Source organism: Aythya marila, assembly GCF_965140915.1.
Source record: "Aythya marila genome assembly, chromosome: 1".
Taxonomy (NCBI): Eukaryota; Metazoa; Chordata; class Aves; order Anseriformes; family Anatidae; genus Aythya; species Aythya marila.
Window position 1 is genome coordinate 128,977,694 of NC_139042.1, and position 70,238 is coordinate 129,047,931.

Consider the following 70,238-nt stretch of genomic DNA (forward strand, 5'->3'; position numbering starts at 1 on the left):
GTCATTGGAGAGAGCAATAAGGTCTCCCCTGAGCCTCCTCTTCTCCAGACTACAACCGCATTTTGCTCAGCCGCTTCTCACAGGACTTGTGTTCCAGGCCCTTCACCAGCTTTGTAGCCCTTCTCTGGACACATTCTTGATGTCTTGATGTCTTTTTTATACTGAGGGGCCCAAAATTTAACACAGTACTCAAGGTGGGGCCTCACCAGAGCAGAATACAAGGGGACGATCACCTCCGTGGTCCTGCTAGCTACACTATTCCTGATAGAAGCCAGGATACTGTTGGCCTTCTTGGCCACATGGGCACACTGCTAGTTCATGTTGAAGAGGGAATCAATCAGCATCCCCAGGTTTTCCTCTGAACAGCTTTCGAGCCACTCTGCCCCAAGCCTGTAGCGCTGCATGGGGTTGTTGTGGCCAAAGTGCAGGACGCGGCACTTAGCTGTGGTGAACCTTATCCCGCTGGTCTCTGCTCATCAACACATCCTGTCCAGGTCCAAAACAAAAGGATAGAAATACAAAACAAAAAAGTTAAGGATAGCATAGCATTTTTTGTTATCCTTAACCATAGTGTCTTCTGGCTTTGTTGGAGAACCTGTGAGACATTATGAACTGAATCCTACTCTCCCTTTTTATTGAATAAATAAAAAGAAGGAATAGGTGGTTAAAATCTGGTGAATTTGTGAGATCTTGACAAGTTAGAGAGCTAGGCAATCACCCACAATATGAAGTTTAGCAGGAGCAAGTGCCAGATTCTGCACCTTGGAAGGGGCAACCCCAACTGCACATACCGACTGGGGGTTGGGAGGGTGGAGAGCAGCCCCACAGAAAGGGATCTGGGGGTTTTGGTCAACAACAAGTTGTATATGAATCAACAGTGTGCCCTGGCAGCCAAAAGGGCCAACAATATCCTGGAGTGCATCAAGCACAGCATTGCTAGCTGGCTGAGGGGAGTGATTGTCCTACTCCGCTCAGGGATAGTGCAGCCTCACCTTGAGTACTGGGACACCACAGTGTAAGAAGGACATACATGTAGAACTATTAGAATTTTATTAGAGAGATTTATTAGAGAGTTCTATCTTCACCTAAGATGGTAAAGGGTCTAGAGGGCAGGAAGTATGAGGAGTGGCTGAGGCCCCTTGGTTTGCTCAGCCCGGAGCAGAGCAGGCTGAGGGGAGGCCTCATGGCGGCCTGCAGCTCCCTCACGAGGGGAGCGGAGGGGCAGGCGCTGAGCTCTGCTCTCTGGGGACAGCGACAGGACCAGAGGGAATGGCATGGAGCTGGGACAGGGGCGGGTCAGGCTGGGGGTTAGGGAAAGGTTCTGCACCCAGAGGGTGGTTGGACACTGGGACAGGCTCCCCAGGGAAGTGGTCATGGCACTGAGCCTGCTGGAGTTCAAGAAGCATTTGGACAATGCTATCAGACATGGGGTTTGTTTTTGGGGTGGTCCTGTGCAGACCCAGGAATTGGACTCAATGATCCTTGTGGGTCCCTTCCAACTCGGGATAATATATGATTTCAATTAATTAATATATTAATTATTTGATTAATTAAATTGTTAAATTGGTTAATTATTTAGTTTTAATTATTCAATATATGGTTTTAATTTAATTTTATATTTTAATTCCTGAAAACCTATAAACTAGTGTCATACAGAGGAGAAGGAAAAAAAAAGAAATAAAAAAAAAAAAAGGAGAAATTTCTGTGTATGTTAGAATGAAGAAACTAATAAAGTAATATTGTTTCAATTTTTGCTATACAAAAAAGAAAGTGACACTTTTTCTATAGCGTCTTCTACTTCAAAATTACAAAATGCATTTAGTTCAGTGCCTTTTTGTATTTTTAGGACCAAAAGGCAAAACAAATCTTGGATAGGTCTGTTAACATATCTTGGGTAGGTCTGAAGGTAACTTGAAAAAGAAACCTTTCAAATGGAAGGCTTCACTGAAAAATATCATAAAACAGTAGCGAATACTATCTTGTTATAAATGTAATCGGGAATGGAGTTAAATGTGGTTGGCTGCTGCTCACAAGTGTTTTTCACAAGGGCTCAGTATTGGGGCCATTTTTAAAAATATATATTTTTATCAACTATTTTGATGAGGGGATCAAATGCGCACTGAGAAATTTTGCAGATGACACCAAGCTGGAAATGTATGTTGATCTTCTTGAGAGTAGGAAGGCTCTGCAGAAGAATCTAGATAGTCTAGATCCTATTGGCCGCATCCAATTGCATAGCCTTCAACAAGGCTAAATGCTGAGTTTTACACTAGGGTCACAACAATCCAACGCAGCAACACAGGTTCAGGAAAGAGTGGCTGGAAAGTTGCCTGGCAGAAAAGGACCTGAAGGTGCTATTTGAAAGCCAGCTGAATATGAGCCTTTTAGGTTTCTCAGCTAGGCACCAGTCTGTCTCTTCAGTTTTCATTACAGTTACTAGATTTCTAAATATATTATGTGTGACGTTCCAGTTTCACTTTTTAAAATGACAGTAAAGGCACAGAGTTAAATGGCAAAGTTATACAGAGGAGAATTTGGATATCATAAAGGGAAAAAAAAGGATGAACCTGAGAATGGCAAAATACGAGTGGAATACAGTGTCAAATAGAAAGTGTCACAGTTAGTGGCCAGTGACAGGAGTTTCTGCTCCAAGGTAGAAACTCCCTAGCTGGAAATTTTTTAGAAGACCCTGAGTGCATCCATTAATCATAGATAACTATCAGCAACCCTGACAAATGTACTTTTCTGAAAATGTTATATGTAATCTTAGAATATATCAGACAAGGCTAGAGATAAGGCATGGTTAATATTTCAAAATGTGGCACTGGTGAGATTACACCTGGAATATTTTTACATTTTTAGTCATGGTCATTGATGAAATATGGATCCAGTTGGAAAGCACTGTAACTAAGGGCTCCAAAGATGTGCTTACAGAAGCAATAAAGTCTATTTTTCAGGAAGTGATTGAACTTGATTATCTTGTTTACCTAGTAAAACAGGTTGAAAAATTGTGTTGTCTTCATTTATAATAAATGTTGAGTGCTAAGTATTAGATTGAGCAGAAGAGCTTTTAATCCTAATGGACTCTGCCAGTGCAAAACCAGGATATAATTTGATTGTGAATACTCATAGAATGGATATGCTGGGTTTGCCCCATACAAACTCCACCACAACTGCTCTCTCACATCCCCTCCTCAAAAGAAGAGGTGACAGAGAAGAAAGTATGATGGAAAGAAAAAAAAAAGGCTCACTGGTTGAGATAAGGATAATTTAATTAAAGGAAACAGAAAGGGCCATGTGTGGTAGGGGTGGGACAGCAAGCAAAGGCCATGGGGAAGCACAGAGGGAAGGAAAAAAAAAAGTTCTCTACATGTTTGGCTGTGTTTCTACGTGTTTGGCCATGTCCTGGGAAGCAGGGCCTCAATGCACATAGTGGTTGTGAGGAGAAGACATCTTCATAAGGAGAGCCTCCCTTCTCTTTCCCATTCCCCACCTTTTATTGCTGAGTGTTACACCATATGGCATGGGATAACCCTTTGGTCAGTTTAAGTCAGCTCCCCTGGCGATGTCCCCTCCCCACCCCTTGCCTACCCCCCAGCTTACTGGCTTTGGGGGGGTTTGGAGAGAGTCTTGGTGTTGTGCCAGCAGTGCTCAGTGCTAGACAAAACTGGTGTGGATACCACTGCTGTTCTAGCTACAAGTGCAGAACACAGCACTGTATGGGCTGCTGCAGGGAAAGTTAACTCCCTCCCAGCCAGACCCAGTACATGAAAACCAGAAGTTTCCTGTGTACCAGGGAAGCAATGTTTTGCAGTAGCCTTAGAAGAGGATGAGTTGGGAGGAATACAATTCTTGTGTTCAAGGCAGAGTGTGGCCTTTTCACCAAAGGAGATTGCAGGCTGGATTTGTGATCTAGGATTCCAACTGCATTCTTATTTTATAATTTTATTAATGCCTGCATGTGAATTGCCATGCCGTATAACTTTGGTGTGACTATCATTTTCTTGATAATTATGTAGCTTTTTCTATGGTACTGCCTGGTTAAATGTCAGAAATAAAAGCCATGAACAGTGCAAGATATCTCTGATAACAGTACTGAAGACCAAACTTAATTAAGATTATCCAAAGGTCAGGGTATTAAGTAGTCTGTAATTGTTCATAGCAGGTTAAAGAATGGCCTAGGTGACTGTGGTGGCAGTGAAGGTGCACAAAATGCAAGGAATGGCACATTTTGATGTAACATCTAGGTGGAGAGCAGTTATTGTTCACATATTATAAAACTGACTTTTTAAAAAACAAAAACAAAACAAACAAACAAACAAAAAAACTACAGGTACTCTTAGGAATCAGGCATAATCCACAACAAGAGCAACAAGAGTGTAATCAAATAAAATACTTCTCAGGAACCCGGCTCAGGTTTCCTTGAATTAGAGCTGTAAGCAGGTAAAGGGCTGATCCAAAGTACACACAGCCCCAGTACACTTTTGGGATGGGTTTGCCTGTGTTGTTAGTAACACTGAGGTATAAACCGGAACATTCTTCAAAGCACAAGTGTTTTTTGAACACCCAGTTTGTTCAATACACCAAATATGTGGTATTTTCTCTTCCTGCAAGTCCTTGGCTGGCTCTAGCATGGCTTAGATGAAACAGAAATTAGCCATACACTAGAAAAATAAAACTTCTCATCCAAATACATTTTAGCTATCAGTAGGATAGCTAAAGCAGGAACACTTCTGAAGTTGGGATGTCCAATTTTTAAATGCCAGGAAGGTGTGAACTATTTGAATTTATAAATTCAGTAAGCTGAGGAAATCAGATGTTTCACAAAAGGGTATACAAATAGTACACACTTGCACATTTTCTACCTAATTAATTTTTGACCACTGTAGATAAACATGTATTTTGGGACCTTTAACAGAGGGCAGAACTGGGAGGAGACAAGATTAAAACTGCCTAAACCATAGTTTGTGTTAGAAGTTAATGATTCTTCTACCAAGTACCAACACAGCCTTGCTTAAGGAGAGAATCTTCTGGCTTTTGAGCATTTGTGTGGTAATATAACTGCTGTTGTTGTGGATACAGAATCTAGGTAGGAACCTCTTTAATATTCTTTTTGTTTGTCTTAACCGCTAAATGTTGCCATTTAGCGTTTGCAGCTATCAAACATTACCCATGTAGTACTTGCTGCGTATCCTGTGACCAATTACACCGCTAACGTTCCTGTCGTAAACATCAACATTTTAATGATGGCATCATGGATTTTTATGTGTCTGTCTAAACTGTAAGCATCATATGCCATGAACAATGAAAGTAGCATTTAGGCCTGCATGGTACTGTGATATTCATTTGTCATAGTACATTAACTTGACAGATCTTATTATGAATCGTTAATGTATTTAAAAATCAGTAAGACAACTATATTAACATTTCAGTTAGTGTAAATCAATACAGTTCCATAAACTACTGGAAGAAATCTGTCTCTTGATTTGTGATACTGTAATCTATTGGGTAGTGATACAGCTGCTGAGAATGCCACCACAGTGAAAAACAGCCCAAGGACTTAGTGTCTTTGCTGGATTTTGAAAATTCCTCTGAATTACTGTATTTTTCTTTTATAACTTCTATAAAATCCACAGAAAAATCCATAAAATCCAAACTGTTGTCTTGACATTTGTAAACGAATTATCTGTTATTTGTGCTAAGTTGTTTACCTTGGTGTTCTTATTCACATTAATTTGCATATAATTAAGGAGTGGAAAACCAAGCTTTATTTATTGTTATTGTTATTGTTATTGTTATTTGTTTATTTATTTATTAAATTCTTATTCTTATTCTTTTATTTTTAATGTTCAATAAGGGGTAGATCTACCTTGCAGGAACAGAGATAGGCCATGGGCCCTATAAGATCATATACCATGAAACACTGAAGAATCCTGTGGCTGTCATTTGCAAGAGTGGCTGCTACCCTCTGGAATGGGCTTGCAAGGTGCCACACACTTCACACAATTCTGTGAAATCTCTCAGCTTTCTCCAGCACAAATGATCCATGATGATTACTGGTTAAGACACTTGGTCTTTCCTCTTCTGTTTCTCAGCAGAGTCCGTACTGAGCACAAGACCAAAGCTGTCTCGTGCTGTAACCAGCTGTTCATCAAATGTTCCCCTAGTATGATGGAAAATTAAACTAGAAGAGCATTAATTTTCATTCTCGCAATATGGCTTGGGGCTTCTTTGTTTGCTTTCCTTATGCTTGCTTTTGGAAATAGTATTGTTTTCTTCCGTGAGGAAGGAAGTCAGTGTGGATTTTGTTTAGGCTGAGAGACTACCTGACTAACCTAAAAATGTTATTTGACTGATCTTGCCCTTCTGCAAATACAGATACCTCAAGGAATTACTGCAGCAGAATGGCTTGTGCAGATGAAGTGTAATAGTTTTGGGGAAGTCATATAACTGATTGAACACATTTGATACTTCTCATTTCCTACTTTCATTTCACACATTCCTTATACATTTCATATTTTTCCTCAGCTTGTACCAACTCCTTGATTTATTAAAGATGGGGAAAAAAAACACCCTAGTGAAATAAAGCTAAAATAGCAACTTCATCAATACTTAAAATTGTCATGCTCAACAGCTAGTTTATGTTGATATCAGTAACAAATAAATGTTTTATATATATATATATATATATATATATTTTTTTTTTTTCCGTTATCTTCTTGTGACATGGCATTTTCCCAGCCCTGATCTTCAACAGATTTCCATATAGGTCAAGGTCAACTGAGGACAGCAGATGTTGCCAGCAGCTCCAACTCTTGATCCTTGCACATAGCTCACTCTGACATTTCTCCATCACAGGCTGCATCATCTTTTCACTTCCCCCTCTCCCACTCTTCCACAGCAAAAGCAGCACCTTCTACAGTAGTATCTTTGCAAAGCAGTGATAAGACATTATTCAACAATGACAGGAACTGGTCACACTTGTTCTTGGCTGAGAGTCCTTCCCTAGATCTCTGGAGAAGCTAATTACCATCTTCTATCTGGCTTCACATTTTTCTGTGTGCATCAGGTAGCTTTTGCCCCCAGAAGATGACTTTTACTTTATTTTTCTTCTCTTTATCATCCTGGATCTTGCTTGATACCTTAACCTCTGCCTCTGGCTGCCTTTTTCACTATTTACCTCTAACTTCTTAACCTTTCCTTTGATACTTACTGCTCCAACTTTAAATCTGACTGTCCTCCCTTTTTGTGCCTTCACAATCTGTCTTTGAAACATTTACCAGGATGTCCTGCTGAACTTCTTCAGTTACAGTTCTGGATACGTAACTGCCTTTGTCTTTTCTCTACTTTACCTCTTATTTTTATCCACGTTTCTCTGTCTTAACTCATTCTCTCCTTATATTCAGGTTCTACCTTCAAACTCTCTAAAAACTGCAACTTCTGTAGGTCTGTTACCTGCAATGACATGTTTTCCCAGCATCTTACTGTAGTCCTTTGTGTATCTTATAACAGAGAAGCTAATACCTTCACATTATATCGGGACAGTTAAATTTCAGAGGACAATGTGCTTATAAGTACTGACTCCCTGAATGCTAAAAATCTCATTTCACAAGCATTTCTGTTAGTAGTTATGCAGACATGAGAAAATATTATTTCCTCTTCTTCTTGTTCCTATCTGTCTGAGGAAGGATTTTTTTTTTCTTTTGTGGATCTGTTTTCTGACCCAGATTTACAGCACAGCCACAGAAGTAGTGTTACTTTCATGAGTGAAGAGTGTGGGAAGCAATGGGAAAGGAAAGGTGTTGTTTCTGCCAGCATTAGTACCTAAACAACATGCTCATTAACTTAATGACAAGAAAATTATTTCAATCTATTTTTTTTTGTGTACTTGTTTTAAACATCCTTATGTGTTAACCCTGTTCCATCTGAGTGAAGAAAAACATTTTTCTTCATACACAATTCATACCCGAATGCCTACCCTTTAAATGCTCTGAAAAGTGTTACTCTGCCATATGGCCTGTGGCAAAGCAATTTGCAAATGCAGATGGACTTATTCCAGCACTAGAAAAGTTCATCCAACTTTTTTCAACTCCATTCAAGCATGGAAAGCCTCTCTTTGTATGAGTTTCCTCCCCTCTCTTTCTATCATTCTCACTCTTTTCTGAAATGAGGAGAGTACTGTGAAAGGTGAAATAAATCAGTTCCTGTGAGCTATGATTTGGGGTCATTAGTGCCAATACTCCTATCTCCCCTGTGTGTCAAGATCTACAGGATCTGAAGAAAGCTTTGTTTCAACTGATCCATTTTTTTCCGAGGGGCTCTGCAGTGTCATCTGGATCTTCCTTCAGAAATCTGTTCTGTTTGTAGTTGGAGTTGCACAAACGGGCAAGTGTTTTACTTCTTTGAATAAACTTTGCAAGTATATACGTAGGCTTCCCTTAAAGCATTTCACTGAAATATTTTTTCTGTATAATTGCTTAGCCATCTCTCAAATATAAAGATTAAGAAACTGGAAAAAAAAAAAAAAAAAAAGCTAAAGTATGTAACATTCATTGCACTAAAACCAAATCCAACTTAATCATGCAACTAGTCTTTCAAGAAAAAATATATTATTTCAAAGGAGGAAATGATCTGTCCTCTTCGGATACTAGGTGTTCTCTTCCCAGGGGAACTGGAGCAGTTCTGCTGAAATCCTGACTTGCAGAGGACTCCATGTGTCAGGGTATATAGATAGCACTCTGTGGACAGAATGGGACTAAGAAAACCCCATATAACACTGTAAGAAAAAAAAAGCAAAAACATATAAGCTCCTTAAAAGAGGTCAGGTAGATAAAATAATTTATCATCTTGTCATTAAGAGTTGTTTCCAACAGGTCAGTGCAAAAGGACAAGTTGGATGGCACAGTGTTATTACATGTCTTTCCAAAATGCTGATTGGGTCCTAAGCCACTTGACCCACAAAGTCAGAGCTTTCCTAGTACTCCCTGCGCTTCACTACTGATGCTATATTGACCCCTCTAATTCACTTTTGGACAGAGACTTTTCCTCTTACTCTTTTGTGGAAATAGTCTTTTTAGCATTAAAATCACTATAGACAGAAAAAAAGAAAAAAAATGGGGTGAGAGGTAGGGGCAGTAGAGAGAGTGAAGGGGCATTTCACTTTAAAAGAAAGATGTCAAAACAAGATACTTCCAAATTTAAACAGGTATATGCTTTTAAAGATCTAAGTCATTGAGCCAAACCTTTCCAGTGGAAAGATTCAGTTTCACCATCTCAGTGTTTTCTCATAACTACTGTTTCATTAGAAAAATTATCAAACAACTCTATTTTGACATATGTATTTTTATATCTATTATTGTTTTCTCTTGGGTTCAGATCACTCAGTAGACAAATCAACCATGACAGTGGAAACTGAATCCAGCAATGTTGATGACTCAAATCAGGAAGCAGAGCCTGTCCAGCTTTTGGATGATGAAGCAAACAAAAATCTACCAGTCAAAAAGAAGACTACCTGTTGCACAGGACTAAAGGTTTGGTTCTTATCAATATCACCACAAATTACTGATGTAATATGTTAAGAAATCTCATTCAAGATTTGGCATTACAGTTTACTTACTTCTTGTTCCCCCTGTCTTTTCTGGAACTAAATACATACTGTAGGTGCAGGGAAGGGTTGGATCTCATCTAACTTTGCCCTAAAAATAAAATAAAATAAAAATTCTAATCTAACATATTTACTCTTTAATTACTTATAGTTAAGTCCCCATTTTGGTCACTGAAGGCAGGTAGTCTCCAGTGGAAGACTTGAAACATCCTAAAACAGGTAACATTGAAGTCTAGAGGTTGTTATCAATACCCATTTTTAGAGCTAAAACGAGGTGAGCTGAATCATATTCCAGGACTTCGTGTAATCCATTGATTCATGCAAGCACTTACGTTTTCAGGAGAACACAGGAACAACAGACTGAACAAAGGTAGTAAACTAGTGAGGTTTTTGCTTTCTTGTTAAAGACTTCAGTATTTACTACTTGTGGCTGAGGTACAAATAAAAGATTATTTGTAAAATATAGGCAACTGTAAACCTCTCAGACACCCGGAGTGGTTTGGCTCGAGGATCAGGCAAACTTTGTTACATTTCTTCTTTTATCTGACTCACATCTGCCACCCATATACATCTGTAAAAATAGAATCTAAGCTCACAGGAGACTCACAGGACAAACTTTGCCATCATATACATGGGCAATGCTTCAAGACTGTGGATCTGTATCTGCAACATCCTGTGACTGACTTTATGGCAATTAGAGTTTAGTAGACATAATACCTTGCACGTAACAAAAGACAAACTGTTCTTCTACCTCACATTCCTGTCAAATATTTTAGGGTTTACATGGGGACTGCATTTTCAAACCCAAAACATCTATGTCATTTTTGTTTGTGTTTTCATGCTTATCAGCAGTTTGCAATTTCAGCCAAAACCTCTGAGACCACTGCTGGCATAAGGCAGGAAAGATGGTTCTCACAGATTTTTTGTCAGTTGAACTCAGGAAATCCAAAACTGGTCAGGACAAAAGCCTTCACTTATGTGATTTTTTCTTTATTCCTTGACTAAAACAAAATAAATGCACCTATTTTCAAGCATGTGCTTGACTTCATTTCTTACAGTAGATAGAATTGCAAAGTTTGAACATATATTGACTTTTGTTTACTTACCCAAAGTTGTGCTGTATTGGAACTTTTACCCAGTGAGCAATAAGTCTATTTGTTTTTAGATTATGTTGAAATAGTTAGATAATATTTAAACAAACTTAGTTTAACTTGTTATCAAATACACCTTTATTTGCAAAAGCCACAATGTGTGTTAGTGGAAGTAACTATAAAATTACAAAGAATGCCAAGCTTTCCTTTAGGAAATACATGATATAGAAGCAACACAGACATGATTCACATATTTCAAAATATATTTTAGACAGAGAGGAACTCAAATCAGCCTGTACTGCCTTCCATATACTAGAATACCATGAAAACTTGCATAAAGCCATAAAGCCATTTTGGTGCCATGGCTAGCTATATGGTTATGAACTGAGATAAAGTAAGTGGCCGAAGCAGAAAATAATTGGAGCTAAGATTAATTTTAGGTTGGACTAGTTTCATTAAATCTATCTTGATGAGGTATTTCACCTGTGGCAAATTTTTACATTTCTGTGATATCTAGAAATCTCACCATTTTGATTGCCCAATATGGGCCTCAGCTTTTTGATAAATTTAACCACAGGATGCCAGTAAGGTAAACAGTCCCCAGTGAGTTGTCTGCCAAATTTAAGTTTTACAGTCCAAAGGATTCCTCCTCTGCAATACCTCTGACCACCAAGGCAGGAAAGATCAGGCTGTCTGACCATTGTCAGCCATTGCAACCCTGAACATGAATAAAGCAAGTGCCTGCTTTCAGTGCAGCGCCCACTACCAGTCCTTTGCTGTGGGGAAAACCTAAGCAGGGAGCAAACATCAGTGAGTCCACCCTGGCACCACTCTCTCATAACTAGGGTACAAGAAAATTCACACACAATGTTGTCACTGCAATTTCAGTAACAAATAAACATGATGCTTGTTCTGCACAGTTTTACGAATATTTTGATCTCTATGTTACCAGTTTTCCTGTCCATACTTCTAATTATTTTTTTGCCTTAATCTTCCCTCAGATGTTTCTTGCTGCTTTGTCATTCAGCTACTTCAGTAAAGCATTGTCTGGTGTAATTATGAAAAGTTCCATCACACAAATTGAACGAAGGTTTGACCTTCCAACTTCTACCGTTGGTTTCATTGATGGGAGCTTTGAGATGGGTAATAATATTCTGTAACATGCAGCAGACTGTTTAGAGAACTACGAGATGTAGCATCTGACATTAATTTTGGTTCATTACTTTCTAGGTAATTTGCTGGTGATTGCATTTGTAAGCTACTTTGGAGCTAAACTTCACAGGCCCAAAGTCATTGCTGTTGGATGCTTTACTATGGCTTTAGGGAGTCTTTTAACAGCAATGCCTCATTTCTTCATGGGATAGTAAGTACTTATCAAGACTAATTTCAGTGAAATTAGATATTGCTTTCTGATTTTTGAATGAAAGCTGCTATATTTTAAGACTTAGATTTCCAAAAACCTATAGCACCTCACTTTAATGTGCAATGAATTGCACACCACTATTCATTATATCTGGTTGAAAAAATATGACTCTTCTGAAGTAAAAGATCAACTTCTGGAAAACAAAACAAAACAAACAACAACAACAACAACAACAAAAAAACACAACAAAAACAACATGAAAATCCATATGCTTTCATTTTCAGTCAGACTTGTGCAGGGAAGAGACAGAGAAGTAAGTCATTTTACAAAATCAATAGAAATACATGTTTTATTTAAAAAATCACGTTCTTTGAAAGTCTTCAACTATGCTACTACCCTGATACTATTTATTTAACAAATTATATACTCTTTCTGAATGGCTAACTGTAAGAACACCTTATTGAGAAAATCGGTGGTAATATAATAATGTGGTATGGCTGTTTGCTAACAGATGTCAGGATAACGTAGTATGGAAAGTCAAATTATTATGAACCAAATTTCATATAGCTATCAGAATTCACATAATATAGAAGTCACCTATATGATTTGAAAAAAAAAAAAAGTTGAAATTTGTGCTGTTTTGAGCAGAACCTCAACCAGCTCTGAGCTGATAACCTTATACTGGTGAATATCTCTACCTGAAATATGACTTTATTTATAGTAATGAGTAACTCTCATGTAAAATCAGGGCTCCAGAGATTACTCATTGAAGAAATCAACCTACAGAAGTCCTCACTGGAAGAAATCCATCTCCTTGAAAGAGGAAACCAAAACCTTCTTGTGTAAGATGGTGTATTTGTGAAACAAATTCTGTGCTGTTCTGTAGCAACTGCTCACACAAAGCAGCCTTTCAGCTTCAGAGCCAGCAGATGCATCAGTGCTCATAGAACTGGTCCAAGGGCATTTTCTGTTCCAAATGCTCATGTCTGGTTAAATTGACTTACCGTGGCTGGTTAAAATAATTTCTATGCATCTTCTCCTGATTCAGAGAATTACTGTATTTTGCTTATATGCAATAATGTTTCTAGCTATAGCTTTGATACAGTGATAACATAATGAAACACATTTCTGTTGCTCTCTTAAGTGTATTAGAATAATTTAAGCTATACTAATGCAAAAAGAAACCTACAGAATGCATATATATATATACACACATATATATTTTTTGTCACGATAGTGGATCTTGCACTAGTATTAAGACTTGTATTTTCCAGTGCTTAAGCCAAGCTATGTATCTGTCTCATCTACACTGGGAAACTCATAAAGTCTCTCATGAATTTGGACCTCAATTTTCATGAGGAAATTATGCACTATCTCCTGTGATGAACACTCTTTGTTTCAACCTCAAAAATAAGCCTGCCTTGTCTAATAGAGCCAGCCTAATTCCTAGAAGCAGTGTGTGTTTTACCACGTTGTTCTTTCTAAACTCAGTGTACTTTGCACTCGATGGGGCTCATATCTGGGAAAAGCATGATGCTAAAGCAGTCAAAAAACTTCCAGCACCTGAGATGCTCAGTTTGCTTCCCATATACACAGATAGAGTGTCATTTAAACACTATATTTATCTACCTGCTACTATACAACAACTATTTCTAAATCCAATGCCAAATAACTGGCAAATAGATACCTCCTGAGGATGACTTCTCCATTCCTTACATCTTCCCCATCCTCCCACAAATATGTATCTAAGATAAAAAGGGAGACTCACAATCCAGAGATTTTCCTTTTTCTCCTCCACAGTTTGGTCAACATAGGGATCTCACTTGGAATAGACCCTAAATGTTGATAGCAGAAATTCAGCCCTATCTGAATTGCTTTCAAAAGCCCTTTTGATCTTTCCAGCTTAAAAGGTTTTGTCTTCCAAATGCACGATTCTAACTTTTATTTGCTCTTTATTTTTGCTATTCCATATTTTTAAAATATGCTCAGTAATTTTCCTTCTTGTTCCTTCAGTAGCAGTCTGGATTGATATTTAAACAAAAATAACTTTCTCTTTAGGGAAACAGCAGTTGCATTGTTCCTGCCCTACTGCACTGGTATTTACCTACTGATCATTGCTTCTAAATGTAATATTGTGTGTTTTCAGTTATAAGTATGAGACAGCATCACATACAGCACCTTCAGCCAACTTAACTTCAAGCATAAATCCATGTTCCCTTCGTCAAGATGTGAACAAAACCTTGTTGGAGACTTCCAAATCAGGTAAGGAACTGTAAGCACAAATACAGGAGTTAGTTTTACCTTTGGTTGCAAGTGGAGTAACTTATTACCCAATACAAGATTCCCAATTAGGTTTCTAACCTCAGTCTCTACTTACCTGAGAACGTTACCAACACTTCAGTGCATTTTGTTCATTAAATCTGTTGAAGAAATATTCAGCAAACACAAATTACTAGGATCCAGATCCCAGTTTTCCTATGTTCTCACTTCCGAATTGTAATAAAATGACCCTAACACTGAAGGAGATGCAAAGAGATTTCTGCAGGGATTCAGTTACTCAGAACCAGGGGCTTGGGGGTTGGAAGAGATATGGAGGGGGGTGAAGTCGCACAGAGTTAACTGGAAATAAATGGAGATCTCTATGATCTTACTTAAAATATGGAATACAGCTGTTATACATGTTGTCACAGATAGAGAAAAAGTCAAGCTGTGTCCCACCAATCTTCTAAAAACTTCTAGTTTTATATGACAGATAACATATTTATGATAATATCAGTCTGTATTTTTTTTCATATGGACATTTTTTCTGATGGGTGATATTTATCTGTATCTTTAGAAACCAAATAAAATGGGGGTGGAGGAAAGTGGTACTAAAAGATTATTAAAAGTTATAATACAGCCTGCCATTAAACTTCCATAAGGCGAATGCTGTTAATGCCTTAAATACTAAGTTAAGATCATGTGCTGAATTTCCTCTGATTTGTCACTATTCCCCATTCAACTATTCTATTATGAAAACGTAACCTCTCATTATCTACAGATTGTGAGAAGGAACCATCATCATACATGTGGATATATATCTTACTGGGAAATATGTTACGTGGAATTGGTGAGACTCCAATAACACCACTGGGCATTTCTTATCTTGATGATTTTGCAAAGGAAGAGGATGTTCCTGTATACGTAGGTAATCTCAACATAAAGTAAACTGAGAGATTCTTAGTGTGAGAGGTTGATCATCCTCTGCAGAAGAAAACATTAAGCCATTGAAATTTACTAGCATTTGCTTCATTATATTTCCAGCATGTTTGCACACAATAGGCATGTTCGGCCCAATGTTTGGTTTCCTGCTGGGATCTTTATGTGCCAAACTATATGTGGATGTTGGATTTGTGGATTTAGGTAAGTGAAGCAGAGGTAAAGTGAAAGTAACCTAATGCCTGTTGCCAACAGGTTCCTCTACACCAGATTTTTTATATTAACTGTATTAATTAAACTATATTTCAATTACCTAAATTATGATAATTTTATTATAGACTTTGTTATAAATTTCTGAAAGCTTTTAGGACAAAGGCAGAATTATACAAGGAAAATATTTTAGAATCCTCCTTTAGGTTTGAAGGATTAAAATATACATTTAATTTTAAACATTAGTACCAAGAACTCTTACAGACCAAAGTTTTTCTAAATTGGGATCTTAATAAGAGGGTTCTGTTAGCACACCAATTATCTTGTTTTATTGGATTACCAGCTCTTTCAGCTGGGCATTTAATGTTACTTACAATTCATTTAATGTTTGCAGTAGCCTATATTCTTTTTGCCAGTTCTTGCTTATTTGAATGAAAAGAAAACACATGTATGTAATCACATCCACAGAATGCTAAAGGGAGCAGGGTAATCCCCATAAGTGGTGGCTATGGCCCTACATCATATTCCCTTTAGAGGCAGGAATCACCTCTGAGATGGTGTTTCCTGGCCACTCAGTTTCCTAGGTGTTGGATAAGGACCTCTAGGTTATCCGGTGTGACACAGAATGGCACTCAAGATAAGATGCAGACAGACAGATTAAACAACGCCATTGAGGGTATCATTCCTGATGCCTTCAATGGGTGAAAGACCTCTCATTAGATAATTATCATTACCACTGAAATTCAGCCATTGCAAAAATGTAGCCGTTTTAGCAGACAAAAAGTGGGAAGTTTTGTCTCATTTAAGTAACTTGGTTCTGTTTCTTTTATTTCTAGGAAGCATCACTATCACTCCACAAGATTCCCGCTGGGTGGGTGCATGGTGGCTTGGTTTTTTAATAGGTGGAGTAATCAGTTTCCTAGCTGCTATTCCATTTTGCTTCCTGCCAAAGAGTCTGAAAAAGCCAGGGGAAGCTAATCATGACAAAACTTCATCTAGTCTCCTGGAAAATACGGGAGCCATCAGGAAGACACTTACTCCTGCAGAACCTAAGCCAATGAAGTGGTCAACAATGATGAAAGGCAAGTGTTTTGTATGTTGTATAAATATGGAAAGTAATTGGCACAAAGTACTGCAGAAATGTGATAGTTCTTCAGAATATTTTGTCTCCCATACACTTCATTCTAAATGAGTTAGCTATCCCCAGGAAAGGAAGTGTCCAATAAGTATTACGAGAAGTTAAGGAGCTTCTTCAAGAACAGCATATGACAGAGCAGAGATTGCCAATGAAAATGATAGACGATTAACATTCATTAAAACTTTCAATTAAAACCTTGAAAATTTCCATAAAATAATACTGCATATAAATAATGTGTGATGTCTCCAAGCACTCTTTTACCTGTTTTTAAGGAAAGGGGAGAGAGAGAGAAGAGGCAAAATGCATAGTAAAAGTAGTTATTCCTTTTTTTTTTTTTTTTGAGGTCAATGGTCTAGTGCTAAATAAAATTAATTTATTCAAGCTATCAGTATAAGAAAAAAAATGGCCTGGATGACAGTTAGTTCTTTGTGTTCCCAAAAATGAGGAAAAATTCCATTTTTTCTCCCAAGCAACAACCACAGGACAAGAGGAAATGGCCTCCAGTTGTGCCAGGGGAGGTTTAGGTTTGGATTTTAGGAAAAAAATCTTCACTGAAAGGGTTGTGAAGCATTGGAACAGGCTTCCCAGGGAAGTGGCTGAGTCTCCATCCCTTGGGGTATTTAAAAGATGTGTGGATGTAGTGCTCAGGGACATGGTTTAGTGGTAGACTTGGCAGTGCTAGGTTAATGGTTGGACTTGATCTTAGAGATCTTTTCCAACTTAAATGATTCTGTAATTCTATGAGGTTCTGTATGTATCACTGCCTGAGTGGAACCTATCTCTGAAAGTTTGCAATACAAATTTGAATAGTGGAAACAAAATTTCAGTATCAGGAGCTAAAGAAAACACTAGAGGGCTCCTTTGCAATATAGGAAACCAAATTATCTTTCTGATTGTCGTAGAACTCATGGAGCTCATAGAGACTCTGAAATGCGTTGCTGCCAGAGGAAAATATGGCAGGCTAAAATGCCACTTCTAATTGTGCAGTCCTTACAATAAGGGGGAAAAGGTGAAGGGAAGAGATGGCTTTCCATCATCAGAAATATTCTACTGTCTTAGTTCAGATCACAGTGGAAGATATGCCATTGGACATCTCCACAAAGGCAGTTGGCACTTAGCCTTGAAACTGTGATGATATTCAAGTAAGCTAAAACAAGTCTCTGCTTCAGAAAGGAGCCCTTTTTTCTTCTCATTATAGGATTCAGGCCTTAATCTGCAGTTCTGTGTTCTTTTAAGGCTCTTTCTCCTTATCTCAACCTCTGGAGTTTTCAAGAGCATGGTTTGTTTTCAGATACTCACAAGCAAATGAAGATCAGTAGGACTTGCCCTTGGACATCTAAGAGAAGCATTTTGCCCTAAATGTCACAGATTACTCACCAGTAATTATTTCATGTACATGTATATTTCAAAGCCAACTCATATATCCCTTTCTTTCAGATTTCTATACCTCCCTGAAAAAAATATTGAGTAATCGAATGTACTTTACATTTTTATGTTGCTCACTGTTACAGTTCAGTAGCTTTATTGGTTTCTTGACTTACAAGCCAAAGTACATGGAACAGCAATATGGACAATCTACATCTAAATCTAACTTTCTAATAGGTGAGTTACACTGTAACTGTTTATCTTGTAAAAGGTGCATGGGGAAAAGTTGTGTCATTCTGTTTCTGGGACTGAATTCCATGTAGAACAGACTGATGTAAATGGCAGTCTCTCCAAACTTGAATTAGATGAAGTCAACATATAAGCTACAGTTTTGGTGTCTATGGAACCATAATAAATAATTGGATTATATTCTTTATATTTGTATATATGTATGTAATATTCCATTCAATTATTTATACTATATTCTATTATTATAGCAAAAGCACCGAAAATATTCAATGAATCGTGTGTGGGAGTTTAAAATGCTTCAACATCTGACTGCTGGGTACCTTGCCAAGTGGGAGCAAAACGCTGTGTCAACTAGCTGGGCATACAGGGGGGGTTGAGAGTTAGACACTTCAAAATAACATACACAACCCAAGGATTAGGCTGAGCAGAAAGCCTCTTAGACTCATTATAATACAACTTTCAGCTGCCAGGGACGTCAGCCTGAGGACAGAGTTTGGCTCATAAGCTCAGTGTTACTCTTTTATTTGAACATTCCCCTTCAACAATCTCTTTCAGGACTGACATCCTTACCCCCTGTTGGTATTGGGATTTTCCTAGGAGGGCTCATAATGAAAAAGTATAAAATGGGCATCATTGGAGCAACCAAGTTTGCATTTAGCATGTCATTTGTGTCTTATGTCCTCACTCTCTTGCACTTTTTTGTTGGCTGTGAGAACCATGTGGTAGCAGGAATAACAGTGTCCTATGATGGGTGAGTATAAAATGAAGACTATGTTTTTCTTCATGGCAGCAATAGTTCAAATAATATACTAAGATACCAAGGATAAAATGGGAACATGCTTAGAGGAAGAAAACACTAACAAGTGTCATTGTCATAGTTTTGTTGGTCAGCAGAGTGTCAGCCTGCCAAAGTGCAACACTTGTTGAAATTTACTTAGAAACACATTAGCAAAATTGCATCACTACCAATGAAGGTTTTGGCTTCTGTGGAAGTGGCACTGCTGTTTCACTTAGTGCTATCTCTACACCAGAAGTAATCTTCTTGCAGAGTGCATTCAGACCCAGTAAAAAGGTGAAGTGTATGTACCGGAGCATTGGTAGCACATTCTGCACAGAGATAGAAAGACTGCTGCATCCTAGACTTTCAGACTGCTGTAAACTAAAATGAAGATTTTATGCCTACTGAAGTTGTTCTCTCCTCTCAAGATAGAACCAGGGTTTAAAAGTTACAAGCTATTATTTTTTCCTGGAGTGAATAAAGATACCAGAATAGTGGGTTTGTGCAAGAACATCGATCCAAAGGGCCCAACAAAACACTAGCATATGGGTTGGCACTATCTCATGTCCATCTTACTAAGAGTATTTCATGGCTGGTGGGGCCCTTTCTGCATCTCCATGGAGGCTTACCCACAGTTCATCAATTTGACAATGCAGTTCATTAATCAAGGCATACTGGTTCAAAGCTGAAAATATAGAACACGACAGGCAGGATGCCAAGGATTTTAACATTTTATGGAAGCTGAGAACTAATTGTCTGCCTCTTGCCCTGTTCCCTGCAACACGTTCATTAAAAACCCAAATAGTGGCCTAGTAAGCTCTGAGATGAAAGAGATGCCAAGCACATAAGCTTAGTTAAACAAGAAAGAAGATGTGGGAAGACATCCCCCCTGTTACAGAACTCAGTTCAGGATGTCTGAAAGTAGAATCAGTATCAGCTGATCTAGAATCTAGAATCAGTAGCAGCTACTTTATTTGCTATAACATTCTATGTAAATTAGTGATCACTTTAATATGAGTGTGAGTAGCATGGAATCTGAAGCAAAGAGATCAATATTGCAGAGACTCAAAATACATATCCTGGGCTTGTGAGATGGGTTTCGTAACAATGACACCATTGTGTGTAAAGGGCTATGCTGACATCATTGTTGCATTAAAAGTTATTCTTACTCTGTCGAGTTGTTCTTACTCTGTCTCAACTTAACTTAACAAGCAAACCAATTCCATACCATGAAAATGCCATGTTTTCTGACTGCAATTCTGACTGCAAATGTGCCACCAATGTGTGGGATCCTGTATGTGGGGACAATGGACTGACATACATTTCAGCATGTCTAGCTGGATGTACAACTTCAGTGGGACATGGAAAAAGCATGGTAAGAGCCTGCTCCAGCTTCTGTTTTTTTACTAGCTTATTTTCCATTTAAAATCAGGATTTCAGCAGTATAATGCTTTTAAGGGAAACCAAATTTACTGGGGAACAGTCAGGTCAGTAAAGTATTTATGATTTGTGGCTACGAACAGCATAGAAGACATAGACATTTCTCTGAATTATTGCAGATTAAGAAAAAAGCCCTAGCTCTTTGTTGTAGATACTAACTTTCATCTTTTGTGGACTGAATGTGAGAAACTAGTGATTCAGAGTGTTTATATGTTGTCTGAAGGTTGCCTGTGATTTGCTTCTCATAAATCTCATTTTGGCCACCCTGAAGTTTTTTAACCAGTAGTTAAATTACACTAACATGCCATAATATCTCCCATGATACACATCAGTATTGTAACAGCAGTTTAAAAGGCAAGTCTAAATGTCTATGAGAGTGGAACTTTTGCCTACAACACAAGCCTGCCTCTGTAGAGGTTAAGGTTCATGGACCACAGTTCCCCTTACATAAGCAGATCCCCATGCCCCACAAGGCCTAATTAAAAGCTATTGCTCTTAAGCTATCTGTACACCTACTGCTGATCTTGGGCAGGGGTCTATATGAGTTGTGTCTTGACAGGTAGCTGCTTCTTACAGCTGTGAGGTACCTCTGGTGGATCAGCCTCAGAAAAGAGGGACAAGTGATCCTGGCATTTTCACAAAGTCAATTAACAGGTGGAGACAACTAGCACGTTCCCTTGAACCTTGCTGTTCCCCTTCAACTGGTCTTCAGGCACACAAAGGCTGAGGACAGGTTCAGAGGTCTTGAAGGTCTTCAACATCTTCCAAAAAGTGATACTGTGTCCACTGATAAAAAGATGCTGTAACATCCCTTCCTAATCTGAGCATTTGTAGAAAAGAAAAGAAGCTGCTGCCCATTGCCTCAAGAAAGGCAAGCAAGAAAAAAACAGGATGCTTAGAAGGGCTTCAGACTCTGCCTATGTCTGAAGGCAGGATTCCCCATTGTGTGAGCAATGTCCCACAAAATCCGTTTTGTGTCTTCCAGGTCTTCCATAACTGCAGCTGTCTTAAAGCCAGCAGTTCATGGTCAGGAAATAACTCTGTCACCTTGGGGCAATGTCCCAAAAGTGATGATTGTTCAAAGAAGTTTATTTATTATACAGTAATACAAGTCATAAGTGGCTTTTGTTATGCGTTGGGAGGCACACCAGCATACATGATTATGTTTAGGTAAGTAAAACTGTGCTGATGATTGAACTTTTCCAATGCAGGGATCAAAATGATTCAGAACCACATATGCAATTTTACATATATGTTTCAGTAATCCAAGGAAAAATTTCAATTAGTAGAAAAATGTACTAGTGATAAATTTCATGGGAGTCCTGAGGGCATTATCTCACCCTAAATGAGCACAGAAAAGACAATGCAAGCTCATCTCCCTTCCTCATTGCTTTGAGACATTTTTCTGAGTGTTGACTATGTTAATATTTGTAAGGAGATGTCAGAGACTGGATATATAATGGATTCAACATCAGTGCACATATTGGACGCTTGAAGTGTGGTTCCTCATGAAACAGATGGTCATATTGCCAGATGGCTTTGTGTAGTTCTAGATGTAGTGTTGTACTGAGGAGTGTCATTCAGGTATAAGAAAGATGCTGCACAAATATTGCTACTCACTACATTTTTGTTCTAGGACAATATGGTGTTTCTATCAGGTGAGGAAAATGTATGCTATGGAATCAAAGCAGTTGAGGAGCCCATTTCATTAACACTAGTATAGACTGTGATAATGATTTTAAAATTTCAATTCTCTAATTATACTTAGTGAATGGACTTCCCAGGAGATAGATATGTGATAGAAAACAATAGATTCATTCACCTTTTTCATAGCACTTAGCATATTTTCAGCAATCGTAGGAAGCATTCTCCTTGCAAAGCTTGACTTTCTGTCATTAAGAGTGTTCAATCTGAGGAAATTAACAGCAATTTAATAGGCATGTCTAAACACTTGATAGGCAAATCCTTCTTATCCATCTTTCAGATGCGTTCAGCCAGAGTTGAAAGCTCTTGCAGTTGGTCTATACACACTCATTATGAGAACACTAGGTAAGTGAAATCATTCTAAGATGCTTTTTTGCATGGCTTTGAATAGCACCAATACAATCACCATTTGTGAAACATGTATATGTGAAATAGCTGAACATTCTGTGTTGTTCCTAAAGGTCCAACATACTCTGCAGAGTTCATTGGTAAGTCAGCTGACAACTTTGAAAAGATTTGACCTGCTGATTAAATGGTGTTGCGCTCTAGGAGCCTGGTGTTCCAAAATGGGCAGAGTTTCTGAAAAAGTTTATATTTTATCTTGAAATTTGAAATAATTCTGTAAGGTTCCAAACTTGCCATTAAACCAGTGGCTAATCGAGATGCAGTGCTGCAAGTAAAACACAAAAGAAGTGCTCTAGCAGGACTTCATTCAACACCAATACAACTGTGTCCATAGCAAAGTGCTTTCTCTACACTAAAACTTCCTTTTCCTGGAACAATGTAACAAGTTAAATTTCATTTCCCTTTAAGCATGCAGCAATGCTCCTTTTTTTTTTTTTTTTTCTTTTTTTTTTTTATTTTATTTGAGAGTAGCTAATGAGATGGTTGATTAACATGCCTAGGCTGGCAAGAAAACACTTCTCTGTTTTCTTTTGTTCTCTTCTGTTCTCTTTGTTGATGGAATAAGAATACCAGCTTTTCAGAAATGTTGAGAAATATGTGTTAAGAATCAAGCTGGATTTGCTATGGAGCCTAAAAAAATGACAGCGGCTTCCAAATTTGGGCTGTAGTCTCTGCTCGGGATTATGATGAGACATTTGGAGACAGGAAAGCGCACTCATTTTGTCCTCTTGTACTTTCTTATTCAAACAATGGAGGGGCAGAATTTCTCCCCCATCACTCGGGACAAACAATGCCAAGCTTGGAACTTTTCTGGCAGTGGGACAAATAAAAATAAAAATAAAAACAAAAACATTAAAAAAAAAAAAATTTCTCCTTTCTTATAAGCTTTTGCTTCAGCACCTCCAGAGAGTATGCTCGTTCTATTGTAAGAATGTGTAGAGTCACAGTTACTGATTTATGAAAGCTGGCTTTAATCTACATTGACTTGGAGATCAAATCTGCTCCGCTCTTCCTTCTGTAAGCAATATTCCAAATATCCCAAAACAGCATTTCTCCCATCATCTTGGCTACAACCCTAATGATCATAACTTACAGGCCTTTATAGATATCTTATTGAGTTCACACTCTCACAAGAGCCCTAAAATACAACAGGCTGAGAATATACCTATTACAACAAAATACATTATTTCCTATTTAAGAATACAGGATGCCCATGTACAAGCAAAGACAACATGAAACATGGTCCTGTGCATGTTGAAGCACATATTTCTCTGAAGTCAGTTCCCACCCTTGCTTCAGCAAGGATAGGATTTTGTCCCATGCCTGCCATCTTTTGCAGTAAAGCATAAGCTTATATCTGGCCAAATCACACTAAGGATTTCATTTGCTCTACTCCCATAGACATTTTTGAAAAGCATATTCAGTACATCTAGTCCCATATACTTGGTGGCATCCCTTCAGACAAATTGACTACCAGACACTATCAGACAGACGAAGGGAAGAGCCAGCCTGGTTAATTCAGGCTGTGTGTAGAAGTGGGAACTGTATCAGTTCAGTGCTGCAAACACACAACTGGTCTACCTCTCCCGCACATCAGCTTGGCATGCACTGGATGCCACACTCAAGAAACCAGCATGATGGAAGAATCAGTGTGCTCAACTACAAGCCTGGCCACCATTAGACCACACTCCCTGGGAACTGATGCTCCCTGGGGCACTGAGAGGGTGTCCCAGCTTGAAGTTATTCTGATAAAAGTTCCCCACAGTCCACCTATTACCACTTTTGCAGCAGATGTCTTGCTACTAAGAAAACGTAATGCTGCTTTTGAAAAAGACATCTTTTCCTGTGATATCTTGAGACATTTTTGCTTTTTCTATTGCAGCTGGGATTCCTGCTCCAGTTTATTTTGGTGCACTGATTGACAAAACATGCTTGAAATGGGGAAGCAGAAGCTGTGGGCAGCGGGGGGCTTGCAGGTTATACGACTCCAATGCATACAGGTAAGGCAAAGTAGAGCACCAAAAGCCTTATGCATTTCCTTTATACAGGTAGAAACTCCTCGGTCTGTCATACTGTAATAATGTATGAGGCCACTGATCAAACATCATGGTCAGATACTAGCTCTGGACTCAGATTTGGTCATCACAGAATTCCTGAAATTGAGGAATTTTGGGATTAAATCTTAAACTCTTGGCTTTTTAGCCAGTTTTTAAATTGTGCAAAAATCCTTTAGTGTCAATGACAGGGACTTTTGGAATATCTAGAAAATATCTATTCTAATATCATTTGAATCAATTTAAAAGACCTAGGGCTTTATGATTTACCAGTAAGAGGAAAGACACACAAATTTACCTCTGCAACTATTTTCATAAGCAAATAGAATTTTATATATTTAACAGATGCTTTTACTAGCCAAAATGTCCACTTTGTTGTGCCATTAGCTTTCAAATTGTCTTCCCCTGAACTATTATGTGGATTTGGTATATATGTGATTCTTAAAAGTCTTCAAAAGTGATTTTCTTCAGTTTCTTTAGAAACAAATAACATCTGTCACTACCTTTTATGCTCTATCCCACAGGTATGTCTACCTTGGTTTATCAGCATTGTTGAGAGGTCTTTCTTACTTGCTTGCGATCCTTTTCTTTACATTTATAAAGAAACACTTTCAAAATAAGAACTCCAGACCTACAGAGAATGGAGGAAAAGAAGATGTTCCCATGAATAAAGATGATAATTGCAAGAGCAAAGAAAATTTGGCGGGTTCTCCTGATGCAGAGAACGAATCATGTATTTAGAAAGCCGTCTAGACCTGTGTGGCATGAATCAGGACAGCTTCCTTTAAAAACAGCTTTCACTTTGTCATGAATAATTAAATAATAGTTTAGAAAGTTCAGAAAGGCAAACCGGTAGTAAATCTGTGAACAACAATAAGAAAAACGTACATATAAGTATGAAATCGACTTACGTATACCTGTCTATAAATAACAGACAGAACAAATTATAGGAGCTGAACAGAGTGATGAAAAGATACAGAAAAGTCTCCCTTAGCATTCTCGACAGAGCTAGTCTACAATTTTTAATGGGTTCAAAGATGAATGGTGGCAGAACAGTCACAAAAGCCTCACAAAATGTGACGTGGATCCCATACGCAGATCTGTGCAGTGGAGTGACGTCAGAATGACAAACTCAAGTCTTACAGTTGCATTGTGATTTCATCAATCAGAATTCAAAACAAAAACAAAGCCTTCCAGCAAAATGCTTACACCTTAAGTGAGTCATTGCAACAAACTGCTACTGCAAAATTAACAAAAGCAGTATTTTTCCAGGAAATATTTTTGTCTTAATTCAGATGAACGTTTTATGCCTTAGAGTAAATAATTATGCTTACAAATCTCAAAGTTGTAGCAATTTATTAAAAACGTGTCGTTTTTTTTTTTTTTTTAAGTTAATTCAGCATGAAATGTAATAATTATTCTGAATTTTATAGTGATTTCTTAGCAAAATTCATCCAATGTATGCTAGTAGTTTCATTGCTATGCCACGTAGTGTCCAGCAGAGGACACTCAAACAATAATTTTACACCTATGGCTATTGCAAATAATGTATTTGTGATGTTCCATCTTTATTGTTTTGGGAGAAATTCATCAATGGGCAGGCAAAACACTCATCTGTGTTTTCATGCACTTTTTCAGCCCAAGCCTTTAGCTCATATTTTCAAAGTTGCTTTTGTGTATTTCTTGATTTGAGTTCATTCTATTTGCATCACTAAGCTTGACAACTGTTGTTACTTTAAATAAAAAGATGTGTACTTGTGTACCATTTAACGACAGTGAATGAATTATCTGGTTGAGACTTTAAAATAGGTGCTCAATGTTTAGTGTGACATGGTTAACAGACATGTTAGATTAAAAAAAAAAAAAAAAAAAAAAGTACATTGAGCAAAATGCTGAGTCTTTCTAAGTGTTTGTCATGACAGTCACTTAGCAGTGATTGTAGCAGCTAAATTAAAAGAATGGGACTTTTTTCTAAATGAAGTGATACTTACTTGAGGGAGTCATTCGCCATCTAGAAAAACTGGCATGACTCTGCTTGGTCAAATTGTATTTGCATCTGTTTAATATATCCAGATAAAGCCATAGGAATGACTTGTGGGACCTAAATGAACAAACCACCTTATCTAGCTGTTGAAATTGGGAGTGATTTTTGACAGGGAAAGTAAATGCAACTGTCTGGTTCTCCCTGTCTTTCAGTTGCTTAGTTCAGATGATATTTTATTAATGCATCTTGGGGCATATGTATTTTCCAGTGGTGACTCTGGACAGAGTTTTGGGTGAGATATTTTTAATCCTAAATCTGTAACCTTTGAAAACATATTTTATATGAACGAGTATACCAGCTTGAACCTAAAACAAGAGCTAATTATAGATGACAGATTATGAGAATTATGCATAAGGAATCATCAATGCCAGAAGAAAGAGTTACGGCCTGCACCAGATTTAGGAAGGTATTACTCAAGGCTGGTGAGGTCAAGAATGTGTCAGTAAACTGGTCTCTCATGTCAGAAACAAAGGCTGGCACAAGAAGATCATAACCTGCTTTTGGAGGTTTTTCTTGGGGAAAAAAATGCTTCCAGCTAGAGAGAGGTTGGCAAACCAAGCTGCCCCAGTATGCCATGGTAGCTTAGCACCTGCAAATCAAAGAGAGACACAGAGACAGCACTTTGTTTAGTTGTCGTACTTGAAAAAAATGTTGTTCTTCCCTTCACCATTAAAAATAATGCAATAGCAGACAATGGATCTGTGGTGGAAGCAGAGCAAGTCAGACACTTTATTTTATCTCATAGTACAACTTTGTAATTTTTCTGCTACTGTTGTGTCCTGAGGGCCCTCGGTGCATGAGAAGCAATGCATGTGTATGTAGGTGTTAACGTAGGTGTACACACACACATGCACACAACACAAAATGGCAATCTCTGCTGCAAAGTGATTCTATTTGAGGTAAGGCAAGATATATATTGCCAAGCAGGAAACCAGCAAGACTTCATGGTGCCTGCTACTAAGCTTATTCAGGAAAGATTTGAAGAAAACTAGAGGCAAAATTCTGAGCAACCTTGCAGTTCTAGAAAGAAAGCCTAGACACGTTTTTGCACTGGTGTTTTTAACAGGTGAACAATTACTCAGTGGAAAGATGTGCATGAATGTGTCTCAGCAATAATCTGTCACTGCAGCCACAGTTTTTACACACTGACTGTGAAAAATGAAATGTCCACATCTATTCTTTTATCCACCACTGTAAAAATACCCATAGCTCTATTTGCTTAGCTCTTCAGAAAGGCAGCCCAGTTTCCTTCAGGTGTCTTCCTTTAAGTAGTGAAGGTTCTGAACACCAGGGTCAATACTTCTAAACCCAGAGAGGCAACATTTACAACTGACAAAGGTGGAAGTTGTTACAGCAGTTGTGGGCGGGGGAGGGGGGGAGAGGAGGTTGCAGTGGTTTTGTTTTTGATGTAATTTTGTTGTTGTTGTTGTTGTTGTTGTTTGTTTTTGATGGGTGGGGTTTTCTTGATGTACAGTGTAAGAAAAAATGTTTCATCTATGTTTCACCCTTTAACATGCCTAAAGCTGGCCCCTCTTTGCATTGCTGATTTGGAGAGATGGACTCATCAGTAGTAGAGGTAGCTGTTGAACAGATACCTCTCTGAATTTCCTGAATCAAGAGCTTATGAGCAACATGTTTCTTGCAAACTTGCATTAAGCTCTGAGCTTCATGTAAGAGCATGAAAAAGGAGAAAACCTGAAAGCATTTGGATTATGAGGTCTGTTAGAGAGCAACAACAACAAAAATATGAAAACTTCAAGAAATGATCCCCCATCTATAAAAAATGCAACAAAGCTGCCATGCTATGGACTGCAAAATGTTTACTGTGTGTTCAGTGCTATGTACCAAGGGTGAGAGACAAAAAAATACAAAAAGAAGTAAAGCCTTTTCCTATCTTGCTACCTTCTATGCCCAAAGCAGGCTGGAGAATTATTTTTGTCTTTCCTACTAACGCAGAGGAACATAACTACACAGAATCTTTCTCACTTAATAAAAAATGTCTGATGTACAAAACCAATACAGAAATGCTTTTGGTGCTAATCATGCTTAGCTTAACATCCTTTTAGGTAAGTGTCTACAGTTCAAGACACAGATGAAATGCAAAAGGAGTGGGGTTTTGAAAACTGTGTGGTGCCACGAGTTTTATGTCTGAATCAGCACAAAACATGTGAAAGGCTCAGCCAACATGTAGTTGACAGTAGCTTATGGATGTTAATCTAGTTTTATCTTGAGTAAGAATCTACATAAAATAAAATACACCACATAGACATATGACACAACACTAAGACAAAGCTTAAGGTATCATTTTTTTCTTGGTGACAGATTAGGTATTGAGGCAACTCTGTCCACAGTTTATAAACTCACTTACTTGACCAAGCTGACAAGAAGGCTCGAGTTTTCAGCTGAAACAGTATTAAAGACTAGCTCTTTTATTTTATGTAAGAATTTATAAAATGTCTTTCTTCATAAAATGTCTGTCATACATTTTATCCATAGCAGCATAACATCAGAAGGTGAGTTTAGATTTAAGTGTATGAGTTGTCATTACCATTAAAATTCTTGGACTTCAAAAAATTCTATTAATTTAATGTACCAGTGTGAAATATTCTGGAGTACTGTGAAAACACAAAGGACACTTGATGGGGCTAGGTATGCCTGCTGTGAGTGCCCTGTTGGACTAGAGTCACAGACCTGACAAAGGATGGACCACTGATATGTTCTACTCACTTGAAGGACAAATGTCTCATATGAAGTCAGATTTCTGAGTCTTTTAAAAGCTGAATGTCAAATTCTTTGCTACAATCATCTGATATCTTAACAGTTGCTAACTAGTTTTCAAAGATACTTGTTAGTGGTGAATAATAGCACAAACTAGTTTTCTTAGTGCAACTTCTGCATGCTTTCTGGAATTTCTTACTTTTGCCCACTAAGTACCTGCAAGTATTTACTTGCAAAAGCTCCTTAGTTTCCAATTATTCATACTATTTTTTTTTCTTCTTCTTGAAAACAGGTTTTGAAAGAGAGTTCAATAGCTGACTCATTTATGAGTCACCATTAATTTCAGCCCACTAGTCTTTTTTTAATCCTCATTTGAATACATGGGATTTAAAGTTGTTTGTTGTTTTCATTGACTTCAGGAATGCATTGAACTGGCTGATATGAAGCATTATGGAAAGTAAGAAATGCTTTTGCCTTCCAGGTCTCATAACTGACCTTATTCCAACCTTTGTCTCCTGTGTAAATTCAGCACCTGGCTTAGGACAGGTGATATGATGATGTCGCTATCACATTTCAGCTAGTTCTTAACGCAATCCAAACATTAGCAGGATTAGAAGATCTGCCATTGGATGAGCTGTCATTATCTTTATATTGATGACTCTACTTAATGAGGTATCAACTCTGCTAGCTTACAATCATTTTTGACTTGCAATAAATGCCAACTTGCATTTCATTGGAAAGCAACAGCAGCCAACACATTGGGCAGGTAGAGTCCAGTTGTTCCTTAAAAGCTTCACTAAAACTGAAGGTTTCATCAATTGTAAGACTGAAAAACGAAACTGCCTTAGGGGCAGGTACTTATGGGTAGGTGGATAGACAAACATTAACGATCAGAACATGAATTTATCAAACCAATGTACTACCTAAATTACTTTATCTCCTAAAAAAAATTTGTTGAAAACAGTTATGGTAATACATTGCAGTGAGTAGACGCAGGAAATCTTTGCAAGGCAGCAGCTGGTAAGTATTATTTTGTAATTTGAATTAAGGAGTAAAAAATAAAATAGATTGGAATACAAGAAACGAGATTGATTATAGTAACCAGAGTAAATTGTCTGGTCCAATATCCAACAATAACAAAGAAAATCTACAAACCATCTGGCCCAGTTGATCTAAATGGTGACCTCTAGGTAGGCACTTTATGCAAAGCCAGAGGATTTGTTTTGGTGCATAAGTGCAAAACTGCATTGTGCAATTTCTAGTTGAAGGAGACAATCGTGTTAAAGGAGTTACTCTCCCATTTGCAGAAATTATTCTCTTTCCAAGTTGCTCTAAAGTATCTTCTGCACTGAGAGTTCAATGACTAGTTACTTTTGTTCCTTTCCTGATCTTCAATTTTTCTCTCAGATGGTGACTCCTACAGAAATAGATAAAATCCATATATTTCCACTACTATCTCCATTAAGATCTTCAGCTCTTGGATCAGCTTTCATCAGTGCTATGTAGTGAAAGGAGAACTGAGGTGTAAACAGCTATTATATTACACACCAATATTTGAGTGACCTGATACGAGAAGGAATGTTCTTTATCTTCACAAACTTCAAAAGAGGATCTGTTATCCTTGTACATGAAACCAAGGTAGACAGTTTTTGATGCATTGAAGCTGAACAGCCTGCCTTGGGATCTGGGACATCTGCACTCAGTTGCCCGCTCTCTTATAGATTTATTTCTTGGGTCAAGAAATACAGGCTTAAGAATGACAGATAAAAGAGCATTTTCCAAAGCACTTATAAGTGCTTATGAATCAAATAAGGGTGGTTGCACACTGGAACAGGCTCCCCAGGGAAGTGGTCACTGCACCGAGCCTGTCTGAATTTAAGAAGAGATTGGACTGTGAACTTAGGCACATGGTCTGAACTTTTGGGTAGACCTGTGCGGTGTCAAGAGTTGGACTTGATGATCCTTAAGGGTCCCTTCCAACTCAGGATATTCTATGATTCTATGATTCTATGAAATTTATAAGCAAAACTTCTAAACCCATATTTTTCTCTTTCAGATTACTTTACAACATCCAGTGGATCCAAGCTCCAAAAAGCCTAACTCACTTTCAGAAATTAAACTGAGAGGCATGTAAGCAAGTGTTTAAAAAAGTCCATTTGAATGACCATCACTATATGTACAAGAAAGGAAGTGCATCAGAAAATAATTTATATTCTAAAATGATGTAGCTCCAAAAAACAAAAACAAAACAAAACAAAAAGAATATTTTGTTCATTAATAAATTGGTAACGTTCATTATCTTCAAAGGGGTTGAACCTGTCTGGGGACTGTTCAAACATTTTTGAGATTTCCTGATTTTATTTTATTTTTTAAGTAACATGTTGTTCAGGGTGCCCAGTACTTAATTTATTGGAGCACTAATAGCTTTAAACTCAAAATTGGTTACATTACCTACAATAAGAAACCCAAAAATGTAACTCTTTCATTAAATTCATTATCATCTTCTGAATATGCAGATCAATGCTTTTAGGCATTGATCAAATATGTCTTCACAGTTTCTTAAAGAATTTAATTAATTCTTCACTTCACTTGCAATTTTATTCATGTGCTGACGTGTTCCTCTTTCCAAGCCAGGTATCTCAATAAGCCATTCTCCAACTCATATAATATTAAAATTGGCTATGGTAATCTTGTATGATTCATACCTCCTGCTGGCTATGAAGATTAAAAATCTATATAGAAGTCTACCTGTTACATTTACAGTGATTTTCTCACCCATGCACCTGCAGCTTGAAAAGAAAAGTTGGAGCAATTGATACATAAAACCCAGGACATACCTCTCAGGCCTATCAGGTCACTTCATCATTATCATTACTATAACTTGTTATTAGTACTGGAGTAATATTTCAGGTTCCCTTGGTCTTATCAGGTCAGGTCAGGACTTGAGTACAAACTTTATGAAAATACATATTGCTAATATATGTTGCCCCTGTTCTAGTCTGAGGAGAGACCAGGGTTTTCTGTCTCTCTTAGTAAGGGAATTCCTTCAGAGCTGGACCTGGCTCACCCTGAGCCTATGCTCTGAATGGCCACACAGATAAAGCCAGCTCAAATCATGACCCATAGTGGTGAAAGGGATGCTGCTGCTCCACAGGATGTGGGGAAGAGGAGCAGCATCCTTAGCATATGGCTGGCAGAACTGTGCTCACCCACTGTTCAGTATGAGGCAGCAGCCCAGGTAGGGCCACCTTGTGCTGGGACATCAGGTAGCAATGTCTCTGTGCAAGCGAGCCGAACTAGCAACGCTCTTCTGTTAGCAGGGACATGACCTGAGGGTCTCAGAAAGTCAGACCACCAGTGGCTGCAAGGAACTAGATGTGGCTCTCTCCCAAAGGGCTGCATATGGACCCTCCATAAGGGAGCTCAACAACCATGTCTGAGGGTGCACTGAGGCACCTAGAAGCAGGGTGTTCTTGGAGGACACTTTCTGGTGTCATCTGAGTCTGTATTAATAACCTTACTCTGGAAATGCCTTCTGAGCTACGGGAGTGGCAGAATTCACTAGACTTATAAGAAATCCAATCTGAGACCTAGTATAATACTAATTTTGGAGATATGAACTAATATATAGTATTGGCATCCCACCGATGAGATGATAACACAATAAATATGCACTCAAATAAGATGACGAATATAACAGGAAAAGCATTCATTCATTTCTGCAGCGATATGTCCTATTGAGAAACATGAAACCCTTTTGATGATTTCTTACCTGGTGATAGAAGATAATGTTGCTTTTTTATATAAATGCTCTTATAGTGCAACACAGCTGAACAGATGAATTATTTAGATATGACAGACACTGACTCAGAATATCTCTGGTTTAAGATGCAAAAACTGTTACAATAGTTTTAGAAATACTTCACAGATTCCCTGCATTACATAAGTTTTATTCTGACGAAATCTAGGTTTCCTCTAGAATACTTTGGGTCCACTGTATTTTTTTATAATAACTTTTGTAAGGCCTCTCTTAATTTTTTTTCCACAGATCTACTGAAACCTTTTGCTTTGCATGGATGACTGCAAGGCTGTGCAGGCATTCCAGCTGGGAGGCAGCAGCTGATGACAGGGGAGCAGCTGAGACTGACCCCCTGGTCTCCCTGTGGTGTTTGGGACAAGTGTTGGTGGAGCGAGCACTTGCTTTCTCTTCTGCTGTGATGACTCAAGATACTGTGCTCAACACATGGCTCAGGCAGGAACTCTCGTAGCACTGGGCATGGGTGGGTGGCTGTGTAAGAAGCTCCTAACTCTCAGCTTCAACCTTACAGGCTTTCCAGTCTTTCCAGTCTTCCTTTGTTCCACTTATGCCAGTGGAAGTCCACCCCTGCTGCAAGCAGCTCATCCCACGGAGGACGGACAAGTCCCAGGAACTGAATCAGGACTGTAAGTGCAGTGAGACCACAGTGGTCTCAGAGTATACCAGATTTACTGTGACACACAGCCTGTACAAACCTACAAAATAACTCCACTGTGCTGCACCTGGTCATGCCATGGATGCCATGCCCAAATTTTGCTTGATCCTTAAGAATCCTGACTGCACAATAGAGGAGCTTTGTCCTGGTTTTCTTAACCAGAGACGGTGTCAGAAACGGTCTTTAGAAATAAACTGAGGGTCCCCACCTCCTGCAGGGTGCTGCTGGTGCATTAGGAAGGACTCAGGTTCAAGGATCCAGACAGGCCATAATGTATATCTGGTCAAAGAGGTGGACAAACACCTTATTAGGGCCACAAAGATGATACGGGGCCTGGAGCATCTTCCCTATGAAGAAAGGCTGAGAGACCTGGGTCTGTTCAGCCTGGAGAAGAGAAGACTGAGAGGGGATCTCCTCAGTGTATATAAATATCTGAGGGGTAGGGTACAGAAGGATGTAGCCAACCTGTTCTCAGTGGTTTGTGGGGATAGGACAAGGGGCAATGGCTACAAGTTAGAGCACAGGAAGTTCCGCACTGACATGCAAAAGAACTTCTTCACGGTGAAGGTGACGGAGCATTGGTACAGGCTGCCTAGGGAGTTTGTGGAGTCTCCTTCTCTGGAGATATTCAAGGCCTGTCTGGACGCCTACCTGGGCAGCCTGATCTGAGGAACCTGCTTTGGCAGGGGGGTTGGACCCAATGATCTTTCAAGGTCCCTTCCAACCCCTACAGTTCTGTGATTCTTAGGACACACCCAGCATACTTGTATATTTTCTGTCTCCCATTCTTCCCATGGCCACCCTCTCACCACCATGGCCATACACAAAAGAATCACCTACTTTCTCTAAAAAGCAGCCTCTCCAGCCTTACAGACCGCTTTAATATTGGGGCAACTCTTTTGATTTTGCTCAGTCTCAAAATCCAGATGTATTTGTACCAATATTTTTTTATTTTTATTTTTATTTTTATTTTTCTTCTTGGTTGAGTTGAACTGTGGTTGAATTACACTTACACTAGCACAGAATAGAAGTATGAATTAATTAGGAAGTAATATATGCATGTAATACCGGAGAAAATAACTTGTATGATTCAGATCTGTATTAACAGTTTCAGCTAGAAAGCACTTTGTCCATATTCCAAACTAGAAATAGGCAAAATAACAATATATTCAACAGTGAAAAAAAATGGTAGACTAAATCTAATGTTACTTTTCTGCTATTTTTGTTAAAATATTTCAAATGCTTTAAATTTATTTTGACAGCTTGAAGTATTTTCTGTTTAGTCTGTGACAGCTGGTACTCTAGTCTCAATTTATTTTTGTGCCAGGCCTGGTTGAAAATGCTAACACAAAGCCCGTAGGAGTGTTTGGTCTTTGTAGGGTACATGATCCTAATGCATACAGAAAAGTGTGGATTTATGGCTGCTAGTTTGTTGTGTTTGGTTTGTTTTGTTTTCTCTTTGATAAATAACTTTAAAAAACGATAAAAAACAAGTAGTCATAGGTTATTATGTCTGGTTGATTATATAACTAAAACTAAGGAAATGCCAAATATAAACTGCACTGTCTTCTGGGATAAGGCGCTACCTTACACAGCTATTCTGACAGAAGGACTTTGATAATGCCAATGAAGGCATTATCAAAGGCATTATCGCCTCTTGCCGACGCGATCAGCTCCGGGGCAGACGCGTTCTGCCGTGGAGCAGGGGATCGGGACAGGCAGGGCTTTTTTTCCGGCATCGAGCCCACTTGAGGCAGCCAAGGGAGCCGCCAGGGCCCCGCAGCCCTCGCGAGGGAGGCTGACGAGGCGCAGGCGGAGCCAGCAGCACGCCCTCTACCCTGCCGTTCAAAGGCAGCCCCTGGGGAGCGCGGTGACCAGGGCGGGCAATCAGGGCGGGGCGCGGCAGTTTGTGCAGGCAGGGCAGAGCGTTCCCCACGGCCATGAGAACAACTCCTCTAACGGCTGTCTACTGCTAGCTAGGACGCAATGGTCTACACCAGGCAGAGCTGTCTCTATAGAAAGTCTGTAACCACCTAGACTGACTGCCTGCTCCACAGTGTGGCAGTTCAGGTCTCTGGATGCAGGGAGTGCCTGAGCCTGTTGCTGCCCTCTGAGGGCAGCCGTGTGTGGGGGGTGTGAGCAGGTGGATGGCCTGGTCTGCCTGGTGGCAGGGCTCAAGGAGGAGGTGGAGAGGTTGAGGGCCATCAGGGAGTGTGAGCAGGAGATAGACTGGTGGAGCAACTCCCTGCAGGGCCTCAAGGAGAGGTACCGGGGTAAGACACCCCAAATGGGGGTGGACCCTTGGCCCTGTCACTGTTGGTCAGAAGGAAGGGACCTGGGAGTTGAGGAATGCAGGCAGGTCCCTGCTTGATATCGCAGGCAATGCCCCCCCCCCTGCCCCCAACCGGCTCCAGCAGGTCCTGCACCTGGGGCACAATAACCCCAAGCAGAGCTACAGGCTGGGAGATGACTGGTTGGAAAGCTGCCTGACAGAGAAGGACCTGGGGGTTATTGGTTGATAATCGGCTGAACATGAGCCAGCAGTGTGCTCAGGTGGCCAAGAAGGCCAACAGCATCCTGGCTTGTATCAGAAACTGTGGCCAGCAGGTCTAGGGAAGTGATTGTCCCCCTGTACTCGGCTCTGGTGAGGCCGCACCTCGAGTACTGTGTTCAGTTTTGGGCCCCTCACTACAAGAAGGACATGGAGGTGCTCAAGCAAGTCCAGAGAAGGGCAACGAAGCTGGTGAGGGGTCTGGAGAACAAGTCTTATGAGGAGCGGCTGAGGGAGCTGGGGTTGTTCAGCCTGGAGAAAAGGAGGCTCAGGGGCGACCTTATCGCTCTCTACATGTACCTTAAAGGAGGCTGTAGAGAGGTGGAGGTTGGTCTACTTTTCCACATGCCTGGTGACAGGACAAGGGGGAATGGGCTAAAGTTCGGCCAAGGAAGGTTTAGGTTGGATATTAGGAAAAACTTCTTTACTGAAAGGGTTGTGAGGCATTGGAACAGGCTGCCCAGGGAAGTGGTTGGATCACCATACCTGGAAGTCTTTAAAAGACATTTAGATGTTGAGCTTAGTGATATGGTTTAGTGGAGGACTTGTTAGTGTTAGGTCAGAGGTTGGAATAGATGATCTTGGAGGTTCTTCCAACCTAGACGATTCTGTGAAGGGCTTTACAGTCAACTCAAACAAGAGTTGGGTAAACGCAAAGCTCATGCCCTTAAACATTCCAGTCATAAAAAATTACTGGTTCTGTTATTTCTTCATTGATTTCAGCGAAACTACCATGATTAGTCACCCACCCAGCTGCCTATAACTGACACTAAACTACCTGATTTGTGGTATTTACTCAAAAGCATGCCTGATTGGGTGTAGCTGTAAATTTAAATGCCTCCAGCATAGCTTTCTTGTTTAACAATTTATTTTACCAAGAGGAACAATGGTTCCTCTTTCTTCTTGGAGAACATCAGGGAGAGTTTGTCAGCAAGAAAGGTAACTTGTGCAGCCATCAATCAGTCTTTAACAAAGTAATTTATTAAGAGACTTACATGGCATGAAATCACATCTGACCAAGCTTGATGGCACTCAGCAATGAAGAGATGAGTGTACCAGGCCACACAGAGGCACGTCCACCCAGATCAGTGACAGCTTTGAGTGTGTATCCACAGTCATATCTGCAACATTTCCTTCAGATATTGTTGGTCTGTTCAAAGTGAGTTAAAGCACCTGGCAGACAATAAAGGCTTGACCTCAGGAGACAAGTTTCAGCCTTGCCTCTTTCTTGGCTTTTCCTACAGAATAGTCAGTGAAGTCCCTCACTTTGGAGTTTTCCATAAGTACATTTCAGGTGTTTAATTCTTAATATGGCTTCCAGGAAACATTCAACTCAAGACCGTGACATACAGCAGGGGAGCTGAGCTGAGCATTACAATGAGGAGAGGAACTGGTCTTCATGGCTATAGCTTCCACGTGCAGGACTGGAGTAATTTCTGCTCAATTTAATGGGACTATTCCTATACTTTGTGTTAAGTGTTTTTACTGTGTCACAGGCACAAAAATGGTCAACATTCACCCTCTCTCGAGCTTGCCCAGTGTGTTAGTTTTTTGAAGATGCCATTTGATGTCTAAGCCAGTGATTTGAAACCCTGAGCCCCAGGCTTCAGCTGACTGTGAAATAAAAATGTAAGAGATGGGAAAACACAATGAGAATTGTAACTCCTGACCCAATGATAGCTAGAGGGGTCAGGGATTTAAGAGAAGAAATGCTGATGTGAGTAGGCATAAAAAACTAAGAAAAATGGTGAAAATCAAAAGAGAAATTCAGCAAAAATGAAGGACCAGATCATTGCTTGGCATGACAGAGGCCAATTGCATGTTGAAGAACAAACCTTTCCCTGAAGAAACTTCTACCTGTTCTTCACAGTAAAGTGACACAGTGGCACATAAACAATGCATGTTGGAAAGGTTGGCAAGTGCTACTGACTGAGAGTTGGGTGTATACTGAGCCAGAGGATCAATTAATACTACAAACGGTAGTGTTTATACTATTACTGATTTGTTATGAGAAATGATGTTGTCTTATCTGAAAAAATCGCATCAAGCTGCAGCTGGTATAAATATCTGAACATGAATCACTGGATTTGACCAGAATCTCATTTCTAGTCTGACATCAATTATCAACGCACTCTTGCTAAAACATTTCCTCCTGGGAAAATCAAACAATAGGTGCAAAAGATGCTTTCATAAAAAAAAAAAAAAAAATATATATATATATATATATATAAACAGTGTACAGAAATAAATACCCAGACAACAGAATTAAAAGGGAGATGATGTTAGCATGAGTCACCTGACTGAATCTATATGCCTAGCTCAGATCAAGAGTACTTCTAGAACTGCCAATATATTTGTTCAACGTTAAAACATTTTTTGCAGAAGGAGATACATCATTATTTCCTCTTCGGAAAAATTCCAGTGGTTTCTGGAACTTAGATTTTTCTTTATTTATTTCCAGGCCTAGACACGGTGTTGGTATCATCTATACTAGAGAAGTTTTCATTTCTGCTCTGTTATAACAGACTCTCCTTCCTCATTTCTGCTGGCAGTTTGTAATCAGAGTTCTGATAATAAAATACACAATGTCTGTATATGCTGGCTGTTGTCTTTAGCAATAAAATGCATACAACTTCAACCCCAAAGCTAGGATCTGAAGAACTTGCTTTCAGTGAGCACCACATCAACCCTTCCCCCATTCCCATGCATTCACGTAAATGGAGCTGGTGGTAGAAATTCGAAGTTGAGAAGAACATTTCATCTGTAGTCCCTTTCTTCAGTCCTCTGCTCTGTTGTTTTCTCAAATAAGGCATGGGTAGAGTTTCTTTATATTTGTGCAGTGCTTCCTTCCATGTCCCAAGAAAACTGAAGATTAGGAAAGGAAGCTTGTTTCCTAGTTTTAAGGTTGTACACAGGATTTCAGGAAGCAGAGATACACCCTTTAGAAAAGAAACCAAAGTGGCTGTGAGGATGGAGACACAAACTACAGTGTTCTTATCAAGGCATATTTGCTCCCATTGTGAAGCTACGCCATGAGGACTTCTAATGAAATATCACATACTAAGTATTTTTACACACTGTTTCTTACAGTAATCACTGTTGGAAGCATCCTTTATTAAAATTTCTCTCTAGACTAGTCTGTCCATGGAAAGCTGTGAATTTGCAAGCTTTCAGCACTTTATTTCAAGGCTAGCTGGCAGTTCCACAGAACATGGAAGGAAATCTATATACATGTGGCATAAATGCAGTGGCCATAAAAAAAAAAAAAAAAAATACCCTTACATGCAAACATACACACACACACACACACAAACAAATCAAAGAAACTTAACTTTAAGACATATCCATTTATTGCATCAGTTCAGAGTAAGTTTAACTCAACACTGAAATGTACTGCAAAATTAATGTACTACTTTCTTTCTCTTGCAATCCATTGTGATTGTTTAATGTGTTCAAGCCAGACCCTGCAGTTCTTGTTCAGATGCTCACTGACAGCCCTGGGGCTCTCACCTGAGCATGGACTATTGAACCAAGCCTGTAACAAGGAGCACTAACCATGAAATGCACAGCAAAGGCCATCAGAACAACTGGTCAGGTGTAACTTGATTAGCCATGTAGAGTCATAGGACTAAATGCAGAACAAGAGGACTTAAAATACAGATGGTTAAAAAAAAAAAAAAAAAATTATTGAAGATTTCTTCTTTTTAATTTTTCAATTATAATCAAACATTATACTGGAAAAATTTTGGTCAGTCCTACGGGCAATCTAGAAGAGAGCTGAGAGTGCAAAGTTGGAGAGTTCCCCCAGATTTTGAAAATATTTTCACTCTATTGTTTCAGATGGGGACAATATGAGAATAAAATAAATCAGCTTAAAGGCCAAAGTTTCAAGGATATTTTTTGAACCTCCAAATGTAAACCAGCTGTTGAAGTCAGTAATCAGACTCCGTTGTGCTTAGAAAAACTGAAACATAGGCAGAGTTGGGGAGAGGTCTTGTTTGTTTTTCACATATAAGTTTCTTCACTCTCCTCTGAAGTTTGTGCACCAGGAAGAATTTCTTTTTTGTTCACTGTAGCTGGTTCTTTGCTGGTTGGTCTTTCTGCATTTTTAATATCTGTCATCTCCTTGTCATCTGGTTTGAAGCGTCTCATTATTAAAACAAAGAGCACTATGTATAAGAGAGAGCATCCTGCCCGTAATCCAGCAATGAGACCAAGATAGACATTTCTTAAAAAAAAAGACAAAATACATTTATGTTATTAGTACTTGCCACTTCTGAGTGATACCAAACACATTTAGGCAAAACCATTTATTCTCAGCCATGTCTCTTTCCACATTTTGGGGAATAAAAAAATAATAAAAAACAAACAAACAAAAACTCATGATTTTCAGCCCCAGGCAGTCCCTAATCTGGTCTATACTCCTAGCAGAGATGTTTGTTCTCTGAAGAGTTCTTCCATTCAGCAGATGGTTACATTTTAGTGTAGGGACATGAGGAATAGTGCAGGCTGTCCCAGCCTTCCTCCAGCCCCTAAAGGGAAGCATGCAGTTCTGCATTTAGTGCACCAGCAGCTGTTTGTGTTGCCTCTTCAAGTGGATTTTGTGAGGTGTTTTATACATTAGGAAACAGAGAAATGAGGGATGAGGAAGAGCATTCTCAGTATTAGCTTACTCTACAGACATTTGGTCTTCCACAAAGCCAAAGTGTTGCAGAATTATGCAGTGAACTAATGGTCCATTAAGGGAACTAATATGGTGATGTAAGGGAGTGCACAGCAATGCCATGTGTTACATTTGATCAAAAGTACGTGGCTTATTTGATTTATTAAGGATTAGTCAAAATATAGAGTTATGGTGCTTTAGGATCCTAATCTGTTTATTGACAATTCATACGTGCAAAATATACTTTGGTCTTTGCTGGTCAAAGCTGCCTCAAAAGCCAAATTCCCAGTCCCTTACTGAAGATTTTACCTTACCTGAATGCTTTTGTGTCATACACTCGGCAGGACCCAGATCCCCCGCAGCTTTTTGTCCCCCATTTCAAGCAGGTCTCATCTATCAAGGCACCAAAGTAAATAGGAGCTGGAAGTCCTCCTGCAAATAAAATCTTATTACATGATCTCACACATGGCAGATCATAGAGTTCAATGTCATAGCAAAGAAAAGAGGAAATTAAACTCAGGGTTTCTGAATTATAGCTGCATAAAATGGGACTAAAAATCCTGCACTGACTTTGAGATCATAAGACCTATGAAATTGTTTAAGCAAATACCTAAAGGGTAGGTTGAACAGGTGGAAGATTATATGGGTGTGGGAAATGTTAGTAGTTCCATTTTAATGATATTTTTATTACAATTATAACTGCTGTTGTTTAAAGAAATAATACAATCTAATTTTTAGTCCTTGGTATGGAATTACATGTCACAATACATGAATATCTGCGTACACTAATGTATCTATTCAGGTATTATGCAGCAGTTTGCAAGTTAAAAATAACTAGCTTAGTGCAAAGAGCTCAAATTAAGCCCATGATCATAACCAAGTATGTTATTATGTTATTAACTGTGTTACTTATGTATTACGGAAAGAATCATTTTATACGGTTATAATGCTTTAATGTAATCAGCAAGCTTTCATGTATAACTTGAATTTCTTATGAAAACTTTTTTGTAAAATCATAAGATTGATCCTCTGCAGCATTCAGCAAAAATGTGATATTAGGAGAGAGATACAAGTGACTACTTGGGTTTGTCTGCATGGGGAAGGTTTCAAAAGTCATGACGAAAGTGAAGATAAGGCAAGGTTTGCTAGATGCGTGGCAGACTATGTCACTGAAATCTGCGAGGATTATTTATTGTAACTAAAAATTGCAAAGAAAATAATAGAGTACATGATAGCTGTAAATGAAAAATGGTCAACCAAAGGGAGCATAGGTGTTAAGGATATCTGGACTAATCATGCTCAGGTAGATGTGTCCAAAAAGGAAGGAAGGAAGGAAGGAAGGAAGGAAGGAAGGAAGGAAGGAAGGAAGGAAGGAAGGAAGGAAGGAAGGAAGGAAGGAAGGAAGGAAGGAAGGAAGGAAGGAAGGAAGAATGTATAATGCACTGTCCTTTCCCTGACTGATTCCTTCACTGCATAGAAAAAAAAATCTGGAGAGATAATCATACTATGCAATTACATACCAGGAAACACGTAGCAAGCTCCTCCAAACATTTTGAATTGCATTTTCTGCTTACAAATAATATTCTTCAAAAATTTCTTTTGTTCTCATTTGGAACAGCTAACTTGGGTCTATCTTACTGCCTACTTGAATGATACAAGGAAATGAAGTTTACCTAGTACTCTACCACCTAAAGTTTCAATCCCAACAGCAAAGGATTTCAGGTCTGGTGAAACAGATCTAAAAAGGAGACAAAAAATAATACATTGTTTTGATTTTTTGGGGAGCAGTAGAATAAAATAGCTACAAAAATGGCCATGCTGTGAATATCTGCACATGCTCCACTGCAAGAGTAATGTGGCTAACCTAGTGAATCTTATTCAACAGTAGTTAAAAACATTCACCAAAGTTACAGATTATGTGTTGAGCCTCATGTTGATTTCAGTGGATGAACTCCCATTGAAATAGATGGGAGTATTTACAGAAACCTCTCTTGAACCAAAGGAGAGCAAATTCCAAAGGTTTTGGGGAGAGGATGCACAGGAAAATTGAAGTGAACCAATTATAAGTAGATAGTTTATGTCCAGAAATTAAGCTCCAGGAGGCAGTCTTTGCTTTAGAAAAGGGGCTGTACCACTCAGTGGTGAAGGTGCAGTCCTTGCTAGCTACATACAAATAAAATCCATCTCCGTTTCTAGCATTTTACAGGACAAGCAAACTTGAGTCACCTGGCTGTAAAAGCACCTCATTCCTACCAGTGGAGACAGAGCCTGTGTCCATCAGATGAACTAGAACAATTTACAAAAAGCAGCAGGGAGTACCAAGCTGGCATAGGAGCAGGTATGGGGCTTGCTATGGCCAGCCTATTTCCCCAGCTGGGGCTTACACTGAATCAGTAGATCATCTTTTCAACATTAACATTAATGGCTTCTCGCTACACACAGTATTGTGGAAACTTCTCCAGCAAAGTTACCCTTGTCCATAATCCAGGTAAGGAGTAAGAATGTCTACAACGAGAAATACTGCAGAATAATCAGCAGCTTAGGACAAAGAGGCAATTAATCGTGTGCACTGAGTACTGATGATTGCTATTCACCCATAAGTATGACTTGAAAGAAACTTTCATACGAAAGGCAGAGAACATTGTGGGTTTTGTTTGTTTGTTCGTTTGTTTGTTTGTTTGTTTGTTTGTTTCTGAGAGTAAAATAGCAGCGCTGCTTTGCAATTGAAGGAATAAAAATAAAAATGATTGCTGCTGAAATAGTTCTGTTTGTACCAGCTTGAAATAAAATGGGAGGCTTCTCACAACACATGAAACATTCTGAGGCAACAAAGCTTAACAAAGGTGAATGTTTTTCTCTTGAGTAATGTGAACAGTATAGTCACCTTGGACATGGCTTAGCATCACACTTATTTCAGTTTCGTTGCTCTATTAAACACATCCCTGTCATTGGAAGTGAAATGTACTGTTTGCAGTCAATGTAAGGCTTTACCCACTCCATCACCAAAGTATCTATTCAACCTTAAATTGGAATTAAGTGATAGGTTTCAGAGAACAGCTAAAGACACACAGCCCCAGTTTAGTCAGCATACCATTCCTCACAATACAAATCAAATGGTAGATACTATATTCTGTTTCTTTTTCCCCAAGCTTTATGGTCAAGGTAAGGTAAAGTATTTCACCTAAACATAATCATGTATGTAGGAGTGCCTCCTAAGGCTAAAATAAATGCACATGCAGTCTGTAATGCTAAAAAATAGGGAAATGCTTTGGTACAGCTCTCTCTTTGGCATTGTCCCAAAACTGCAGAATTGCCAAGTCCATGTCCTTGTGCTTCCACACAGCTGCAATTGTGAAACACCTGAAAGGAGAAGATGGGGAAAAAAACATTTAATCAGAATATAGTGACTCAAAACTATTTTAGTATCTATATTTCTCCATAACAGGCAGACTGTTGTTTATGCTTAAAGGATATGCTTAAAGGACCCCCCAATCATCTCTGCAGACTGATGGCCAAGTTCATTGGTATGCTCCAGCTATGCCACACTGCTCCAAAGACACAAAACAACTGTGATTCTAATTTCATCCATGCCGTTGCTAGGACTGAAGGCGTGCTGTGTAAGCTAAAGATGGGTGAAAGCTATAAAATTCAGGTGTGAATTGCTATCCAGCCATTCTGCTCAGGGATCCAATGAAGCATATAAGTAAAATTAAAATTATATAGATACAGACCCAATAAAGCAGTCATGGATATCTGTTCTCCCCCTTTACTCCACTCTCATGAGTCCCCACCTGGAGTACAGCTTTCAGCTCTGGGTCCCCCAGCACAAGAAGGACATGGAGATGTTGGAGTGAGTCCAGAGAAGGACCATAAGGCTGATCAGAGGGCTGGAACACCTCTCCTATGAAGATATGCTGAGATTTTTGGGTTTGTTCAGCCTGGAGAAGAGAAGACTCTGGGGAGACCTTATAGAGGCCTTCCAGTGCCTAAAGGGGGCCTACAGAAAAGTAGGAGAGGGACTCTCAGGGAACGTAGCAACAGGACAAGGGGCAATGGCTTTAAACTAAAGGAGGGTAGATTTAGATTAGATACAAGAAAGAAATTCTTCACTCAGTGTGATGAGGCACTGGCACAGGTTGCCCAGAGAAGCTGTAGATGCCCCATCCCTGGAAGTGTTCAAGGCCAGGCTGGATGGGGCTTTGGGCAAGCTGATCTAGTGGGAGGTGTCCCTGCCCATGGCAGGGAGGTTGGAGGTCTTTAACCTCCCTTCCAACGCAAGCCATTCTATGATTCTATGATCTATATCGTTATGTATCCAAAACAGCATTTGATGCTGGATTGAGTGTGGGCTGTTTCATGTTTTTTAAGTTAGCAGGAGGCATGGGTTAGATAGCCAATTCCCCTGAAGTGAATGAAGCAAAAGGATATGGCTATGAATACGAGCCTGAAAATGTTGCCTGTCTATTTCAGTGTTGTTAAATTAGGGCAATTCTGCTTCTGGCAGAAGACATGATCATTTGCACACAAGTAATATGACAATTTTCTTCTTTTTTTTTTTCACTGCTTTAAGCCCTCGCTTAAGGGCTGCTTTTTAGCAGATACAGCATGATTAATTTACTGCCGTTTGGCACCTAGGCTCAGACTAGGATTCTGCTATAAATTAAATATTTCTTTAGATATTGTTTCTGTCCATAAATTTCATACCTGAGGTTGGTTTCTATGTATTTTTCTTCCAATGTAAAACTTCTTCAAGTTTGCTGGTGTAGCAAAAGACTTTAGTTCAGCTACCTGGATATAGTAAGCATTCGTCTTCAGCAAGGGCCAAGGCTAACCTAGTCAGCTGTTCACTGGAGCAGGCCAGGACCTTTCACATGATCTGATAACACTGATCAGTTTTTAGAGTCATAAACTGCAGCCAAAAAGTAGTAAAAAGCAATTATAAGGGCAGCAAAACTCTAAATGAAGCAGATACCTGTCCATACAGTGGCAATTTAATTGGTACTTACATTAATATACATACATGCCACGTCTTTCCATTGTAGTCTGCTTAAGGGCAAACCATTTTCTAAGGCGTTGGCCCTACCATATCCAAACCTAGCTGGGGTAGTAGTAGTAATCTAGTCCCAGATGCTTTTTATGCCTCCAACAAGCAGTCCCAATGGGGCCTCTCTACATCAAGCACAACAAACTGCTCTGTACTCTTGATCTGAGACAAACCAGCCAGTTTGGCCTAGGGTGAACTAAATAATGCTCATACAAAATGTTCCTCTAATAGATCCCTGGGTCTGCTGTGCTCTTGAGGATGATCATATGGCTATGGCCTATTGACTGAAATTAAAATGATGGTACCTTACTTAAAAGCAATTTATCTAAGAATTGGAAAAGGATAATCCCATCTCGTGCAACAGCCTGGATTTCAAATGTCTGGCTGGGTACCTTGAGACTTCTGCAAACCTACTGTTTCTGTTGGTCTTGCCAAAGCAGGATTTTTAGGAGTGCTGGAAATCTCTTTGATGGTGATGCACTGAACAAAATAGCCAAATGTAAAAATAGGTCTCTTGATTGTACAATTTAGAGTTATTGCCTTCTTTCCTGAGCTACAACATGTCAGGAAAGCAGGAAATTCCAACATGGTTTATAAGTTTGTGAAACCAGCAAGCACAATTTTATGCAGGTCTGCCTCAAATGAGTTGACACTAGAGGACTTAGCTGGTGTAGTGACCAGACCAGTAAAAGTCTGGTCTAAAGCAATCCCCTCTTAGCTGTGTTGTATCTACACAGTAAGAGATCTACTGAGAAACTTAAAGACAAAATTATGGTCATCTTGCTGAGAATATATATATATATATTAAATGAAATAAAATTAAAAGCATTCAAGAAATGTAAGTCAAGTCTGATGTTTCATGTCTTCTCTGAGTAGCTCGCTTACCTCACCACAATTCTTTTAAATACCCAACCTGCAACCTTACACACACTCAGTTTCTACTACTAGGTTAAACAGTACAGAATGGACAACTGTTTCTACAGGATTTCTTAATCACAAAGTCAAAAAATAATGGATTGAGAAATCTAGTTATCTGTGTAATCATTTGTCTATACATTTACCATATTCTTTCCTGTCCCAGTTGATGATGTACATCCCGCAAAACAGGCCGTCATGTAAGTGATCCCATTGTCCCCACATACAGGATCCCACTGATCCACCTCACAGCTGCAATCGGCATTGCAACTGGCCATGAAGCTGTTTTTGGGGGAGGAAAGTTGTTTCAATCTGGAGGAAAACAGAAAGAAATAAAATAATTATTTAGTAGAATTAAATATTCTAAGAAAACATCAGGGAGCAAGCAGGAAAAGTGAGTAGAAAGTGAAGCAATCAACAAGGACAGATATCTGCTACCATCTAGATAACCGTGAAGTTGTTGTATGGAGGCAAAGTTAATTTAAGCTAAACCAAAGTTCTCTTGGTATTTTTCATCCTCCAATAGCATTTTTCTGGATTGTTGCTGAAAGGGTATGGAACTTGAAAACTAGGTATTTTTTGACTGGAAGTGAATATTTGATATTACTTTTTCGTTTGAAAGTTCTTCCCAAGGATAACAAAATCATATCTAAAATCTCTTATCACTTGTATCATAGAATCATTAGGGTTGGAAAAGATCATCTGGTCCAACCATCACCCTACTATCCATGTCACCCACTAAACCATGTAGACTGGCCTTGCTTTCTCCTAGCAGTAGAGATCATACCGTGCTAGAAGTGACAAAACAAAACTACATAAAAAATATAACAGCAAGATATCCTTGATAGTTGTTCACTGAGTCAGAGCTGGGTAGTGGCAATGAAAGTTGCATGGGTCTGAGTGGGAAGTGCTGCTTCCACATCAGCTCTGTGTTCAGCAACAGCCCTGCACCTGGATCAGGCTTGAACACAGTTTCTTATCAGATCTAATTTCTTGCAGTAGCATATCATGGACCTCTGTGTCTTCCACCCTTATTAACATTTCTGTGAGAAACACCAAATTCAGGCTCCAAGGAGCTAAACTAAGTGGATGACAACTAGAACTGAGAATGTAAAAAGTGGCCAGAAGTTCTAAGGGCATGGTAGCAGAGCTCAATTTTCAGAAAGTGTTGGGAGACCACTGTCCACAAATAACCCCTGCTTTAAAATGATTCCCTATTCAAAGTGTTGAAATTTTGCGTTTTCTTCCTGCCTGTCAATCCAAAACATACCTCAAGTGGTCCACATTTCTCTTAAGTCCTTTAGAAAGGAAAATAATTGTGTAGTTTTTTAAGTTGGTAAAGAGGTATGTAACTCCATACTAACCAGAACAATCATGTCACATGATAAATTCTCCACTAACAGTTCGCCTGGGGAATCTGTAATTGCTCTTTCAGTATTCACTGCCTTGATGTTTCTGCTTATTCTTTAACTCACTCTGCAGTATCAGATGATGTGCTCAACCACAGCTATCTCCACTGGATAAACCTCTGACATCTTTTATGTAACTATCCTTGGAGCTGACCTAGGTTTCAGGTTTGTCAAGATACCTAGGTATTTCCCTCAACATAGGCTTAGTTTCAAAAAACACAGGCCTGAGTTTCTGTCTGAATTGAAAATCTATCAAGCCCTGCTGGATTTGGTTTAATCCTTTTAAATCCCTTGAAATTTGTTGGACCTGACTGAGCTAAACTTAAACAGTAGTCAATTGTGGCAAGCTGCTGGGGTCAGCAAAATATTCTCCAGGATGCATGGCCACAATCCTGGTGAGGGAGGGGAAACATTTCTGTGGGCAGCACACCATCCTGCCATAACAATTTTCTACTTCTCAGCTGAAAAGATGGACACAGGCAGGTTGGCAGCTCCAGGTACCAAGAGAGGATGGAAACTGAATACCTGTGCAGGTCAGTAACTACTGATCTAGAGGATGATCCCTTCTAGAGGCAAAGCTATTGGGGGGGCCTTTGGTGAAGCCATTTTCCACACTCTTTTTAGCTCCTGCTCCCTATGTTGTAGCAGGGGACCAACTTTAAATTCAAGTTTTGAAATAGACTATAAAAAATTAAATTGCATCTTAATTAGAAATCTGCCAGCATTCAAGGGTATACTGACAATATAATTCAATAAACACTTTAGAAAAATAGACATCCAGTTTAAATGACATTTCAAAAAGAAAATCAGGATATTCTTCATATCCTCAGCACTAGGTATCATTTCATTCTCACATTTCTGTTTAAGCAGAGAGGATTTTCTTGTATCACCAGCAAAGGAGCAATAAAGTGATACATGTATAATCACAGCAGCTCCACTGTAGTTGAAATCACACTGACTGACAAAAGCAGGTGACCTAATACACTTCAATTTCAATGAAAATTAATTCTTTCAAACAGACTGTACATATATGCTTATATTTTATGCAAGAGTGGGTAGCAATATGCTACAGTAAATCAACAGTAAGGCCGTGTATAATCCAAATTCAAATTCAAATGTTTCCTAGATTAGAAGGTTTGTCATCCAGATTAGTTTGGATTGTAAAACCAGATTAGATGATGAGAGTAGAGGAAGACTACTAAGTGTCTGTACCATGTTCTGCATGAGGCAGGTAACAATCATGGAACAAAACACGGCCAACACAAACCAAAGGGAATACGAACCCAGAGTAGGGCACTGTCAGACCAGCCAGCTGGAGCACCTCACAACTGCATGTAAAGTACAACAGGTTTAATAGATATGCTACTATAAAGGAGATGCATGCAAACTTTGTTATTCCAGTTATGTCAAGTTTGAATTTCTTGATCAGATAGCCTCCTAGAAACATCCCCAGGATTGTGATGGGCAACAGTATCACACCTGTAAAGAAAAAATAACAGAAAGATGTTAACTGTTGTCACTTGGATAGACCATTTTTAGAATAACTGTCAGGTACTGGTAGTTTCCAAAAAAATCGGATACTGACCTTTTTTTGGACAGATCCTTTGAGGTTCTAGGAATTTTTATTACCTGTAAACAATTTAGCTTTTTTCTTCATTTTCTTTTGAATTTTAAAAGCCCAGTGTGGAATTTCCTACCCTTTATTACTCTGTTGTTTGTATGCATACTGATGTAAGAAATTCTAAACAGGTGCCTGGTAGAAACTGGAGTAAATAATACAAATATCTTAGCTCATGAGTATTTCTTCATCTAAGGTAAAGCCTTACACTTCCTGAGTGTTACCAAAAAAATCCCCAGAGCAGAACATAAAAGAAATCTCTGTCTGGTTTTGCATCAGGTTCCATCTTGCTCCGAGAGAGAGTTAATCGGTTCAGCACTTCACAAACTCCAGTTCCAATACTTAGATGCCACAATACTTAGATGCCAGAGAGTTTTTGCAAGGTTTTATTGTGAGGGGTTTATTTTTTTCCTCAGTGTTTTTTTGGTTGGTTTGTTGTTTGGTCTGTCATGCTTTTTTTTTTTTTTTTTTTGCTTTTTTTTTTTTTTTTTTGGAAAATGTAATCCAAAACAAGACAGGAAAAATAGAGTTCTTCCCACTTTTGTCTCTGACCCACAGCAAAGAAAATTGCCTTCAGATTCATGTAATGTAATGCAAGTTCTGCAATGTCCTCAAATACCCCGGTATCTTGCCATGTTAAGAGATCATATTAATCCATCACTTTAAGATTAATATAATTTCTGCATTTTTATTTATTTATTTATTTATTTATTAGAACACTACAAAGAACTTATTTTTGAGGGAACCAGAAAATAGAAGAAGAGTTTTGAGCTGAATGAAATGACCTGGAATTTTACAGTTTGGTTCCCTGTTGTATATAATATTTATATTTGTAATGAAAACTGAAGAGTATTTATACAAAGGTTTTATTCTGAAAAAGATGATCAGAAGTGTCATTAGAAATTTTCTAAATTATACTTTTTTTTTTTCTTTTAGTTGGTATTTAGTTTCATTTTGTGTAGGTTTTTTGGTCCCAAGAGCATAAACCCAACCTCATTCTTTTAAAAAGGCTTCAGCCAAAAAAATATATATATATCTCATTCCAGTTCTAATAACCCTCTAGCTAACTAAACTGGGTAGATGAGGAAAATTAGCACTAAAATTAACATCCAGTTTCAAAACATAGTAGAAAATTAATAAATTTCTATGTACTTTTTGCTCACCATAAAAGTTCAAAGAAGGTCCTCCTAAAAGGGATACAAAATAGCTAAGAAAACTTCCTTTTTAATATTGGAATTTAAAAGTAAAGGCAGGTACCTACCAACTAAAAAGATTGCTCTTGCCACTGATACATTAAATTGCTGTTCCATAAACTTTGTCTCATAGGTTATCAACCCAACAAGAGAATTGTACTGCAGAATGGTGAGGAACACATATACCAGGAAAACTGAATTTCCAAACAGCTTCTTCAAAGTTGGTAGGAAATCTGTAATGGAGAGATATATGCTGTACACCCTGCTAAACACAGAGAAGAGGTATTTTTGTCATCCTATAGATAATAAGACTAATTTAATTAGTGTCTGTCTTGAAGGTTATAATTCTATGCCTGTCAAAGCACGTTTGCTCAAGTGAGAGTTTTCCCCATTGCCAGCACATGACTTACAGAATTATTACTGCATGACGCAGCAAGGCATGGTGGATGCAGGACTGGGAATCAGAAATTCTAGATTATCTTGTATGTGACAGGACTGTTCACCAGTGGCTTGCAAGTCTGAAAACCAATGCCTGTACAGGATAGCTTCCCTAGAGGAACATTAAGACTCCCTATTATATACCAGGCAAAAAGGTTGTTGCCTAAAAGCATGAGCCTCCACAAAATGTATGAAAGCCCCTTATGCAGGTACACAGTTTTCTGTATTCAGAAAAAGGCTCAGCCAAAGGCAAGAACCTTTCCATCTGGCTGCTGGCACATTTGCCTAAAAGATCACGTCAGAGCACTTCTCTGGGAAGTGAACTACCACCAAATGAATTCACACACATGCATACATGCAAATAAACCCTCTGGGGACTGAGTACAGCAATGTGTAGTTGGGTCTGGTTTTGCCTGTACTAGGTTAACTCAGCATCACTGAGATCATACATCAGAACCATGGATTTAGTGAGAACTCTTCAGCTGATAAGGTAGTACTTAGCCCCTTGTTTCCTTCACATTTTTTGGTCATGGGAAAGCAGTAACCCGCCAGCTGCGGATTGCTCATTAATGAAGGATGGGATGTTTTCTCCCTCTAATGATTATAGCTGTTTGACTGCTACTGGGTTGAAATGAGAAAATGCTCAATGCAACAACATGACCTTTTTCCAGATGTCTGATATAAAAACAGCTTTAAAACATCTTTAAACTGTGACTGAAACACACCTTTATCAATTAATATTAATAACATTAATAATTAATATTTTTAATAATATAACAAATGAGAGAGAGCATTTTTGTCCATTATTTGCATTGCAGAAACTTGCATTGTGCAGAGGATTGTGCAAACCCATACTCAGTTCAAAATGAACCCCGAGAGAGAATTCTCATGCTAACATTTGGGCAATAATCTTCACCTTTTACTGCCTCAGAGAACTTCAATTGTGGCTGAACTGAGGGGTCTATTTTACAGTGATCTTGAACAGGCAGATGACTAATCTTCAGATTTTGCTCTTCTCCTTCTTTCAGTAAGGAGTAAGGCAGAAACCAGAAAGGCAATGAAGCAATGAAGTTGACTGCTCCACAGATAAGCAATCCAAGCCACCAGGCACCAACCCAGCGGGTATCCTTGGGATTTATGCTAATGGCATCTATAAAACAGACAGGAAAAGAGATTAGATATCATGCAGAGCAATTAAATTGTCTATATGTGTCCTTACATGTATTATTTAAACACCAGAACAGGGGTATTTATATTTCACATGAAGAACTGAAATGCAGCCTGTGTCAAATCAGTCCCAGGATGCCAAGCATAAGACACGCCATTGTCTCCATCTGGACCCTTGGTGGCATTTCTGTGCTGCAATCTTCCAGCACTTTCTGTGGGGACAAGTGACAGCAAGAGACCCATTCACCACTGGAAGAGAACCTCCCTTTCTCAATTTCCTCCTTTCCTCTTTTTTCCATTCTCAAACTTAACAGTTTTTCCTTGATGTTACTCAGATTTTCCCTGGGATTAGAGACATGAGTGTGATTTGAACAAGGAAATGAGGTTTCATCAGAATCTTTGGTGCACGCTTTTTAGGAGAACATATTTTTTGCCATCAAAAATAACATGAGCAAAGGCCTTCCACTGTTCTAATGTGGGGACAGCCTTTAATTTGCTCACTTGTTCTCAGTTACGCAGCAACGGTGCAGAAAGGGCATGTGCCAGCATGTAAAGAGGCCTAAAATGTTTCTGCAGTGAGGGTGAGGGCTTAAAGCAAGATCTATCACAGTCATGCTATAGCACTGAAGATACTAAAATAGAAATAACATCAGATTTTGGGTAGGAAAACCCTCTGGAGAGCCCCCCTTTTTGGAGCAGTAAACTGGGAGTGTGCTTCCTAGCGTGTTAGGTTCCTACATACATTTGATGCACTGACTCTTACCGATATCCGCAATGCCAATATCGACCCAGAGGCTGGCACAGAAAGATCCAAGCAGGAAGCCCAGGGTTGGCCCAAACATCCCTGAGGACCTCACCAGGCCTGCAACAGAAGGGAGCAACACAGAAGAGTGAAGAGCATGCTGGGCAGATGTGGACACCTGCTTGTCTGAGAAGAGAAGAGGAGAGGGAGAGGGAAAGGAAGAGGGAGAGGGAGATTAAAAAAACAGCACACATGTAGCAATGGCCTGGACAGGTGTTGTGCAGCTTTTTTCTTTAAGATACTGTAAGTTATCAGATAAACTAAGAAACTTTGTGTGCAATAATTTTGCATATATAAAGTTTTTAGATTAACTTCACTCCTGCATAACCTTTAAATTCAAAAGTAACTTAAGTAAGGTAATTTGTTTGTATTGTGATGAGAAAAAGCCAAATAAGTTCACTGTGATATTTTCCTACCATATTTTTGTCTATATCCTTTGTAATTAGTAAACAAACTAAACAAACAGTAAATCATGTAAACATATCAGTTATTCAGCTGCTGCACATTGATATAGCTTAGCCAAGCCCTTGTATTGATGAGTAATTATAGCATAGAACCTTGAACTGTTTTTAAAATTTACATCATATGTTGGCTTTAGATGTGTTTTTAATGAAGTTGTGGGTTTAGTAGATACATGATTATATGCTAGTGCTCAATTCAGTGATGAAATTTCGTTAATTCAAACCTTGCATTGGTGAGAAAACTATGAAGGTGGAGTACATCTCATTAAATAACTTTGAGTATTTTTCCTCTTGCATGATAAATATGGTGGATACTGTCCCTTAATTAACCATACTATCATTTATGTTTGAGTAAATCAGATTTTTTTTTTTTAAATGGTTATTGAAAGCTTATATTTATAGGCCAGATCCTCATATATATCATATATGATGCTATATGTATACGTATATGTAAGTGTGTATATATATATATATATACACATATATTGGCAATTCTATGAGCACCTAAAGAGAAGTGAAACATCTGAAGACTGTAAAATATCTGAATAAATTAAGTGTTTGGTGTGGGAAAGTATTTATGAAGTAACCACTCAGTTAGAGCAGCTGGCCTCCACAAAAACGATCCCAGTATTTCTGTCTCCTGATGAATGTCAGTGGCATGTGGAGACAGATCATTATACTTTTTAGTCATACTAAGCAGTGCCCTATGCAGAAGAGCTTCTCAGGACTGTATGCAGAGTACATTGGTACATTGTACCAGCTCAGGACCATGTTGGTGGTACCTCCTCCTGGTAGAACTACATAAATTAAATGATTCTGTAAAACTCAACCTGAAAACTATAGAATTTCCTAAGGAAAAAAGAATCAATTTCCTGTCTCATAGACTTCTATACCCAAGATATTATCTCTATTAAGTTCTGTAAGATTGCTCTAAAAAGCATAATTTTTACTTTTCTGTTCCTTTATATGGTAAATCTAGTTTTATGATTGTCAATTACCAATTTCATCTTTTCAGTCAATCAGTCAATTTAGTCAGAATCTCAGAGGCGATTACAAGTATTTTGGATAATTCCTGAGTGTAACTTCTGAATCTGTCAGTTCTCTTCACAATACTTCCGTTTCTGCAACCTGCAGATAACCTCTTCTCAAAAGCCATCTTCAATGGCCTAGCACTGTAGCGTTACTTCCTGAAACTGTCTTGCCATTTCTATGATTGTTTCAACTTCACCAAGCTCATTTCAGGGATCAGTTTCATGCACCCCCAGTCAGATATCAAGGTATTAAATCAATTTGGCAATAAATTAATTAGCATGGGCGTAAGTCTTTCTGTCTTGGGCAATAAGTATCTTCCATCAAAACAAAAACAAAATCCCTATTCGAAGGAATTTGTTACAACACCCTGGCAAGGTGTTTGTTTGTTTGTTTGTTTGTTTTTTCCTTAGGTAACTAATGACTATAAAAAGCTTTCATTAGGAAGTGTGCTGCTTGTAAAATTCGAAAAGTCAGGTAAAAACTTCTGAAGTGCATGTTTGCATTACTGCAATGAAGGATAATTCTCTCATCTGTGGAATGATGATTAAGAATAATTTATTCTCTGAAGCTGTGGTACTAAAAGTGATATGCCAGCTAAGGAAGGTATGATTTCTCATTTCAGAGAAGTTAGTATATAACTAAGTTTCTCTTTATCACAGAGAAAGCTGGCACTTGTAGCAGAAGCAACTGAAAGAAAGCAAAAGGAGCATCCAAGAAATATCCTTCAAAGACAAAGATGAGATCTTTTCTGCATTGCTTTTTTGTCTCTATACACCACAGAACTGAATAGAGCAGAATGATAGATTTTTTTTTTTTTTTTGGTCAGTATTTGCTTGGCTATAGAAATGTTAGAGAAAAGAATTATAAGCATAAAAATCACTCATATGTATATTACCTATGTAGAATGCAGAGTTTTCTTCTTTAGAAAAATCATCAATATATGAAACCCCCAGTGGCATAACTGGTGCTTCCCCAATTCCACGTAAAAGATTCCCCATCAACACAAAGAGCCACAGGTAGGAATTTGATGTTTTCTCACATCCTGCAGGTCATAAATATTTACATTTCTGTGAACATAATTATTATTCTGTTATTGCAACAGAAAAATAACATAAAATATGTTTTTCATGGCCATGGTGGTGTGAGTTTGTATATATCATGGTTTCCAGCTCTTATGTTTTGCTCTTATATTTGTTATAAAAAAAGGGCGTATGAGGTGGGGACAAGCACTGGAAGGGAAAAGAGGATGTATAAAATGAGGTATCCAGAATCAGAGCTTTTGCTTACCTGGATTTTTCATTGTGTTAGGTGTTTCTGTAGTATCTGAGACTGGATGGCCCACAGAGGATGCTGGGGAGCAAGCTGATACACTCGTAGAAGAGTTGTCCACGGTAACAGCTATCCTTTCATAATTATAACTGGAAAACAACTGTGTAAAATACAACTGACACATGAAAGAATCTGTTCTGCAGGAAGTGTGTATGAGCCTTGTGTTCATGGGCATCCTGCTATGTGAAGGCCAAGTAGACGGACAACCCATTTCGAGCACTTTCATTAAAAAAAAAAAAAAAAAGATGAAAAATGAATCTTTTTCAAAATGCTGTGACCTTTCTAACCCCAATAGTTTCTTAAGTTAAGGAGGCAAAAAGCTGATTCCAGGGTTTAAGAGATCATTTGTTATACTGAAGAAGGAATACTGAGGAAGAATATATCCACATCAGTCTACATACAACAGTGCTGTTTTTCTATGCTTGCACCCAGTTTCTTACCTATGTGACAGATGTGTAACATAAGAGAGATCTGTGTTAGTTTAAAAATAGCAAGCTCAGGATCTAATAGCAATCTGTGTCTATAAAGAGATTAATGCAGGCCATAAAACCCATGTGGCAGTTTGTATTTAAACAGCCAGTTTCTACATCATAGCTGAGTAAATTGAAGCCAGCTTGAGTATATTAATGCTACATTGGGATAAATGGGGAGTAGATATTCCCTCTGACTGTACAATCAACTGGTAACTTTAAACATTTTGATGGATGACATTGAGGTACCCATGGCCACTGGGTTTTTCTGAGTGTTGTAGAGAGTAGGTAATCTTCAGAACTCAGCTGTGAGTTTGGTTTAAATCAGAGATTTCCTTAGTTCAGCTTCTAGCCCATGCTATCCCCTGCAGTGTAGGTTCCCTGCTATTTCACAAGCAGAGCACTGACTGTGGCCACTTTCTGTATGGTGTTCCACAGATATAATTCTTTCTGTGATCTCCTTATAACAGATTGGTCTTGGAGCTAAAGAGCAGATAAATTACAAGCAAAGGTAAACTACTTTATTTTTTGAGGGACAGAGAAGCTTTATTTTCAATTGCTATTCAGTAAGGATGTTGAAGGATTAGAGAGGTATGAATGCTTTTGACAGTTGTGTAAGCAGTGTGGCTTAGATCTGAAGGTGTATTTAGATATTTAACCCTCCTGAGGTTAATGAAGATAGATAAATATGTTTGTAATTTTAAAGAGCTCAGCCTGAAAAACTACCATGGAAAATGAAGCCTCTTCCATCAAGATCTCACTAGAATTCATTGAAGTATGAAAATAGGTAAACATTAATAATAGTAAAAGAAACAATCTACCTCTGGAGAAAAATTCAACCTACTTTATCCCTTATTACAAATAAGGCTCCATAGCCAGAACCTTAGGTTCCTCTTTCATTTACCGATTGAAGGAAGTCTGATTTTGGAAAGAAAACCCAAAAGTCAATGCTAAAAAAAATCTACCTACTAAAACCATCTTGTTGTCTGCAAGAAACCATGATTGTCAAGGTTTTAATTCATATGTATGATTAAAAACAATCTTCATATGATCAAGTTCAATTAATGCACAATGTCAAGACTCTCCATATTTACCGTCCCATTAGGAACTGAGGCATCACTGACAAAAATGCTCCTAATGACATAATGAGACATCCAACAGCAATTACTTTTGGTCGATGAACTCTTGGTCCAAGGTAGCTCACCAATATCATTACCATTAAGTTACCTGCGTCATCAGGAGAGATAATTAGTAAGATTACAAAATGAGAATATATTTAGAAGTGTTATTTTTCCATTTTCATAAAGAGTATGCATACCTAACTCAAAGCTGCCATCAATAATACCAACAATTGATGATGAGATTTCAAATCTCCTTTCAATTTGACTGGACATGCTCTTCATGTAGCTTCCAGAAAGTCCTTTGGCAAAAAAGGAAAAAGCTAGAGCTCCAAGAAATATCTGAAGAGAGAAAATAATTGAGTTTGCAAAGCAATAAATTTTTCTGCATGGCTGAATGCCTCAGCAACAGAAAAATCAATGCTTTGTTTTCTAATTCTTTGTGGAGTGGTTCCTTCCCTTGCTTTTATTAAAACAGAAGATTTTACTTTTAGGACTGCCTCCAAAGCCTCTTCCAGTACAATGAAAACAAATGTTGACATGGACTGTGTGTACCTTTTACCTTTCTACCACATACTACTTCAGCTGTTTTCTTCCTTAGGAAAAACTTGCAGCATAGTTGTTTGTTATTGATTCTATGACTATGGAATGTGTTCATTACTCTTACTACTTCTCTTATTCTGAAAGACATGGATGAAAAGATATACATGCTTAAGGAACTATCACTATGCTTATAACAAATATTTAATCGATTCACTAGTAAAACACAGCCTCATCTTTTAATTGCTGAACACATTTATTGACTTCTGTGTGCTTGGAATAACACCCTAGAGCACTGTTTCCAACACATGTAGTGTAAAACAGTACCACACTCAATTAACTGAATTTTGATAGATCTTCAGGTGATCATTTTCAGAATTCTAAAAAAAAAAAAAATGTGGAAAGGGCTTCTCGTCATACCTTTAGCTTTGAACAGTTATGGCACCCACTCTTAGCAGGAACCACGCTGCCATTGCTGTCCTGGAGGGGTGGTCTGTCTTTAAATTTGCCAGTGGTTATTGTCTTATCCATGTTTTTCCTCTTTTAGATCTCGTATGTTGGTCTTCCTGTCTGGAAAAAAAATATTACTGTCATATCTTAAATACCGATATCTTATATATTCCCCTCTGTTTAATTCCTCTGGGAACTTATCAAATTTCCTATCCTGCAGGACCTGAAGGCCAGCTGAACCCCAAGTGGAGGCCATTCAGGTGTCATGAGGGCTTTTAGGTCCCATGGGCTGCCAGGCCATGGCAGTGTTCCTAGGACTGACCCACAAGGGTTGCTCTGCTACACCGGTATGTGCATTTCTCCCGCATGAGACACCCAGGAGTAACTTGGACTCCCTGATACAAGTCCACAGATGACCAGAGGCCAAAACTCTCTCAGTCACCCCCCAAAAAGTTACTTCTACTGATCACAAATAGACACTACTGCCTAATAAAGATATAAAGCCTCAATAAGCACTCTCACTTCAGTTTTGTAGTTTTCACTTCCAAATCCTACTCCAGTAGGATCCAGGAAAAGCAATTACAGAGAGCAAACACATGGATATTTCAGAGTGATCCACTTTATATGAAAGGGATCTAACCTTCTTTAAATCATCTGTAGTGGCTGAAAAATCAAAAAATATTGGAGAAAAAAAAATAAATAAAAAAGATAATTAATGTATGGTGAATTCAGCAATTCAGCCTGAATTCAATCATTACAGGATGGTAGCTGAAAGACAAGTTCTGTATACCAAATGCATTCTTCATTGATTTGTGTTTTGCAGATGATTAACTTTATGAAATACTTGACTGTTAAATAAACAGAATTTGGACTAGTGACGTGGTTTTATTTTCACAGTATTTAATGTCATGCTGCCAGCCTAAAAATCTGGCTTAGATTTACAGAAAATGGTAAACTGTATAAACACATCTTTTTTTATGCCTAATGACCATTTTCCATGATCACGCTACAAAAATCTGTAGGTAAAAAAACAGTTAATTGTGGACACTAGCAGCATCTAAAATTAAATGAAGCCAAAAGAATGATACAAGATCTAATTCATGACTGTTTAAATAATAATAATAATAATGGTAATAAAGAATTTTGCTAGAGAGATAAAACAACCCCAAGTCCACAATGATTATTATTTAAAAATAATAACAAAAAAAAAAAAATCTAATGTGCAGAATTCTATTTTTTGCACTTTATGTAATCTCTTTCAATCCTAGTGACACCAAGATGTACACAAACCCCGGTCTGTCCTGTGCTGCTACTTAACAAGTAAGCAAAAAAACACCAAATGGAAAGCAGGAAGTGAGTGGGACGAGACACACAGCAAGAGAGGCAGAGACAGGGAGAGGCAGCAAAAGAACTTACTGTGTGCCACTTCATGTCAAGCTGTTTCTTTCCTGTGCCCTAGGGCTTTCAGGCTGGATGCCAGTGCAACGTCACAGCAGAAGCACTGCCTACTCAGAGAAGTGGAGCACTCCACCACATTTTTTTAAACCTTGGATTTCCTTCTTAAGGTGATTGCAAAAGTTTCCCACAGTCACTGATGTAAAAACTTTGCAAAAGAAGGCAGGTTTCTTGTACTGTCATTCCTTTGGCAGCCTACCTGCCAGCATGCTAGTGGTACCAGCCTCTCCCAGAAGGAATAACTTGTTTTCTCCCTCACCTCTCTCTCCCTCCCACCCTATGTCCCTATGTTGTCGTTCTTCCCCCCCCCCACCTTTTTTTTTTTTTTTTTTGTCTAAACACTAATGCAGCTTAAGCGCCTCTCCAAATTGTTCTCTTTGCCATCCACCATGAAGTGGCTCAGCTCACGTAGAGGATCTCAGAGAGCAGGCTGTTTTCCCAAGCATCTTGCAGCCTCACTATCCTTATTGGTGCCTTTGATGAGAGTCAGCAGAGATAGTGAAGGATGGCTTAGCTCTTGAAGAGGACATAAATTGCACATTCCCATCAGCCAGCTTTTGATAGGGGTCCTTGGTTGTCCCAACGCTGATGCAGAGCTGGAAGACGGCTGCCCTGATGGAGACCCAAGGAGAAGTGGATGCGCTCGGGAAATCACCGCTTCCAATTACAGACCTCCTGCCTATTAGAAACCAGGATTATTTACTGTAACTATGGGCAGTTCCTGCAGGTGTCAACAGGAGGTGTAGGATGACACAGCTATCCCTCCAAGCTGGCTGCAGGCTGGCCAAACAGAAAGCCCAGCTCCCACCTGTTAACCAACCACATAGAAAATCGGCTCTCACATCTAACAGGGCACATACAGAGTGTAAAACCATCTCCTCATTGTCTTCTTTACATAACTTTCCAGCTCAAAAGAAAAATTCTGACCTAGAAAGTCACTCCAGTCTTTAGCAACAGATTCTCAAGAAACAGAGTTTCTGGTCAGCGAGTTGCATGTAACAGCATGATGCTCTCTTTTGCCAGAAACTTGAATTACAGAACCAGATTATTGTCTAAATAAAGGACCATTCTTCTCTAGTGATTTCTAAATACAGGAAAGAAAAAAGAAAAAGAGAAAAAAAGAAAAAAGAAAAAAGAAAAAAGAAAGATAAAAGAAAAAAGAAAAAGGAAAAAAGTTTTTTTCTGACTCCTGTAACCTCAAACTGGAAGGAAAATAATGTGCCACCTTTCTTTCCAGCAAAAAGTAAACACCTGAATTTCATAAGAGTTTGATGTTTGTATGATTAGACTTTTTAGTATAAAAATTTGACAGCATGTGTCAAGCAATTTGCTAAAGATTAAACTGACACATTGAAATACATGCAACTGCATTATTTACTCCCAAAAGCCAAATTAAACTGTAAATGTACAAAGTCCATAAATTTGCAAGGTTTCACTTTCCCCTGAAGCTTAGTAAATTAACTGCACACGGTCATCTGATATATTCGCATTTTCTATTGGATTATGCTTGATATGATTTTACAGAATCTACTGTGATTATTACGTACTTGTTGATTTATTCTGACTTTTTTCATATAAAGTTTTGACTTTTCCTTTTTGATGGTTGGACTTTATACTATGGCATGTAATAAGATACATGGTGAGGAGATTGAAACCCAGCCTATTTCTAACAGTGAGTAACAAGAAGAAGGAAGGAAGGAAGGAAGGAAGGAAGGAAGGAAGGAAGGAAGGAAGGAAGGAAGGAAGGAAGGAAGGAAGGAAGGAAGGAAGGAAGGAAAAGAAAGAATGAAAGGAAAGGAAAGGAAAGGAAAGGAAAGGAAAGGAAAGGAAAGGAAAGGAAAGGAAAGGAAAGGAAAGGAAAGGAAAGGAAAGGAAAGGAAAGGAAAGGAAAGGAAAGGAAAGGAAAGGAAAGGAAAGGAAAGGAAAGGAAAGGAAAGGAAAGGAAAGGAAAGGAAAGGAAAGGAAAGGAAAGGAAAGGAAAGGAAAGGAAAGGAAGAGAAAAAGGAAAGGGACAACTTTAAATCGCTTAGATTCATAGACCAGAACAAATCAGAATTGGATTCATCTAATAAAGTTGAAGTTATACATATTACAACTTACTTTTGGACAGCTTTTAACATATCACGAAAATTGAGGAAAAATATATATGAGCATTAGCAATGGGTCCCCTAATATGTCATTGCTGTCAGCTTGCCACCAAGTGGAAGAAGTCTGTTGGAAATGTAACTGCAAGCCCATTGTCTATGTGGAGAGAAGGCAGAGCACACTTCTCAAAATGAGACACCCAGAAAATTCCCATCAGTGCTTCTATAAATATATTTTAAAGTTGGATTCAAAGAGTTTTGAGGGCATGACATTTCTTGTGATTGTCACACACAGATGATAAGATCCACTTACATGGCAGCGCAGCATGGAGTTGGTGCAGACCCCTTGGGATGAGCCAGTCAATCACCTTTTCTTTATAGTCAGAGGAGGAAAAAGAAGTATTTCCAAAGGTGTAAGTTGCCTGATCTATTGTAGATACTTACTTTAAAGTGAGATGAAAAGAACTCCAGATGTGGCTGTGATACAAGGCTAGGCAGCAAGATCAGCTTTTGAAAATGGAAAGTCAGGAGAGATGAATCCCACCATAGGAGATTTCAGCACTGCTGCACAAGTTGCATTCCACACCTTTGGCAAACTAAGCTCCACTGTCCGAGACATTGTTTGCTGTTGTGCCTGTCAGTGCAGCTGTCATCATATGGCAACTGTGGGCAGACATAAGAGGAAATGGGCCCTTGCTGTGGACGGACAGGCTTGGTGAGGCAAGCCCCAGCTCCGTGATCCTGGCCAGCCCACTCACACATGCTGGCAGAGCTCACCATCAGCAGCACGCACCACTGCCTCTCCGCCAGCCACAGTTTGGGCTGGTGTGTCAGCCACCAGCCTGACAACTGGCTGAACCTTGGCCTTGCCCCCTGAGAACCTGTTCTGCAGGGCACGCAGTGGCATGGAAACTCAAGAACAAGCCAGCAGGTCAGCAGCAGGGTCAACATCAGCTGCCACTGCTCCCTGTGGGACCCAATGCTGGCAGACTGAACAGCAGTGACCATCTGAGTGGTGGGCACCAGGAGATGGGCACAGGAGCCCCCTGCACATGGCCCCAGGGACTGCTCTAGGGGTGGGAGCTGTTTCCCAAGCCCAGAAGGGCACTGCACTGCCTAACGCTGCCAGCTGTGCTCCCAAAGCAGGACGCTGCGTTCCTGATGTGATTTGCCTGGTTGAATGTAGCAGCACATCAACACCCTCTGTGTGTCATGAACCGCATCAAACGGGAGCAAGATATTCTGGGGCTGAGCACAAGTAAACACATTCAGAGCACATGGGAGTACGTTCCCGTGTTCAGCTGGCTGGTTTCCCCAGGAGGCTGGTTTGCACAGCAGTCACACACAGACAGACAGAAGTTTAGATCTTGGCCTCCAACCATGCAGAGGTAGACCAGAGGGCAGCTCCATTCAGAGCCTCATCTCACCCATCGGCAGAGGAAGCATTGTGCAAGTGGCACCTGCTTGTCACCGCTTTCATCGTGCTCGGTTGCACTGAGTGAGCTTCACTGCCAGCAGAGCCTCTGCCTGGAGCAGCACAAGCCAACCCTGCAGCCAAAAGACGATGTGGTGATGCCACCTCAGAGCTGATGTGGCTGTAAGACCAAGGCTGAGAGAGGTCAGCCTGCAAGCTAGCTCATGGGTTTCCTCAGACAAAAGAAGCAGCAGAAGGAGAAGGAATGTGAATCCTGATTGTTCCCTAGTATTGAAGAAATATGGAAGGGTCAAATGTGAAAGAAAACAAGCTATTCTGCTCAAAACAAAACCAACCAACCAACCAAAAAAAAAAAAATTAAAGCAAGCGTGATTTCTGTATAAGGTGTTCAGTATTTTTCTTGATACCAATTTTTCATCTCTTGAAAGGTACGTAGAGGATTTGGGGTTGCTATGCTAAACTACCATGTGATCTTATTTTAGTAATTCCAGCTTCTTTAGGTCCAGAGAGAATTAATAAAAGAAAAAGATGCAAGTGGTAAAATCATTTCAGAGTGCTCTTCTATGAGAATTTACTCCTGTAAAACTTTATGTGGCTTGCTCACAGGCCTCCTTCAAAATTCGTACTATCTAATACTGTAGTAAAAGAATTATCTCCCCAGCAATGGGCCCTCAGTGAGTACTCATACATAAAACCTCAAATAATAATAATAGAAGAGGAGTGTTACTGATCTCTTCAAATTGAAAGACAGATGTGTGTGTGCTCATATTGGAAATAATACTTTTAATGTTGGAGGAATGGAAACAAAAAATCATTTCAAGTCATATAATTTCTTGGTAATATGCGTTTGCACATGTCTTTGAATTTAGATATAATTTGTACCACCAACTGTGCTTGAATTATTCAACCTTCTGAAAAAGAAGAGGTTATCCCAAAAATATCAGGTTTTTGTCACAGCCAGTGACTTGTCAGTGATAATGCATGACTTCCAGCCCAAATCTCCAGCACGTGCTGGATCAATGTTTTCATCTGAATAAAGGAAACATTGCTTAGATGTACTCTACACTTTGAAACTAATATAATGTCATTCAGATAACCCAAACGAGCATACTGTGGTTGCTTTCAAAGCTGCAAAGTAGACTACCACTGACAACCTTCAGAAGAGGAGAGCCTACCTTCAATGTATGCCATTGGAAATCACCTTTTATAAGTATTTTGCTATATTAAACCTGTGCCTAATAAGCTAAGTGGGGAAATTATCCTCTAAAAATCACACCTCTTTTTTTGCTGTGGGAAGTTTGCATTAAAAAGACAGTAAACAAACAACTCTGTGGTAGAATACAACAAAAGAAGTCCTCTTCAAATACGTCAGTATTGACGTGTTTCTCAGGCCAAGATCTCTACTGCCCTCTCCAAGCTACAGCTCAGAGCAGGACCTACTGACTACGTGTGCCAGCTCTGTGGGGGAGCAAAATGTGCCCGAGCCAGAGGGCAAGGAGGAGCGAGCCTCCACTCACCAAGGAGCAGGACCACAGAGTACTACTGTTGTGCCTTCATGAGCACAGGGCCAGCAGTTTCAGGGAGATTAGGAGATTAACTCTCACTTGCAAGTAATTTCAAGCAGGAACTTCTGGGGCACTTTCTGTTACATGCCTACATGAGGAGTGCATTTTCAATCTCATCTCCCCATGGATGCTAATCTAAAAGCCCAGGAGAAATTCTCTGCTGGCAAAACCAGCTCAAATCCCTTGGATTCCCATAAATTTGGCCAAGCTCATGAGGAGAACTCTTGCAAGTATTACAATAGACCTCTACTGCTTTTGCCTATCAAAGTGGTTGGTGTTTAAGCACTAACTCTTAATTTCAGAATAACAGCAATAACTTAGGTTATTATAAAAAGTTATGTTATTACTGCATTGCCAAGTAATTCTCAGTTTTCACCCTATCCCTTGTGGGAAATGTAGGAGGAATAACTCACTGCTGATTTGTTTGTATATTATAAACTTACCTTCACCTTTTTTAAATGTGAATAAACTTAAAATAATTTTATATAGAAGACTATAATTACTCATGCAACTTAGTTTTTGTTTGTTTTTTTGTTGTTGTTTTTCCTACTAAATGATGTTTTAACAGTCATTAGAGAAAACTTACAAACTTTCTGTTTTCACTTAAGGCTAGATGTGAGATACTTGAAGGAAAACATTTAATTTCTCTCCAAACAGTGCATTTCCCACATGCAGTTCCAAGGTAGGGTACTTTTCTTCTAGCAACTTTTTGAAACAATATTTTATGCAGAGTTTCATTTTTTAAAGAAATGATGAAGTAGTTGAGCATTAGTTACAGAAATTGGTTTTGAGGAAGTTGGCTTTTTCCATAAGGTGTATATAAGGCAAATTTATTGTGAACTATTGCTAAAATTATTGTGAAGCATAATCTCAGGCCAACATCCAAGGAGATTTTTTTCCCTTTGCTAAGGAATGTAAAGATATCTGCCTCTATAATCCGTAAGACAAGGCATTAACAGCATCAGTGATATAACTGCAAACATTAAAAAGGTCATATATTCACTGTTGTGGTGTTCCACTTCAGGCAGGAACATGGTGAGCCACATTTCTCTTTTGTTGTTGTTGTTGGCTTGGGAGGTTCTGAAAAGCAAAAGCAGGAGACCCTGAAAGAAGTGTCCCAGGGCCAATGGTAAAAATGGTTCTTTTATTTTTGTTTCGTAAATGACATGAACTCTAGAAAAATCTCAAAGGTCAAAAATGCACACAGTATACCACTGAAATATAGAAAGACCTTAGTTAAAGCATACTGAAGGACCTCTTTCAAGGCAACAAAACCTTCAAGAACTGTTTTTCAGCCCAAAAGGAGATTCATTAGATGAGCACTGCATATATTTCATGCATTCTTGGGACAAATTATAAGGTGCTCAGGGAAGGTACGGGCTTACTTTAGGGAGCTTGACAAAAGTATCTGAAGGACATAAAAACATCAAAGAGAAAAAAAATAGTATTAAACAGGATTAGCAAATCTAAATTAAAAGAAACAATGAACACAACAGAGTGGCTGTGACATACTGGGAAAAGTTCCAAGACAGTAAAGTTAAGAGACTATAAACTAATCTCTAGAGAAGTAATGGAAGCTATGCCATCTATAGTTTTAAATTGGACTTGACAAACATTACTAAATATGTGTCAAGAAATAATCTTTTATTATCAGCTGAGAATGTAATTTATTTACTGTACTCAATTTATAAACTCAGAAGAGCAAATCCCTTGGGAAAGTGGTGGTTTTTGTTTTGTTTTGTTTTTTTTTTTTTTTTCCTTTTCTGGGGGAGAGGGGGGAGAGAAGGTAGTTTTTTTTGGTGGGGGGGGGAAAGTCCAGGTTGCACTGGAGCTATGCAGGATCCCACTGGTAGTACAGATCTGATGGGACTGAAGCCAACTCACCTCGCTGCCGCACATGATGGCATCTAGCAAAGCCTTTAGTGAGGGGCGGGGGTAACCAATTATAGCAGCTGTACTGAATGATTGCAATAGTTCAGCCACAATATTAAAACCACCTAGACATGTATGGCAGGAGGATGTTTCGTGTGACATGGATTTCTTTGGGAGTTATCAGCCCATACTACAGAAGCAAAACAGCTCTCCCACACCTACCAGGCTCTTCATCTCTCCAGACTTTTACTGAAGTCATAATTCTTTTTTCACAATATCACTGTCTGCTCTAATCGGAGGAGGGTGGAATCAAATTCACAATGTTCATACAGAAATAAGATGGAAAAAATGATTTGGAGAAATCTAAGATCTTCTCTATATATTACTACCTTTGCTAAATAATAGAATTAGTAGGTCCTAAATTGGATTTAAAGGTCTCTGACTGTGAGGAAAGCTCATAACCATATCCAATCTCTACAAGCTCAGGCCTTGCCTGACCTGAAGACACAGCCAGATAAACTAATAGAGAAAACTGGAAACAGTGAAAAGTTTTGTGTTTAGTATGTTTAAACTTAGAAATAACCTCTCTAGCACCCAGAAGAAGATTCTAGAGGCCAGACCTCTACATAGAAATGGAAACTTAAATGAAAACAGAAGTGTTGCTCCACTGACTTCACTGAACAGGTTTTGTTACTGATTGCAGCATCCCTTAGAAGACTCTGTTAAACTGTAAAGCCTGAAAAACTAAATGAGTGCATAAACAATACAAACTATCTGTTTATATGTCTGTGTTGTACATGCATATATACTTGATAGGAGTATTTCTGCAATCTGTCAGTCATAAGTGGAAGTCACAAAGTAGCAGCAGTAATGTTACAATTGCTGCTATCCCATTATTCAGATTCACCATGAGGAATGTTGAGAGCTAAAATGCAATATGAGGTTGAAAACTACAGAAAATTCATAAATAAATCAAAAGCATGGAATATGTCTTCTTGAATTTAATTTTTTAATTCTCAACATTTCTGCAAAATCTTAAGATTTTCTAAAATATGATTCTGTCTTTATACCAGAAAGTTTTCTTGAGGCTGGTTTACCACCTACAGAAGAAATAAGAATCATTGTGTGCCAGACAACATGCAGTTGCCTGCACTCTGGCCTTCCAGAGAGCTGCCTTGAAACAATAGTAACAGCAAAGGTACAGCATGAACTGGACCACTTTGATTTCCATTAATCTCAAGTGAGAAGCTTGTTTTTTCAAACCCATTTTAGTACAATTTAAATGATAACATTATAAAGCTGGGCAGCCATTACACAAATACAGGGGGGTCAAGGTCTTTTACAAAAGCACAGCCATTGTAATCAGCTTTTTCTTTTGCACCAACATTTTGCACCACCATAATGGGCTTTCTGCCCTCCAAGTGAAGACCTTCCTCTCATACAGCACAGGCTCTAAGGATTCAGCAAGATGAATCCTTACTACTAGTCACATGCAGTCACATCAGCTCTGAGCATCTGGTGTTTGTATTCCCTAAGCACCTCTCTTGGAAATGAACAGTCATATGTCACACTTGCAGCATGTAGCTGGTCTTTTCCAACCTTAATGATTCTGTGATTTTAGGGAGCTACTGAATGGGCTCATCCTGAAGGGATGTTAGACATTGCAATGCCTAAGATTTCACCTTCAAATGGGATCTACTACTTTTTCTCCTGTGATTTATATCCCTTATAAGAAATCCATGCCATTGCCTCCCTGAACAAAGCAAGAGAGAGACAATTACCTAGTAATTTTCCATGTTTTCAGACAAAGCCCTAAACACAATGAAAGTTCAAAATCCCAAGCAGCATAACTGAGAACACTTTATGACTAATTAAGAAAGGAAGAAACTAACAACAATTCTGTTAAAAAAAAAAAAAAAAAAAAAAAAAAAAAAAGTAGCAGTAGTTAAGAACTTGTTGCTGGATATATCCAGTTTTTATCCCATGACCATATTTACATAAAATAAGAAGTTACTCAGAGTTTTTATATGCTGAATCTCACCCCAAATGCTATCAGGGTGTTCCTCTCTCCTTGTCCACAGACTGAATTATCTCCAGGTACTATTAGGTTTCCTTGGACAATAACTTGTAGGTAAGAGGTATCTGCTAAAACTCAACCTGAGGTAGAAAGCATACAGAAACAGACTACCATTTGCTGTACATGAAATGTATGGAAAAAAAATAAAAATAAAATTGAATTACCAACAAGACGTGTCCAAAACTGTAATGCTCACATATTCAGAAGCTATGCATGTTAACATTGTATGTTTGCATTGTCAAAACAAAGCCAGTATTCATATCATAAATCATAAAGCTATGCCCACAACAAAACTATTGTGCAATTATGTAGCTTTTGTCGCCACACCTCCCTTATGCCCATCAATTAAAATCAACTTGCCAAGTAACATTTTTTCCCAGTAAGTGAGGAATTCGCCCTCAAAACAAATAAATAAATAATGAGATAAATTAATGAAAATAAATAGCTTAAACATAATGCATCATCAGCTATTTTTAACTGTGTACAAAGAATTGGTTTCATTTCTTATGAGCTAGAAGTAACAGGGAGACAATGAAATTTATACAAGACACAATATTTTCCTATATGTATATATATAAACCTGTTAATAAAGACTTTTAAAATACTGACAGACTTGGTGATAAAATAACTGATGAAATTCAAAATTGATACAGACAAAATATTGTAAATAAAAACAGAAACATACCCTTCACCAGCACAGATGTATGCTGTTTGTAA

At 38.8% G+C, this 70,238-nt stretch overlaps 2 protein-coding genes across 8 annotated transcripts; one reads left to right on the forward strand and one right to left on the reverse strand.

Moving 5' to 3' along the window:
• The first annotated feature begins 4,991 nt into the window (after positions 1–4,991).
• Positions 4,992–43,432, forward strand: LOC309879448 (solute carrier organic anion transporter family member 1C1-like). Of its 6 annotated transcripts, XM_082763112.1 has the most exons (19): positions 5,030–5,089; positions 5,858–5,986; positions 8,327–8,385; positions 9,376–9,530; positions 11,697–11,838; positions 11,926–12,058; positions 14,205–14,320; positions 15,099–15,245; positions 15,362–15,460; positions 16,303–16,548; positions 18,042–18,206; positions 18,774–18,969; positions 20,209–20,371; positions 21,422–21,606; positions 22,421–22,485; positions 24,428–24,545; positions 33,410–33,613; positions 33,690–33,804; positions 43,244–43,432. In XM_082763112.1, exons 4-18 carry the CDS (start codon positions 9,399–9,401, stop codon positions 33,793–33,795), a joined length of 2,217 nt encoding a protein of 738 aa, XP_082619238.1. In that variant the 5' UTR covers positions 5,030–5,089; positions 5,858–5,986; positions 8,327–8,385; positions 9,376–9,398; the 3' UTR covers positions 33,796–33,804; positions 43,244–43,432. The 6 variants fall into 6 exon arrangements, with proteins under 6 accessions (XP_082619236.1, XP_082619235.1, XP_082619240.1 ...); XM_082763111.1 differs by lacking the exon at positions 5,858–5,986 and having other exon boundaries at positions 5,031–5,089; XM_082763110.1 differs by lacking the exons at positions 5,858–5,986; positions 8,327–8,385 and having other exon boundaries at positions 4,992–5,088; positions 9,369–9,530; positions 43,244–43,431.
• LOC309879461 (solute carrier organic anion transporter family member 1C1-like) lies at positions 39,408–60,469 on the reverse strand. 2 transcript variants are annotated; one of them, XM_082763169.1, is made up of 15 exons: positions 60,450–60,469; positions 59,004–59,153; positions 58,244–58,385; positions 58,020–58,152; positions 56,414–56,544; positions 56,022–56,168; positions 53,595–53,693; positions 52,581–52,814; positions 51,295–51,459; positions 49,699–49,894; positions 47,153–47,318; positions 44,229–44,407; positions 42,721–42,785; positions 41,362–41,479; positions 39,408–40,612 (listed from the first exon to the last, which is right to left on the reverse strand). In XM_082763169.1, the coding sequence occupies exons 2-15, from the start codon at positions 59,112–59,114 to the stop codon at positions 40,390–40,392; spliced, it is 2,109 nt and encodes a 702-aa protein (XP_082619295.1). In that variant the 5' UTR covers positions 59,115–59,153; positions 60,450–60,469; the 3' UTR covers positions 39,408–40,389. The 2 variants fall into 2 exon arrangements, with proteins under 2 accessions (XP_082619295.1, XP_082619296.1); XM_082763170.1 differs by lacking the exons at positions 59,004–59,153; positions 60,450–60,469 and having other exon boundaries at positions 56,414–56,555; positions 58,244–58,378.
• Between the last annotated feature and the right edge of the window lie 9,769 nt (positions 60,470–70,238).

Excerpts from the sequence above, each read along its gene's own strand:
- LOC309879448 (XM_082763110.1), top strand. The coding sequence starts at position 9,399 with ATGACAGTGGAAACTGAATCCAGCAATGTTGATGACTCAAATCAGGAA. Across the intron at positions 20,372-21,421 it reads TGGGACATGGAAAAAGCATG|GTCTTCCATAACTGCAGCTG; the intron begins GTAAGAGCCTGC and ends TGTGTCTTCCAG. Across the intron at positions 24,546-33,409 it reads TACGACTCCAATGCATACAG|ATCTACTGAAACCTTTTGCT; the intron begins GTAAGGCAAAGT and ends TTTTTTCCACAG.
- LOC309879461 (XM_082763169.1), bottom strand. The coding sequence starts at position 59,114 with ATGGATAAGACAATAACCACTGGCAAATTTAAAGACAGACCACCCCTC. Across the intron at positions 58,386-59,003 it reads ATAACTGTTCAAAGCTAAAG|ATATTTCTTGGAGCTCTAGC; the intron begins GTATGACGAGAA and ends TTCTCTCTTCAG. Across the intron at positions 47,319-49,698 it reads CTGACAGTGCCCTACTCTGG|ATTGAAACAACTTTCCTCCC; the intron begins GTTCGTATTCCC and ends GTTTTCCTCCAG.